The 70,598-nt window shown below is 37.3% G+C and overlaps 1 protein-coding gene, 1 long non-coding RNA gene and 1 other non-coding gene across 4 annotated transcripts; 2 read left to right on the top strand and 1 right to left on the bottom strand.

Annotated features, from left to right (window-relative positions):
• The first annotated feature begins 2,947 nt into the window (after positions 1 to 2,947).
• Positions 2,948 to 3,029, top strand: Trnal-aag. The gene has a single exon. It is a non-coding gene; the product is annotated as a tRNA-Leu (tRNA).
• A 7,201-nt stretch (positions 3,030 to 10,230) lies between these two features.
• Positions 10,231 to 17,028, top strand: LOC124174038. Of its 2 annotated transcripts, XR_006868844.1 has the most exons (4): positions 10,231 to 10,318; positions 10,477 to 10,600; positions 14,669 to 14,821; positions 16,695 to 17,028. It is a non-coding gene; the product is annotated as an uncharacterized LOC124174038 (long non-coding RNA). The 2 variants fall into 2 exon arrangements; XR_006868843.1 differs by lacking the exon at positions 16,695 to 17,028 and having other exon boundaries at positions 14,669 to 15,031.
• Positions 17,029 to 18,335: 1,307 nt separating this feature from the next.
• On the bottom strand, positions 18,336 to 42,684 carry LOC124153631 (PMS1 protein homolog 1-like). The gene is made up of 14 exons (XM_046526923.1): positions 42,432 to 42,684; positions 41,795 to 41,915; positions 39,144 to 39,308; positions 37,668 to 37,981; positions 33,523 to 33,660; positions 32,856 to 33,002; positions 31,678 to 32,457; positions 31,081 to 31,354; positions 29,497 to 29,656; positions 25,498 to 25,671; positions 25,183 to 25,404; positions 24,922 to 25,049; positions 21,029 to 21,186; positions 18,336 to 18,600 (listed from the first exon to the last, which is right to left on the bottom strand). The coding sequence occupies exons 1-14, from the start codon at positions 42,567 to 42,569 to the stop codon at positions 18,430 to 18,432; spliced, it is 3,090 nt and encodes a 1,029-aa protein (XP_046382879.1). The 5' UTR covers positions 42,570 to 42,684; the 3' UTR covers positions 18,336 to 18,429.
• Between the last annotated feature and the right edge of the window lie 27,914 nt (positions 42,685 to 70,598).

Genomic DNA, 70,598 nt, shown 5'->3' with positions numbered 1-70,598 from the left:
TGTCCTTCAAAGAAGTAGCAAGGCAGAATGGATTTTGGGTTCCAGTGAAGCATGTGTAAGGGTGCGGAGGTTCTTGCCCTTGGTGTCGGGAAGCGAATAATCACACACAAGTATTTAAAGTTTTTGACCCAATGTTTATTTCCATTAAAAGCCCAATTTCCCAAATCAACTCAAGCAAAAGGCATGAAGTAATAGTGAATTTGTGCGTCCAGAATAGCCAAAATTTAGAACATTACCAAAAGTCTCGGAAAGGAGAGGAGCTGCTGGTGATGGCACGGGTGGATAGCGAGGCACTTAGGTCGCACGGGCCATACGGCCCGTGCTTCGACTCCAACTGTGAGTTACTGCGTGAGTTCCTGAGTGCGTCCGTCCCAATAGCATCTCCACCGTGCCATTATATAGGGAAGTGGAACCAGGATGTTTTCGCCCAAGAGGAAGGGGAAAGGAAGGGGAAGAGGAAGGTTAGGCATTCTTGAAAGTGAAAAGGTGCAAATCCCAAGTCATAGTTTGTCACAGCTGGCTATTCTGAGACGTCACACAACAACATATTTATGCATATTTTGGAAATGGAAATCTTCCATTTCCGGATCACTACACATGGATATTCTTCTTGAGATCAAAACAATGCAGTGCAATCATGGTTGTTTGAAACGAGTTTTAACTGATCCATTTAATTAGAGCCCAGATTCAGTGTGGTTTCATAGCAGATATTTTTAATTCAATGAACTTGGAACATGGCATGGTATTACACATCTATTCCTAGCTTTTAACAGATAACAATACCTCCACTGTATGAATGCTCAACAATCGCCCACAGAATCAAATTCGCTGATCTAGTACTGCATGGGCTATCTTGATGAGCGGATTTGATTCGATGGGCAATTGTTGAGAGTTTATGCAGTGGAGGTATCAATAAGGTTTGAAGTTTTCCGTAAAAAGCTGATGCATTAATCACAGAAATAAACTTTGGTTCTTTAAATGTTATCACAATAATTACAAATTTCCTAAAGATTTAATGACCTCTGAAAGCAGAAACTACTTTCTTGTAGCCCAATTTTACATAAACTACACATTATGCCAACAACTAGACTTTATTTAAGGACAATTGTCATTGACGAATAGGGATTAATCATTAACTCTTTAAGGTTAAAATAATAATTTTCCATAAAAATATCCAATATAGCCAAGGCCATCATAATGGTACAACAGTACAGGTTTTTCCTTTGGCATTGAGCATAAATGCATGAGCTATAGTGAGTAAACCTGCTGTTGGTCGATGTCTGAATGGAAATGGCCACAGCCTGAATGAACTGAAAAGGCGAGTTATTGAGAAAATAAACATTCTCCTAACCTGTGTAATAAGTGTACCTGGTAAGTACACCAAGTAAACATTTCTAAAAATCTACAAAGTCAAAGGAAAATTTAGATTTGATGGAAATGATAAAAATACTACAAAAACTAGAGAAAAAAGCCCGTCCGAGATATTGATAAAAACAGAGGTTAAAGAACAACAAACGATGGAGAATAATGGAGGATGTGTAAAGTTCGAGGCTAATTATAAGAAATAAATAAAGATCCATCAAAGACACAGAAAATGAGAGGTGCACAGGGGTCTGCCTTGCGCTTTTCCCCTCTAACTTTTTGACAATTGGTTACTCTTTAAAGAATAAATAAATTTATCTCAAATCTGGCAGATAGAGCAAAATCATATGTCAGATGACCATCACCAATTTCTCTGAAATTTATAAGTGTGAAAGCAGTATCCTCATTGTGAATAATGATCACTATCTCAGCTCAGAACTGAATCGTTAGAAAATTATCATCCTTTGAACATTACTGAGTCAGGCCTCCAAGTAAAAATGAAAATATATACTTAAGCCTTATAAGGCATCGGCCATGTATTTCACTAAATGCAGTTACAACACTACATAAGGATTTTTCCATTACTTTTTTGGACATAAAGGAAAGAAAATAATGCGATGTTAACCAAATTTTTTACACGCATAAGATACATGGCAAAACTATTTCTCATGATATACCTAATCCGCTATTACTCGCCTAAGTATAACGTATGAGTTTCACCTCTCCTAACATTACCTCGGGAGACTGTAGGTTTCAAAAATAAATATATAGTGCGTCCACAAGTGCCCCATATAAAAATAGTTATGCATGCATAACGCCGTAGCATGCAATGTTTACATTTTCAACACATCATCTTACTCAGAGTAGGATCAACAAAACATTCGAAATATTATGGCTATCATACATATCAAATAATATGATTAATAATATTACTTAATCAAAGCATGAATTCACTTCCTGAAGAGGTAAGTCATCGATTTTCATCTGTTACAAATGGTGCTAATGTGAATTCCATCGCCCTTACCCAGTTACCAGGTTTTAATTTGGTGATAAATGAAGATCCTTGTAGCCATACAGCACCATGGATCACTTTTCACAACATTTAGCGTTTGATATAATTTTTTTAGATAAATGTTAATGATTAGGTCATTAGAGGATACAAAAAAAATACAAACACCTTATTTCGTATATAGTGTTTGTACTCCGCGCGTAGCATACGCACATTAGCCATGTTAATACACTGTTGCCACGTTTTTCACAATAATAAAACAAAGGTATAAAGGAATAGAACTAAAAAGTAAGAGACCGATCTTCCCTCAAAATACATTTCCCGAGTAAAATGCACATGGCAATACATACAAGTAACGTAAATGTAATGGTTCAATCAAGGTGCGTAAGCAATTGCCTTAAGAACGAAGGCTGCCCCTTATAATTGTTGCACCACAGAAGTTGTAAAATGGATATGCATGGGCTTCGTGATGGATACGTTGAGGCGTGAAAATATAAATTGTTGTATAAGACATTTTTGTCAAAAAGAAACGGTAAACAAATTAAATACAGTTTATTTTGCTCCACACGACAAGGCGGTAGCGTGGCCGAGCGGTCTAAGGCGCTGGTTTAAGGCACCAGTCTCTTCGGAGGCGTGGGTTCGAATCCCACCGCTGCCACACTTTTTTGTCTGCTGATTAACGATGGGAATTGTAACATTTTTTTGGTTCTTTTTAACATTAAGTCATCTGGCATTATATTACTTAACTACGTTTCTGAAGCTATCTGATTCACTGATATCTACGCTCAATCCTTTTCTTCGTAAATCTCACCTCGTCATCATCCATCTATCGCGTCAGATTTGGAATCTTTTAGAATTCTGAATTTTATCTTACTACTTAAAGTCTGGAGAATGGTTTTTCGGATTACATTTTTAGACTGTGTCATTTCAACAGGTTTAATCTGCGAGCACGGATTGCGGCGAGACTCGGCGCGGATCCGCGCTTTCATAAATTCTTTAAAGACAAAAGTCTATGGTGGATCTTTATCAGTGACGGCGCTAGCAGGTGCGGGGCTAGGGGCGAACCTTCAGTGCGGGGCCCTTCACTTAAAATATTAAACTCTATACCCCATCTACAAACTCGAGCATTTTGAATCCCTACCACTCTCTGGCTAAGTATGTGTTCCCCTCCCAAATTCAGACTTCGTAATTACGCCGTTATGATACCATCACGCAGTTAAGTTCAAAATATTACAATGCAAATTAAATTTATAATTATATTTATTCGTAAAATTATAACGTAAAATAAACATAAAAAGCGCGCTTTTTACTTTAAATTACTGCATTATTATTCCTTTTTCATAATTTTATTTTTTGTCTAGCACGGACTTAACAATACAGTAATAGTTGAAAATGCGTTTTCAAACTATCGTATATTTTAATTTTTTTCACGAACGCGGGGCCCCGCAAAGCGCGGGGCCCGGGGCAGTCGCCCCGGTCGCCCCGCCCTAAGGCAGGCTCTGATCTTTATCTATATCTCTCGATCATAATAAGCCTTTATTCTATTTTATCTTCCATTATTCTCCAGCGTTTATCGTTCTTTAACCTCTATTTTTTGTGAATATTTTGGCCTGCGCTATTTTCTTTAGTTTTCCTAGTCTTTTCATCATTTCCATCGAATCTAAATTTTCCTTCGTTCCCTTGGTAGATTTTCAGAAATTTTTTACTTGTTATACTAGGTAATCAGTGGCGGATACAGATGGGGGGCGCCCCCCCCCCTTGCGGGTCCGCCTGTATTGCCGAACATTACAAAGCCACAATTGTAACTTTTTTGTATCATAGGATGGCATTGTCTTTTACATGATTATAATCACTTTAAATAAAATTTTCATACACTTTGCCTGTGACTTGATCATCTTTTATTACGATAAAAGTAAAGACAACTCAAGATATGTTGCGCCCCCCCCTTGAGTTTTTTCTGTATCCGCCACTGTAGGTAATAAGCTTAGTAGGCAAACTACATAGGAGAAATTGCTACATTTTTAACAACTACGAGGGTTGCGTTTTAAGTGTCGGGAATAGAACGTTCCTTATAACCTAGAAACTAACAACTTTTTGAGTTGGTTAATGCCCATGCAAAATTTCATTAAGATCGGCCCGATAGTTTTAACACGGTGGCGTGTCAAAGTTCCCAAGTCACTGTACGAGATGGAATTAAGTCATGAACAGTAACGCACCATAATTTTCAATAGCTTTCGACGAAGCCTCACCCAGCAAGAATGCGTTACTGAACTTTCTGTGTTTTTGGCGAAAAAGCATTATCAAAGATATAAGTATTATCGCTGGAATGCAGAGTTTCAGCGAGGACGCTCTACCCTCACGACGAACCGCGTGAAGGACGACCAAAAATCGCCGTCACTCAAGAAAACGTGGATGCTGTGCATAACATGATTATGGAAGATCGCCATGTTACATACCGTGAGATTCAGGCATCATTGGACATCTCAGGGACCTCAGTTCAAAAGATCTTACATGAAGAGTTAGGTGTTAAAAAATTGGTTTCCCGCTGGATACCGCACCTCCTCACAGAAGAACAGAAAGCAGCTCGAGTCAAATGGTGTCGAAATACCCTACAACGATTCAACTCAGGAGCATCAAAGCACGTTCACAACATCTTAAGTGGTGATGAATCATGGACATAGGCTGATCTGGGGGGGGGGGGGGCACGGTGGCACGCCCCCCTCCCACACCCTATTAAAAAATGCAAGATTTTTAATGCGATCCATTATCATTGTGCTCATTTTGTCTTACGAGGTATCCTTGTGCCCCCCCAGAACAAAATCCTGGATACGGCCTTGCTTGTGCCCCTCCAGAAAGAAATCCTGAATCCGCCCCTGATCATGGATCGATAGCTACGAGTCCGAATGAAAACGCCAATCTTCAGTATGTGTCTTCCAAAGTGAGCTCATACCAGCTCAAACCGACAGAAGTTGATCGCTCTCGCAGCGTTTCCAAGAAAATGGTCGCATCGTTCGTAGTCAAATTAGGGCATGTAGCGACGATTGCTCTTGAAAATGAAAGAACATTTAATGCTCAATCATATACGACCATTTGCTTGCCGGAAGTGATCGCCGAGCTTCGGAAAGATTACCCAAATCGACGCATTACCTACGTTCCATCATGACAATGCAAGCTCACACACCGCTCGAGTCACAAAGTCGTTTTTGGAACAGCAAAACGCCGAAATTCTTAATCGTCCGCCATACAGCCCGGAAATTAAGTCCCAATGATTTTGTCATATTTCGCGGAATGAAGAATATACTACGAGGAAAGCGCTTCCAGACGCCTGAAGAAGCGGTTGATGCCTGCAAAAAAGCCATTTTGACTACCCCTACTATGGAAGAAGGAGGACCTCCTCCTTCCATGCCCCTACTTCGGAATGGAATAAATTAGGGATGGGCGGATCCTGGATTTTTTTTGGATCCGGATTCGAATCGGATCCTTGCAAGATTTTCGGAGCCGGATCTTTCGGATCGGATATATTTTCGGATTCAAATGCATTTTCAAATTCCAACTATTAAACGAATTAATTATTCAAATTTATTCTGGGTACATGCAGTCAAAGGAATGCTTTTAAAATTTTTATACACATGTTAATACTTTTGTAAATTAAAAATCATTTTTAAAGACTTTCAAGTTTTTTTTAAACATATTTACATGCTCAGGACCTAAACTGTTACGCTAGTGTTTGGAAATGATAATAGGAAAAATCTTCGGATAAACCACTGACCAGTGGCGTAGCGAGAGGGGGGGTCCGGACCCCCCGAAATATAAAATCACAATTACAACATTTTCCTCCATTAAAGGAAACAAAAATATTGAAAAATCATGAATTTGCAATAGATTTCTTTGAAAAATGAAGTTTTTTCGATTATAAAGGGTGTTAAAACTAGTTTGAAACCCTCTTCTTTGTACCCTGTTGTTTAAAAATTTCCCCCTCCCGATTTTGGACCCCCCCTTACGAAATTCCTGGCTACCCCACTGCCATCGACTGAATTCAAATTTTCCTCTCGTATGTTTCCCCCGAATTTTGTCACTTTCTCATCGCAAACTGACTTGTGTTTCATCCGGCAATGCTTCAGTATGGTGAGGTGGATTTAGCACTTAATCGCGATAATATCTCCCCACAGTGCACGCACATGGCATAACATTGGTTCTCCTTATCTCAATAGGAATGTTTATACACAACCGACCATCCCTAGAATAAATGCTGTAACGACTGCTTCCATCGAATGCATAAGTGGAGAGTACTTTGAAAAGCAATTTAAAAAACGTTATTGTGCCTCTTATAGTTTTCCTTATTCCCGACACTTAAAATGCTACCCTCGCATTATCTCAAATATCTTATAAACATTCTAATGATATACCTTCAGATCCCCTTACATCAACCTTGCGGAAATTACATCCAAGAAAAGATGGAAGTTGAAGTACGACTAAAATTCTACAGAATAATAGTAAATTGCTACACCGAAAAGTGAAAGCAAAGACAGCGATGAATAAAAATTCCTTTTGAATTTAAACATTTTCTGAACTAAAAATATTGCTTAAGCGTTTGTTTATAGGTAATCCTCTAACTTTGTTTACATTAAAAATTAATTTTGAGTGTGAGGGTTATCTGTATAGTGACTTCATTTATTTCATATTCTCCTTGAGATTTATGGAATGAAAGATATATTTGAAGTTGCCTTTTTTATATCTAAACAGGTGGCCATGTCTAAACCCATAATTTTTTGAAAAACTTTTGAATTTTTACAAACATTCTAAATTGATCTAACTAGTCCAATCATTGTGCAAGAAGATATTATGAAGTAGGGGCGAAGAGTCCGCCCACCTTCCAATCAGGAAAATTAAAGGGAAAAAAATGAAGTACTGTGGTCTAATTTGCTTAACTATGGGCACGCCTCCGCCATATTTATTATCATACATAATTTCTACCTATCGTATTTAATCATAAAATATCGTGGGGTGTCCTGGTTTAAAATGAGTGAACCCAATAGTTCCTGTAGTTGCTTTGGTCCTGGCCCCACCACTATTACATACCAATCGTTTTCAGTTACTATTGCATAACACTGTTCAGGGGCGCCGACATATAAAATATATTGGGGGGGCCCATATCGGAGGTCTTGCCCCGGGAAGAGGCTAAATTCAAAGTGTGTCGCAGCACCGAAACACTATCATGATTCACACCTCTTGATTCAGTTAACCTGCTTAACCTTATAATTATTTGTTTTAACACATCTTTGAATTTATTTTAAAAGGTATAAACTATCGTCAAACATGGGAAATAAAAATTACCAATATATTTTTGTGATTTCACAAAGCATTATATAACTTAATTATTTTCTTGAATTATTGAGGGGGCTCCGCCCCCCCCCAAACGAATCTTTGAGGGGGCTCGGGCCCCCTCAGGCCCCTTGGAGTCGGCGCCACTGTCACTGTTAGTTTGGGTTCTCGCATGAGATTGAAAACCCGAAGGGCCGAAAATGCTGAACTGAATCTGGCGAATATTCCTTTCGTTTGCTTGTAGGCGCGATCGCTTCTTCTCATTGAAGTTACACTCCGCATATGGGAAAAACCAGCATTTAGTGTTACTTTCCCCTCAAGGGCGACTACAAAGGAAACTTTCCTCGCCTCCCTCACCCCTCAAAATGAATACCTTTTTACTGCCATGTCATAAAATGCCAACTCATATTTGATATCATTCATTTGATAGTTACTAAAATCCTTGAAAATACATTTTTACATTCATAAAACTCTTGTATTAAGAATTATTTTATGATTTGATGGAGTGTTGTGGCAGAGGAAGACGTGAAAAGATTTTTGTCATCACGTATTTTAATTAAAAAAATTTTAGTCAACGAATTCTCTCAAATTTTCATGTTGGCCCAAAACATTCTTTCTCAATAGGGTAGTTTCCTTCATCAAAGAAAACGAAAGGTATTGATTCCGATTCGTTACCCACCATTAGTGCATTCATAATATACAAATTATTTGGTTTTAGAAATCCCAGTTTAGACGAATGTTAATCGTCAATTTTATCCTCATTTGAAAAAGGCCAGATTGGCGCCTATGTGATGCCACTCCACGTGACGTCACAGGGACCCAGATTCTGTACGAGTAGAAAGGAGTTTTACATCGTCTGAGATTACCAATTCATGCATGAGGTACAGAGTTCAGGGAAACATCTTAATAATCACCTATTGAAATTGTCTATGGTCTAAAATTTCCTTCGTTTGATAGGGTATTAATAATCCTTATTTAAGCCAAGCGCTACCTGCTAGCAGGGTACTCTACGCTACCACCATGCTCGGCAGCGAGCAGCCTGCATCGTAGCGGCGGTCATAGACTCGTACCCAGGTGGCCTCATACAGAAGCGGCCAGACGTCACACGGGTTTTTCCCAGCATTCATACTTTGCCGTCGCGTTTTCGCGCGCTTGAAATCTTTCACTTTTCATTTAATCGCGAAAAATAGATATCGTCATTTAAAAATCTAAAAGCGTGAAATGCCTATTCCAAAAGTAATAATGTTTCGATTTAGGCCATAAAAAATAATAGGATACCACCCTATTGCGATCCGATATTCTGATAAGGAAGCTTTTTCTACATTATCTTGTGGTCAGTGGTATAACTAGGAATATGCTTTGGTGGGGATGAGGAGGCCTAGGGAACGAACTGGACAACTGGGACCCAGGAAAAGGATGACATGCCTGGAAATACATTTAAAATCATTTTGGCACTTAAATTTAACTTTAAGCATATGCAGTTATTATGTGTCAAAACTGGACTGTAGTTTTAAATATTTTTTTAAAATTTCCCCTAGGCTTTGGGGGGGGATCTATCCCCTCATCCTCCCTCCCCATAAGTTACGCCACTACTTTGAGGTACCTTACAACACTTACCTCATGCCCCACGCCTTCTCGTTTTTCTCGATGCTTAGAAATGGTTCAAATCCATAAGTTGAACTGCTTTTCGATATTCCTAAAAGAAAATATATTTTCTGGAAACTAGCGCTACCTAGTGGCTTCGCGTGAGCCTCGACCCGGCCCATGAGGCATCACGCCAAAGAGGGGCATTAATTTTCAGTTTTTTTTTAACAGAATTATACCTAATTCATAAATATTTCCGCGATCATTATCCAAAATATAGACATCGAAATAAAGAGTAGAAACGATCAAATAAAATATTAGTTGTAAGAAAAAAGGGTAAAGTGTACTTAAAAAGCACAAAATAACTGTATTCATAAAATAGACGATATTAAAAATAAAAATCGAAACTAAAAAAACGATTTTAGAAAAAAATTGTCATCGTTAGAAATTCAATAGTACTTCCAGGCGAAGAAATTGATGTGAAGAATAAAGTCCGTGGCCTCCTGTCCTGACTTATTTTTGGGAGGGCATCAAAATTCTACGCTAATGCAATGGCGTTACCGAGGTTATTATTGCCACACAACATTATCTTTCTAATTGGCGAAATGAAATCAGAAAATTCCTGGGATTTCTAGTAAGAAAATAAAACAGCTCTCCCAATAATGACGCTAATTTGACATCTAACGAATACTGCTGACCAATGGTTTCGTAGAACTAAGGCGTTTGAATACATCCTGCATGTGCCAACGCATACATTTTTTATTTTTCACTGCGAAAACCGATCACTCCTGACATCACATTGACCATCACGTTGAAAAGCTTCGTTTTCTTGTATTGAAGACACGAAAACTTCCGGAGCGTGATTCACTGCGCAAATCAAATCTGCGCAATCTTGTCTGCGTACGGTGAAGTAATATAAATAGGAGATAGGTTGACAGAAAAATCATACTCCAGCTGCATAAGCCTGGCGATTTTGAAGGGGGACGGACGGACGGACGAAAAATCATACTCGGTCTTGGCGCCGTTCATTCTCACACTGACGTAAGTCATTAAATTCACTCACATAAAGTTATATTGAATACTTTTGTCTAACTTTCCTTGTAAAAATATTCTTAAAGGTTCACACAATTTCCTAAGATTAACTGAATGATTTAATGATAAAGTTTGTTATAAGTAAATAGAAAAAAATTTCGTTACAGAATTTACTTCGCGTGAGAATGAGAGTTATCGTAAGCCTGATTTTCCTTATGGGAGTGCTGTCTCTGACATCAACCTTCGACCCGCAAGAATGTTATCATGACCCTTGGTTGCATCCGACGGAAGGTGAGCCAGTTGCCTTCATGTAATAATAATATAATTGATTGAGCGATCACTCTCTTGGTTTTTGTTCTGGCGCCGGTGATCCACAGTGTCAAACCGGTATTTTACCGTAACCTGTGCGCTAGGGCGGATCGCAAAAATCGATTTTTTTCAAATCCATCTGGCCCAATGAAAAAAAGTTGTGAGACCGATCAAAAATAAGGCCTGAAAAATTTGAGACCTCTACTTGAACCCCTGACCCTCGCTCAAATGCAATTTAGGGGGGGAAGGTCGAAATTCGAAAAATATAAAATTTTATGGTCATTCCCTATAAATTTTGCCGAGTCACTACTCTTTCAGTACAAAAATTTCGTGCATTTTGACGTATCTGCCATCGTTTAGCCACAAAATGCCTAATTTGAGTCCGCGCCCGCGAAGAAAATATTACCACGCCCGCGCAGCGTCGCGGATACAAGAGCTGCTAGCCGATCCCGTCCCCTCCCCGCTCGGTTCTCACCCTCCCATGCCTCGAATGCAGCAAAATTCATCTCGCGTGTGCTGCTAGGAGGGCGTTTATCTTTGATAATATAATTCGGAAGATGGTAGAAGGTAAAAAAACGGTGCGTAGTGAGACGACTTGTCCCTTATTTGGCGCCTCGTCGGCGTTAAACAAATCGATGTTACCAACTTTTAGAGAAGTGATGAAATATTTTTAGCTACTACGCACCGTTTTCTTCTACCATCTTCCGAATTATATTATCAAAAATAAACGCCCTCCTAGCAGCACACGCGAGATGAATTTTGCTGCATTCGAGGCATGGGAGGGGGAGAACCGAGCGGGGAGGGGACGGGATCGGCTAGCAGCTCTTGTATCCGCGACGCTGCGCGGGCGTGGTAATATTTTCTTCGCGGGCGCGGACTCAAATTAGGCATTTTGTGGCTAAACGATGGCAGATACGTCAAAATGCACGAAATTTTTGTATTGAAAGAGTAGTAACTCGGCAAAATTTATAGGGAATGACCATAAAATTTTATATTTTTCGAATTTCGACCTTCCCCCCCTAAATTGCATTTGAGCGAGGGTCAGGGGTTCACGTAGAGGTCTCAAAATTTTCAGGCCTTATTTTTGATCGGTCCCACAACTTTTTTTCATTGGGCCAGATGGATTTGAAAAAAATCGATTTTTGCGATCCCTACTGTGCGCGGTCGGTGAGTGTGCAACCTCCAATGCACTCCCATTGTTCATTATTGGCCGATATTTAATTATAATCGACCGTCCAAAATCGGCGTGTGAGCAAGGTTCCTCACGGGCCTCGCCGACCACCAACCGCCACCGATAAAAAAGCCCGTTAGTAGCCCGCTATTGACATCGTGGATCACTGGCGCCGGCACAACAACCAAGCAAGTGATCGTTTGACCGGTTAAAATCCGGGGTTTATGCAAGGAGCGCATCACCGGTAGAAAATTGGGCATCCATATTCCAATATAGTGATGGCATAAACGACTTTTTGTGGAACTGCCTCACCGCTCACAGCATAGCACACTCCAGAGAGCCGCTCGCACAGTGTGACTCAGCAAAGCGTTTCTGGGTTGAGGGGAGGGGGAAGAGGGGAGTGGAAGAAAGGGGAAGAGGGAAATGTAGTGAGGGGGTATTTCTGAACGAAAATTTAAAATGCTACATTTCCTATATCAGAATTTGAAAAATTGATTTCAAATCGTTCACATATTCTGTAGTCACAATGTTTAACAGGTGGCATAACTTAGGAACCATTTCTGCCGATATCTTTCATGGAAGACAGAAAATGTATTCCATCTCCTGTGCTTAGAGATGATAACAACTTAAAAATCCTGTTGTAACAAAATATTCTCTCCAAAACTACATGATCATGTTCATAATTAATGATCATGTATGTTACCGGCCATCCAAAATCGATGTGTTTGCAAGGGGGCCTAACGCTGAGGGAAATCCGAGCCTGCGTGTCCATTATTGTTCGGAATTGCAAATGGATTACATAAGAGAAAGAACTACAAATACCTGCTATGGGGTAAGAAGTACCTCGGCAAGCTCTGTGCCGGCCGCTGAGAGTATGCCTTAAAATCAGTTTCCCTCATGCGAGAGCATAACATTTGGTGTAATCACGACGGATCACGGAATATTCAAACACATTGCCATGCCTTCCTTTACCACGTTCAGGACCATGGGCATACTTAGGGGGAGGCGGCAGGAGGGGTTAGCTGTTCCCCCAGAAGCAAAAGTAAATTTAGTTCAAAGCGAAAGTTTTGAAAAAAATTCTTTAAATCCATCAAAGGTGATTTTCGTATAAAGCATGTAGTTAAAACAAAAAATATCTTATTTTTGAGCAAATAATTTAAAATACGTTATGAAAGCGCTGTTATAATTTTCTTGAAATTGTGGTATCCATAACCTTTTCTGAGTTACAACTTGAACGACCACGGCTTGCCCCCTTCTATAGTTTGGAACATAAGTAAGCCCTTGTGTAGGACAGATAGAGCCAGCCGTCAACTTAATTCGTGCTGATCTGATGTGAGAACATTGCCTATGATACGTTCTGTTTAGATACTCTATTTGAATTTTGCCTCTTCCTCTTTTTTTCATGCGTAACAGTTCCTTTTGACTCGAGCACCGTTGTTAAGAGTTAATCTCTTATGCTGTCAGTTACTGGTTTCCTACAGAAATAAATAATTGCTTTTTATCACTTTTTAAATACATGCTAAAAACTGATTCAAAGATTGCTGCACCATATGAATCATGGTAAATAAACAATTTATCAATCGTGATGATAGAACAGCACATAAAATTTTGTAATTTTACACACTTCAATCAAGCTTTAACCGACCCTGGACTTCAACACGTAACCGTATTTGCTTTGTATAAAGAAAAGGAAAAGTTATACGCTATGTTTAAAGTATTTCTTTAGAATAATCAATTGATCAAAATGGAAATGCACACTTATGTAATACTTAAGCAGTGATTTTCAATGAACTAAATTTATTATGAATTAATAAACAACATATTTATTATATGTATGCAGATTTTACACTATATAAAGAGTAGGTGTTCCGTGCAATGTTGAAAAATTGCTTTGGGCATAAAACCTACCGAATTCTTTACTCTAACACTACCCTTTTCTTAACTAAGAGTAAGACCTTCATGTCTTAAGTAAGCAAAGCTTTGACACCCTCCTCCTTACCTGGCAGGAAAAGTATGCAAACCAAAGAGGTTGGAATTTACTCGCAAAATTTTAATTATTATATTTTTATAATAATAATTAATTGGTTATTCCAACCTCCTTGATGCGAACTCGTTACTCCGCACCCCACTTACTCCATCACCAAGGAGCACTTGCGTGGCACTTGAACGTCCCCAAAGTAATAATAATAATAATAATTTTATTCGCCAGCAGACACAATACACTGATATGAACAGGGCATGTATATAAGGCACGTCAAAAAAGCTTAAAGTACAAACTCTATCACCCAAACTCACAGAGGTTCATCTCAATTTCTTACAAAACACAGATATTCATCTATACTATAAAAACATTGATCAATGAAAAATGAAAAGACTGCCATTTTAAATTGAGGCAGTCTCCTTTCATTCTTAATAATCAAGGGTAAGTTACTGAAGGGGTTTATGGGTACTCTGGTAATAACCTCACTTCAATGAAGTAAACGAAAGTAAATTCGACCACGTTTATAGCGATGGTAAGCGATACACTTGCTCGCGCGATAGTCCTTCTCGGTTGCCGTTTCGTCAGCGTCTCCGTCTTGTTCCTGGCGCTAGGTTCCGCATACCCTGGCGGCGGCATCAGGGACCTCAGGGCAACGACCTCGGCTAGGTGGCTGGCCTTGGTGACGGCGCTTGAAATTAAGAGCTCCGCCACAGTTATTATAGACTTTTTGTACATATTGCCCTAGGCCCTTTAGTGTCAAAGATAAGTTAGATGGTTGGACATGCACATCATTATATCTCCTAGTTTTGTGCGAGTGATATTATTAGTCAAATTTGTAAATAAACTATTTTTATCATTGTTTTCTTTGACTAATTCGATGAATTCCTGCTTCTTTTAGATGGAGAAGCCTGTGTTCTGAATGCTGGGTGTCCGGATGAGGCCAAATGCAACTCTTTTTGTCTGACTTTGACACCTCATGGAGGTTTCTGCGGTCCTTCAAGTAAATATGAATGTACTTGCCGTTTATGGGGCCTCCCGCACGAAATACCAGGTAAACATGAATGAAGAATGAATTCCAAAGTATGGCCAAAACTACCGGAGGATCCTGAATGATTCAAGCAATCAATTGTAAATTTCTTATGATGATAAAAAATCATGTTTTATGAAACTGTTACACCTTCATTGGTCCCATTAAAAATTTAAAAAAAACATAAATGAAGCTAATACTTTATGTAAATACACCACAAATGCCTGTACTATTGACCAATGTCTAAGTAATTAATTAATGTAAATTAAAAAAAGTGTCTTAGGTTCACTGCGAATTTATTCCGCCCATTTGTTTTTCCTGCCACTGCAAAGAAAATGAAGCTCTAGTATCCAATTTATTTGGTTGCTACTACAGACTGCGAGAATCAGCATCCATTCATTTATTTCAATGCTTTTCGTAGAGTGTAATCAATTATGAACATTTTGGTACCGAGAGAATCCAAAGTAACAGAAAAAAGAATATAAAGATTGCAGCTTCTCTCTCAGTTTGCATTGACTTTGGTGAATTGGATAGGATGCATATCGCAAATGAGAAAGTCTATGAATGCTCAAAGGATAAAATAAAACCATAATAATTTGTCAATAATCTATTATTATATTATCATTTTGCGATTCTTATCCTTAACACTCAAAATCAGTGGTAACCAAGAGGTACATTTTGGAAATGTTCTAGTACCAGTGTCAGAAATGCTGAGTCCGGAGTAAGAAATAAAAAGAGTCAACACTCTGAAATGAAACAGTTCAGCCACGGTTGAACAACCCATCGCAAGCCAGGGATAAATAATGTCTCCTTATTTTTGTTTTTTGCTTTTACACAGTGGAGAATAACTGCCCCGAAATTTGATGAACATGGATATTGCACGGATGTCATATGTTAACACTGAAAACGTTGTATGGATGTTTTCAGGATATTGATTACTTCTTGGGCTGTATATATGTATTCCTAAGGAGGTGGGTGAGTAGAGGGGGCAGGAGTGTGGGGATCACCAAGAGAGTCACTTTTTGGGGCACTTTTTTTTCTCTCTCGGTGGTCGTGGGGTAGTGCGCCCAAGAAACAATTGGCATGGGAGGGTCAAAGGAGCATGTCAGAATTCCAGGAAATGCTCCTTGGATACATGCACGAGAGGGGATCCAAGGGTAGGTTAGCCTAGAGCGGGAAAAATGCCATCACGTTTCTTTTTCCTCCTCATGATCACTCTGCTCCAGGGCCAAATTAAGGATGTGGGTGGCCTGGGGCCCATACTGGTGGGACACCCGCTGTTTCAAGGTGTTGCAATTGTAACAATTTTTTCGATTTACCTCTATATTTGCGGAAGGCTCATGTTTTGCGGCTGACCCTAAAAAAATGGATGATATTACGCTTTTTCACCATTTTTTTTTATTGCTGATTATGATTTCCTTTTTTCAACTCGCCACCCCCCTCGGCTGGGGCTCATGATGGTGCCCTCCTTACTGGGGGATTCCAGTGATCCTCCTTCGAAAAATTTTAGAAAATTTCATGCCTGGAAATGGATTTTGAGGTTATTCTGGCTCTTAAAAGCTAAATAAAGATAACAAAAAGTGAGGATTTCACAGCTCATAACATTTTATAATGCATTTATGATTCTATTATCTATTTAATGAATTTGTTCCCTGAAACTGCCTGAAATATAAAAATCCTCTAAAATAACCTTTTTAAATAATCCTTTCAAAAAAGTATCAGGTTCTCTTCAATCTTCTGACACCTTTATTTTATTTATTTTTTATAAAATCTGTTCACGCTGTTGTAAATAAGGCAACTAATGAAAACGTGGAAATAAATAATTGCAAACAAAACCTTGATTCGAGTAATCTGAGTACTTATTAATTTTTAATTGCACATTTCATATACGCTTCAGGATAGACGGAGAGAAGGGAAGATAGAGAAGGGAATCTTCAGCAGATCTCCAGAGGATGAACAGCAAGTCGTTCTCGAAACGTCAGGAGACATGGAGAACATGAACCGGTGGAAAACCCAAGAAACTTTTCAGCATCAGTGGTTGCTGTATGCTGCAGTATGGTTTGCTGTTGTGTAATATCTCCTGAAGGGTCTTTCTCACGATGAGAAGTTTTCTCTGAACGATTTCTTAAACCAAAACTCTAATGTCAGCATCTCATGAAAATACAGCAGCAATTTATGCGTTTTTTTAATATTTTAAATTATTGAGAGAATATGCATCTGAATGAATAGTATGTTATTTTTGACATCAATTATCGTTTCCTTCCATCTGCCTTATTCTTTGGATGAATTGCGATTTTGGGTCTGAGTGAAAAACCCCATTATCCACGGTGAAGAAAAATTGTGTTGAGGAATTTTTTATCCTGGATAGCTGATGCCAGTAGGAAGAAAATTACAAGTGATGTTTCGGTCAAAAATGCACCACTCATAAACTACAGAAACTTTTAGCTAAGTGCTAGGATTGGCCTAGTTTGCCCTGTTGCCGTTTGCCTGGAATATTTCGTGATCTCCGGCAAGCAAAGCATTCAAAGTTATGATTTATCCAGAGCATCCGGCACCAGATCACACTCGTGGCTGGTGGGCACCGTGAGCCGTCAAAGAGTTAATTTCACTCCGCACCGCCGAGGCACAGCACATAGGTAGTTCACGAAGCATTTGCATATGTAAAAGAGAACATTGTTTGCTACTGATATAGAGAATCCCAGTGAATGCAAGCTGCGTGGGAACTTTCCCACGTATCATGTAGTGCAAATCTTATGTCCACTCATCTGTAGGAGAAGTGTAAAGATTTGATTTGTGTAATACTGATCAGTAGAGAAAATTAACTTAAGTTGGATCCAATTGAATTCAAAAAGGATCCTATATTTTTAACAACTTCAATGTGCTGCAGCACCAGCACAACACAACGTAAGCAACAGCCACCACCATGAGAACATGAACTTACCAAGAGTAAGTATATCCCCAAAACGTACACACCCATGAATTAAAAGACATTGATCAAAATATTTCTCTTGCTATTCATCTTGCTGGCAGGGTAAAGGGGACATGTCCCCTCCTACCTGTGTCCACACAGCTCTTACCACTACTCTCACCAGCTAAAAACCCTGCATTCCAGGTAAAACAGTGGATAGCTTCTGATACAGGTATAAACAGAAAAAAAGCAGTTTGGTGTAAGAAAAACAAGTAAATACTGCCCAAGTACGTATCAGTCTCCAAAACTTCTCATCAATGACATGAATTGGATATTACTCACTACACAAACTCACCCACATATACCTAACACAGTACCGCAGTCAAGTTTGAAAACATTTTGTTCCATATTGGCCTCTTACATTAAAACTTAAATATGCTACTTAGTTTACATTCAGCATCCACTGCAATTAGAAAAACAATGGAACAAAAAAGTGAAACCATTTGATATACTGAGCCTGTATAAAATGTTTACAATACCAAAGAGCAAGGTTAAGGATGAATTTCATGGCAAGTGATTTCCTTTGAATTAAGCATTCAACATCACTCCCAAATAAATCATGAGACTGAATGGAAAAATATCTGTACAACTTTATTAATTTTAAATAAATTTACATATCATGTTGATACAACATGGTAGGTTCCCCTGCCTCGCAAATAATGATTTAACTGGCAGTTAACTGAGCTTCATCAGGTAGAACCATGCGATCAAATGGGACAAGCACAGGTTTACTATGAAGACACTTAGGTCTGCCATCCCACTGCGTTAACAATGAGAGGACATCATGCTTGGGCATCACAGGCGGAGACTGACGACACATTCTGATTGCTTCTGACTGGAAATAAAAAAATGATGAATAAATAAATAACATTTTGTGAGGTTTAACCACCAAAATTATCCACAACTGCAACATAAAATATAAACTTATTTCCAACATAACCTTAACACATCCTAGTCGTGACAGTGTTGTAATCTTGTTCCAGGGACTGTTCTATAATTCTATGTATGTATAAACTGTTTCTTTCAACTATTATTGATTGTTGGTCATGAAAAGTATACATAGGTAATACATCTCAAACCACACTGACGAGATGTACAAGAAAACTTAAAGGAGGAAATTAGTTTAACACTAAAATGCCAGTGCAGTCACTGTTAAATTTCATGAGGCCACCTCTTACTTTCTTTTTTATCATAAAAGAACTCGGTATGGGAGGTAAGAATAGTCAAATCACCAAATACCTCAAACGATGAGCTTTTACACAGTATGACATTCGATGACACAAAATTATAAATTATTCGAATTTCGAATGCACAGCACAGATTGTCCCTGATACTCTTTAAATCTGATGACAGTGGTTGTGTCTTACATGAACATTAGGTTGGTACAATTCTTTAATGATATTGTAGGAACGAAACGATATGGATTTAAACCCGGGGAGCCAAACTTAGGGTCGGAATGAAAATGGAGTCAGAACTACTTCGGGTTGAAACTAGACTTAAACTCTGGGACGAAACAAAATGCAGGTAATGTTTCGTACCAGAGGTACCACATGCTTCACCTTCGAATGGTTTAGTTTTGACTGATAACAGAGTACAAAGTATGGTTTAATGAAGTAGAGATTCGACCTACGGCCATTAGATGCATGGAACACTCACCACTATTTTCACCACTAACAGGAGAACGGTGAACGAAAACTGGCCATTCGATTTTTAAGCTCAATGCGTTAACTCTGTACACGTCAAACGTAATGGGTCGAAACTATTCCCTCTTATCCCCCTCAACTCAACTTCTGGGATCGAAACTTAAATTTGAGCAGCTGAGTTTCGTTTAATTTAATGTCGTTCCTGGGAATAAAGCTTTGTCCCGGATCGAAACTAAACTTCTTGGTGATTTTAATTTCGTGCGGGAATAAAAGTAAACCTAGGCCTCATTTTTTCGTTTCCCTCCAAAATGAAACATTTTTGTTTTGTTTTCCCTGCGGTGGGTAAGGGATGGCTGTACCCCACAATTTTATATTCCAGTACACTATCTATATGCAATGCCATACACAATATCTCTTGCTCCCACAAAAAAATCCTATGGCTCATGAGTTAACAACTTCAGCATCAAAAGAGCTCAAAATTGACCATGTTTCTACATTTTATACATTGAGAAAGCAAGCATACAGACATTAAGATTGATATTTTTTAGCCTGCTTCTTATGCAAATTTTTAACTTAAAATTAGAAACACTACCCTCTTTTCAGAACACATTAAGACATCACTACACTGTTAGCATTGCTTAGCTTGGAATACTTGTTATGTAGTTTTCTTATTGATAAAGGAGTAATTTTGACATGTGAAAGCATAATGAATGCACTATTTGATACCTAATCTATTCTTTTATTTGACTGTTGACAGCATATTCTGGAACTGATGGGAAATGCTATATAAGGTTTACAGTGAATAAATACCACCATCTATGGAGCTAAAAGATCATTTTCATGCATGCAATTTTGAAGGATAAATTACACAATCCTTTTTGAACGGGAGTGGTAGGCAACTGTGTGGAATAACTTTTCTCAGCATTGAAAGATTGTAGAATCTTTGTAGCACCCTTGTTTGTGATAGTACTCATGATTTAACATGATATAAAAAGAAATAACAATCATTTGATGTAAAACCAAACAATTGGATTGATTTTTAAATTTGGAGTAGCCCAAAAACTTACAGCATAACAGTGATGGTATGCCAACATATTTTTGTAACAAAATCAAGACTATCGTCATAAACACAAAGTGTGCATTTCATATTTGGAAAGGCATCAAGTTGAAATCGATGTATTTTGGGTTAAAAATGATTTATATTGATGATAATGACTCCCATTTTCAATAAAAAATTACTCAACTTAAGAAGGATTTAAAATAGTAAATCATATAATCCACTAAGTAGTAATTTATACTCAGGCAGAAATATTCAAGTTGCTCAAGTACACCGTACAAAAAAAGTCAGTCATTCCTACTAGTCCCAAACCTACTCTCCCAAACTTTTGTGAAAACAACTAAAAAATGTACATAAAAAGTCACCGTCTGTGTATCAGTTCATTAAAAAAAATGCAACAAGAAATTATGTATGCATATATGCTTCTTTTTGTTCCTAAGCTGTTACATGCATGTGGCACATTTATATTATTCTATTCAAAATGTATCAACAAATGATAATCAAAGAGGCTTTAGGGTAGAGTACATAACTCTATAAGTGGAATTAAATATAGCACAATTTACCTCAATATAATTGGAAACTGGAAGAATCCGGCATTTTGATAACACTACATCAGATGAATCTATTTTTTGGAGGACTTCTTTTAGATCCTCCACCCCATATGGAGAAATAGCACTGGTAATTCCCGTTATAAGGGCTGATACATCGTTATCATTATCACCTACATGAAAAAAAAGGTTTGAAATAAGAGGCACTGTTTGCATAGTTTACTCTGTCTGTAAAAGACAAGAAAATTCACAAATGGAAGGTTCTACAGTTAAAAGCATAAAATAAGGGGAAAATATAGTTAAAATAAGTACATAAAATGTTTCATGAAAAGCAATTCTTTAAGATCTTACACTCCAAAATATTTTTACAGGCAACATGTCCTCAGGCCAGAACAATGTTGTTCACAAATGTATTTGAGAGACTGTTTTCTTGAAGTAAACCATACACAGTACATGTCTGAATATAGTCGCCCCTTCTTTTCCAAAAATGCCTGTGGTAAAAGTAAAGGGGGGGACTGTATTCAAACGCATTTTTTTTTAACTTTTCCCGAAACTGAAGCCGCAAAATTAGGGGGGGGGGGGACTATATTCCGAGGGGGACTATATTTCGAGAAATACGGTATGTATGTGCATACATACATTAGGGTGGCCCTTTCTTAGGAAAACAATTCTTTTCAAGAAAATCATTACTCTGACCCCACAATTTTTTTCCTTAGGCCAAATGAACTGAAATATAAAAGTATGCACATATACCTCATTTGGACATCATTAAACCACGCTGAATTGAACACCAAGTTAAAATAGGAATACATAATAATGGAAAATTCATAAATATAGTGATTTTGTAGGCCTAGGCAAAGGTTCGTCAGAAACAATTTTTATGTCTGCCTTTATCACAAAAGGATAGACTGATGAAGTCACCACTAAAAAGCTTGATAGTGTAAACTATTCTTCGTTAAAACTTTCGCTGGTGCTCGTCATGTTGAATTCAAACCTCTAAAACCATGAGGTATAAGTGCATACTTTTATATTTCAGTTCATTTGGCCTAAGGAAAAAAATTGTGGGGTCAGAGTAATGATTTTCTTGAAAAGAATTGTTTTCCTAAGAAAGGGCCACCCTAATGTAACCTCTCACTCCCCTCCCCCCACCACCTGACACGTATACCTATATATACCAATTTTAAATCCCACCTCTTCAGATTCCCTTGAGAAAACGACCAGCATCGGTTGGGAAACGTTGGGGCCACCCAAAATCTGACGCGGCGACATAGCCCAAAAGTTTTAATTCAACAGTGTAAACTATGTCTACCAATTTTTTTTAGAGTGAAGAAAGAATTTTACTATGTTCCCCCAAATGGCAATTAGGAATTTGATTTTGTGCCTCATAAAATATCAAAACAAGGCCTAGAATTTGAAATTCTACTTCAGATACGTAATTTTAAGGATTTACTTTTCCCTAAGGCTCCCATAAGGTGCCTAAAATCTTTTTTATTGGTGATAAATGGTGAAGGAGGTTCCGCATAGAAACTTGTATCCACCTATTTGTTATATGACCCTTTTATGGTCTATTTTCCACATTATACGGATTACATACATTTCATGGAAATTACCGTATATCTCCGAATATAGTCCCCCCCCGAATATAGTCCCCCCCCCCAATTTTGAGACCTCAGTTTTGGGAAAAATTTTAAAATGTAAAGGAAGGCAATTTTTCTGTGGTTAGCAAGTTAAGATTCTAGATTCGATAAAAACTATTATTTTCTGTGAAGATTAAGAACAAATCTGTTCACATATTTTCCATCACAACAAAATAACTATACCTAAAACATGTTGTGATCCATTGCATGTATCAGTAATTTATAGTTCCTTAACCAGATGTAATGAAGAAATGAGAAATTTTTTAAAGTATCCAAGGCTATTGTATTTTTTAAACCTTCACAAATTATTAATATTTTTGATTTCCAAATGACTACAGACAATGTCAATATATAAGCTTTAACTTAAAGCCCATAAACAGTATTGCATTTGGCCCTGAAACTTCCTTAGATCCAGTGTAACACACCCATCAAGTCATCACAAATCCAAGTGACCTGAAGAATTTAGGAAATCTAAATAAAATTGTGTTAAATAAATTATAAATATTATAAAAATATTGCTATCAAATGCCTGCTAAGCAAAACAATTAAACTACAGGACTTACAAATATCAAAGTAATAAAATTAAGAAATAAACTTTTTCAACAAACATTAAAACAAAAAAAAAAAATTATATCAATTTTCAATGCCTCGTCGCGAATCATTGCATAGGTTACACAAAGAGCTTCTGCTCTGCATTTGCGCACAAATTCGACGATATTTTCCTCTAATTCTTTGAATCTGCCGCATCGAGACCCCCGAAAAGACTTCCGCGATGTATTAGCGCTTTGCAAGCGCTGTAAATACTATGATTTACGGCGTATTCTGCAACGGCTATTTTTAAATTGGCATCGAAACTCCGTCTTTGAAGGCCTCTAATCTGCGGCAGGATTGATCCTCATCTTTCTACTTGATCCACCCCTATGAAAAAATTGTATAAACCTGTTTCAAAATTTTATACAATTTATACAATTACCATGGTAATTGTATAAATTGTATAAAATTTTGAAACAGGTTTATACAATTTTTTCATAGGGGCATCACCGCACTGTTGAACGTAAAATTATTTTTAATAAAGAAAATATCGCGGAAATAATTGCGAAACGTTATGCGACGTAATTTATCGATCCTATTTACCCTGACGAATTGAAGACATTCCTCAATAAATTGATTACACTTTCGATGCTGAGTCGCTGTATTTCGATCAAATGCAGTAATGCCGGCGCTTCTGGTTTAAAGTCGTCGATTATTGCGCCTTTTCAGAAACAAATGCATCACCTATTGCGCATTCTTGTCCAGCGAAGGCGGTAAAGGAAGTGGTTGTAAACACGAACCGCACGGGCACATCGACGTATAGTAGCTACGGACGCAATGAAATGCTAAATCGTCACGAAAGGTTCACTTTATCTGTTTATTTTTCGCAATTATTTAAATCGTGTAGTTATTAAATGAGCGACGGGTACATATACTATTGATTCAAATCTAGTGTTCGATTAATGTAATGATAGTGTGTGTTTAGTTTTCATTTTAATTATTTACTGTTTTGCGTCATTAAGTGATCAGTGTCGATTGAATTATTCTAACAATACTTTTCCAAGAAAAATTAGCGGCTACCCGATGGATTCCGTGAAAACGCATATTCGATATGCTATTTGAATCGGAATAATCGTATCTGTACAACATTTGTGGTAAAAATTGTCTTAATTTCCGGTAAAACGTGGCAGTATTTACTAATATCTCCGATTATAATCCTCATAAATATACTCAAATAGAAAGACTACGAGAACATTAGCCATTATGCCGTTATTTATTACTTTATGGTCACCTTTAGTATGCTAAACTGGATTATACTCGATTATAGTCCCCCCCCTTACTTTTCCGCGGCCATTTTTGGAAAAAAAGGGGGGACTATATTCGGAGATATACGGTATGTATACATTTTGAAAAACCAAGAAAAGACATGAATCAACCCAAGCATTGCAAAATTTTATTCACTTATGAGCCCTACAATCCATTTTTTCCAGAAAAGCATGAGCAGAAGAAAAAAATGATGAAAATCGTGTCTGAGTCGGTGAAAATCGCCCTTGAATTGGATAAAATTGCGATTAACACTGAATTCGCGTATCCGTGGGAAAACCCCGGAATTCACGTTAAAATTCGTGTTATCGCATTTGCGACTTTTGCATGTCCCTAATTATTACTATTGATTCTTGAGCAATATGCTTTCTGTTGTAGTAGTATATCCTATTAAGTTTATATTTTCCAAGCTTTTACCTGGTAGAAGACTGATCTGGAAACCATTTTTAACAAGTAATTCACTAGTAACCAAACTCTGCTGCTTGATGACATCATAATGACTTCCCAAAGAAATAAATTTTTTCCAAAGTTCAGATCCGATTTCCCTACAAAAGAGAAACAAAAACATGATATGTAAAAATTATTGAGTCAAGCAACTTCAAGGATAACTTCCAGCTACTCATATGTTCAACTTCACATCAGAGGTACACAAAAATACTGTTTCATCACCATACTTACCTCTCATCAAACACTATCGGGACGGTAAGAGGTTGCATGGGCAGCGAAAGACTAGCCATCAATTTTTGATACACAACGAGCTCCTGAAGAGCAAAATGCCGGAGAATCCCAATATCACTGCCTTTCTTGTATACCCACATCCCACTTGGCTTCAGTTGGCCAACCAGAAATATTCTTTCATCAGCTGGTTTCTCAAGCTGCTCTTCTGAGTCTAGTTTTTCCCTGAATGATATCAAATAAAGGCTAAAATTATTTATCAGATTAATTTACAGCGCCTACAATTCATTAGAGTAATTTAATAAGTCATAAACATACCATTTCTTATTTTTCTCCTTAATTTTAGCCAATGAAACACTCATTGATCTGCCAAAATTATTCTGCTGGGATATCTCGTGTTTCTCTTTCACCACTCTTTTCAAGAGAGTTTCTTGCTTCTCCTTGTCACTTAAAATTCCAGGTAGCTTATGAGCTATCTTTTTTGGCAATGACCTGGAAAATAAAATTAATCCCAATAAGTATATGAAATAGACTATTGATGTGAAACATGACAGACATGCATGACCTGTCATTTAATTACCAAAAGATCTGTACTTAAAATGAATGGTAAATGAAAATTTTGTGTCTTGATTCTGTAAATTTTACACACGTACACAAAAAATTAATCCCAATAAGGATATCTAATAGACTATTGATGTGAAACATGACAGACATGCATGGCCTGTCATTTAATTACCAAAAGATCTGTACTTAAAATGAATGATAAATGAAAATTTTGTGTCTTGATTCTGTAAATTTTACACACGTACACAAAAAATTAATCCCAATAATGAATTCTAATAGACTATTGATGTGAAACATGACAGACATGCATGACCTGTCATTTAATTACCAAAAGATCTGTACCTATAATGAATGGTAAATGAAAATTTTGTGTCTTGATTCTGTAAATTTTACACACGTACACAAAAAATTAATCCCAATAAGGATATCTAATAGAGTATTGATGTGAAACATGACAGACATGCATGACCTGTCATTTAATTACCAAAAGATCTGTACTTATAATGAATGGTAAATGAAAATTTTGTGTCTTGATTCTATAAATTTTACACACGTACACAAAAAATTAATCCCAATAAGGATATCTAATACACTATTGATGTGAAACATGAAAGACATGCATGACCTGTCATTTAACTACCAAAAGATCTGTACTTATAATGAATGGTAAATGAAAATTTTGTGTCTTGATTCTATAAATTTTACACACGTACACAAAAAATTAATCCCAATAAGGATATCTAATAGAGTATTGATGTGAAACATGACAGACATGCATGACCTGTCATTTAATTACCAAAAGATCTGTACTTAAAATGAATGGTAAATGAAAATTTTGCGTCTTGATTCTGTAAATTGTGAAATGAGAGATAATCAAAATCCTTTTCTCATGTCTCACTCCAAAATGCAACTGAACCAACCAGTGAATGAATTGAAATATTAGAAAGAGGAATAAGACCCTAATGGTCTCAAGTCACAAATACTGATACACCATAACTTATTCTTCTTTTGAATAAAAAAATAATTATAAAGCTATACAAGAATATGCTAATCGGAATGTTGATTAAAAGTGAGTTGCAAGATTTGACCAGGACAAGATGACAAACAACAATTGAGTTTATAAAAACATAAAATTAGATAGATTTTGGAAACAAATGCCTTTGGAGACCAAGCCAAAATAACTATGGCCGTACCCAACGATGACAATATATTTCAGTATTATTCAAACAAAATTATAGCAGAGTAAATGAAATTTATGGAATTCAAATGATATGGCAATCAACAAAAATTCACCAGTTAGGCAACCCACCTACCACTAACACCCTTCCCGAAAACAAATTTCAGGATTCATGCTTACAAGGAGACGTCGCCAAATTGATGTTCAGGATTTGAATGCGGATATTACTTTATGAAACTATATAGGCAAGGCAGAAAAAGCGTCACGGCTTTCTTCTACATAGGCCCGGGTTTGAGAGATATTCGCATGTAAAGATTTTGCGCAGCATCACATCCCTTGAGTAAGCATTCAACTATGGTCATGGCGGTGCAGTCTGGGGCATTAGGCCTCTAACCTATAGTCGGTGTCCCGGGTTCGAGTCCCAGTGACGGCAATATTTTTTTCTCTCTTCTAATTTTTGAAATCACTGTTGCATTTTATCCACATTCGTTTTATTTAGTTACTTCGCGATTTTTAAAATATAATATCAATTAATTGATTTTAAGCGAAACTCCGAATTGTGCCTTACCACGGGAATTAGAGGACATATACGTATAATTACTTACAATGAATTTCCGTATAATTTGCTCATCATGTGCACCGATGCATACCTCTGCATCAGTTAACCGATTGTACATCTATTCATGAATCGTTCCCCGGCTTTTGACGTTTCGAGGTCTTCTTTGTTTAGCTTTCGCACCCGTTTTCACAAAATTGGGCCTCGGCACCCCATTCAGGGATTATCAAGGGTCAGCTGTGAAGGGAGGGTTGTTGGGATGGAAGTCTTTGAAGGACGCTAGAAGGCAGGTCATAAGGGAGGCATGGTGAGTGGAAGGATATTCTGTTTAAGGATCGAGATTTGTTGGGAAGTTAGTGGGAGGGCTGTGGAGAAAATCTAATGGGGGGAAAGCCTAGTGGAAATGATATTTTGAATAAAAAAACGCTGAAGCCGGAAAATACCGGAGATTCAGAAATGGAAAAAAAAACATTGAAAGGGGAGGCACACGTGTCAAGAACCGAGACTCAGTGTTTTAAATTGCCGAGAACCCGGGACATCTACTACAAGTTAGAGGACTAGCGCCCTAAACCGCGCCACCACAGCCTTAGTTAGGAGGTGGCGATTACTCAAGGTATGTCATACTGCACGAAATCTTTACATGCGAATAACTCTTGAACTCGGGCCTATGTGGAAGAAAGCCGTGACACTTTTTCTACCTTACCTATATAGTTTCAGTTAATAACATCCGCATGCAGATCCAGAACATCACTTTGGCGATGTCTCCTTGTTAGTCATGAACCAATAACTTACAACTGATAATACAACACAGGTGCTGACACAGAAAATATGAAATAAAACACTAAGCAGTTCAATAATGATACATGTATTAAGCCTAAAATTATGGTCACAAAGAATAAAGTCTTTGAGTAGAATGTGCATATTATAGTCTCAGCATTTAGTAGATTTTTTTTAAATTCCTGCACCACCAAAAACAGCACCATTGGCCTTTTACTTCGGGGTTTATAACTTAACAATAAAACGCACACAAACATCCATGCCCTGGATAGTGGCACCCTACCCAGGCGGGACTGGAACCCACAGCCTCTTGTGTGGCAGACAACGACGTTAACGTGCCACCACCTAGGGTAGCAAGATGTTTTCCATACATATGTAAGTACATATGTATACATATATGAATAATGAAAAATGCAATAAGTTTGGACAAGGTCTTCACATTGCATTCCAACGTTTTATGTATCTTAAATGCCTTTCTACATTCATTGGCAATGGTTTAAATGGTCAATGATTATAGTCCAATTTATATCTAATAAGATGGCTTTCAATCTTCAAACAATCATCTTTCGAGTATTCAACTGTTTAACAATACAGCCCGTAAGTTCTTGTGTGGCACTGCCATAGAAAAATTGCTAGTACATATGTATAACACGTTCTTCTCCTGTTTGTTAGTTGACTAGAATGGCCATCCACCTCAAAACAATAGACTTGTGATTCTGCAGCACAATATTTTGATGACTAATGTAGTAACTGAGTTAAGCCATATTACTAGTAGAGGAATCAAAAATAGGAGGGAGGAGGGTTCAAGAAGGCTCAAGTTACTTCAGCTGGAAATACCGACACTTGAAGGAATGCCCACATCTCTCCGATGATAACAATGGTTCGATGGGGAAAAAGTATTCTGGTAATGTCTGCGGAGCCATTACCAGAATACTTTTTAGAAGTCTGGAAGAAAGTTAGTTTCATTTTTCATCGCATGTTATTCCTGAAGCACAGTCAACAACAATGAAAATTAATTATGCCACATCGTCTTTCCCATTGAATGGAACTGCATTAGCTTATCTTAATTCAATGCATTTAAAACATCTAATGCCACACAATCTGGCAGAAAATTGCATGTATTTTTCCCCTGAACCCTCAAGAAAGATATTGGTGGTAAAAACTTTATCAAAACTACCTATGTACAAAAAAGCCTTAACAAAAAAGTATTAATTTATAGAATATGCCTTTCACATAAATATACCTTTCCAGAGCTTGCTCAGAATGCGCAGTTGCCTTCCTAGCTGCCTTCTCAATACCCTGCTTCTTGTACTCCACACGCTCCTCATCAGACAGAGCCTCCCAACGCTTTGCTAATTCTGATGCAACATTGGTGAACAGGATTCCTGGTTGTTCTGCAATGACTATTCAAGGAAGTGATTAAGAGCCATTCTGACACTAATCACAACATTTCACAAATATTATAGGCTTTTGAATTGGTTGGTAGTGTCTAATCTTAAACGTTATAATATATATTGGCATACATATAAAATGATCCCCACTATTTCCAGTTAAAATACATATTTTGGGCTATACTCAAGTACAAAAATACTCCCCTCCCAATGCACACCAACTTGTATCTCTATCTAAATACATGCATGTTTTGATATTATTATAGCTTGAACAGTGCTGCCCTCACTGGCTTCATACAGTCACTGCATAAGGCAGAGGTAAAAGTGCCAAGGTAAATGTGGAACCATTTTTGACCCCCCACCCAATGCGACGGCTGTAGATGACAAAAATGCATATATGTACCCCAATGCTATTACTGACTTCCCTGGTAAGCACATTTTCCTGGATAGCACATTAATTTTTTGTGGTCCCTTCAAAAAAGTACTAAAGAAGTTCTACTGTGATTGTATATGAGTATAGAAAACATGCACTATGAGAGCACACCTGATGCTTAAGACAACCTCTGACATTTGAAAAGATATTGTGGGTAAAAAAGCTGTGTTATATGCTGGAATATAAATGGTAAAGTCTGTGAGGCAAGATTACAACTGATGACTGAGATTAAGAAAACATATTAACATGATGAGGAGCACTTTTCGACAATGACATAAATATATACATATGCAGCAACGCTGAAACTTGATTGAATTTCAAGTTCTTTTTGTCGAAAATTGCACCCCATAATTCCAATAAGGACAAATTCCATATCTAATGTCTCAATAATATCCTTTGATTTTACACAAAAAATAAGTTGACATGTGAGAGAAAATAGGATACAGCATGGAAGGACACTAAATGCAAAATGCATGGACATCATTTTCACCGCTGAAAGGTACAAATGAAACCAAGAAATTAGACAAAGACTCTTAAATGAAAAACAGAGGTCACATTAGCATTGCACTCTGAAACTTAAAGGGATGTTTGCACTTCCTTGGCCATATTTACAACAAATTAAGGAGAAACAATAAAGCTATCTTCCCCAAAGGTATGCCATGGAAAAGGATTTCAAACAGCTTCATTTTTATTAACTGACCATAGTGTGGATATAAGAGAGCCAAAATCTTAGCACTCACAATAATATCCGAAGCCAAGAAAAAAAGTGAGATTTTTCCCAGAAAGATAAGCGTTTTGTTCACAAAACTTACAGTTCTGCAAAGCTAAAATAGCCCACATTGAAATTTAAGGGAATCAGCAAAAAAATTAGATAATTTGGGGAAACAAAAATCAATCAACACAAAGTAATGATAAAAAAAGGAATAACATGTAGAGCAAGAAATACTGCATGCCTTAAGAGTGACACAAAAATGTTAAATATTGGTCATGCATTGAAACTTACTCTTAGGCCTTGCTTTCGAAGCAAAGCAATCAAATCCTCTCATATCCCTTCTTCCCAACTGACTGATTGCATTTGGCAATGGTGACGCTGATAAGCATGAGGGAGTGACCCTCTCATCAGATGCAGATGGACTGCAGGCTGATGATTTTCCCTCGGCTTTCCGGCGCATTTCAAAAGGATGACTGGAAACTTCCCTACTTGCTACTGACTGAAGACCAGATGTCCTCTCTGTGGATACTTGTTGGTTTGGCTTTGGAGGAAGAATTTTGACTGGCTGAAACAGAATTAATCAGGCTTCACAGCCATGAAAGATCCAAATGAAAAAAACCACCGAAAGTGGTTAATCATAATTGTGAAACGTACGCAATAATTACAGAATTAACCTCACATTAGATTATTTTATCATACTGATATGGCTGATGCTAATTTGAAATTATGAAAAAAAATTATGCAGGAGCTGGAGTTTTTGAAATGAATTGATGACCTCATTCTGAAACCCTCAGATTCATTCTGTGAACGTATGGTGGCAAAATACCATGTATTCTCCTGCAAGGGCATTATTTACTTTCGTAACCAAAGAAATGAGTAGAGACTAACCTCTTCCATAAGTACCCCATTCATTTTAACCTTCCCTCTACTCCATTTTTCAGGATCAAGCTCATCTTCACTTTCAAGGTTCTCCATAATTTTCAAAGCATCACAGATCACTTCATCATCCTCACTGCTCAATCCATTTTTATCATCAGTACTTTTTTTATTATTAACTCCCTCCACTTCCTTCAGTGGTTTCACAGATTCAGCAATAGATTTCTCTTTCTCACTTGATTTATCACATTCTACCTCGTTTTTTTCCTCAGTGATGTCTTCAGGCTTCCTAATCACCTCTATTTGAAATGACCCAATGTGAGACTTCGATGCAAGCCTCTTCAAAGGACTGACATCCATAACAACTTCATGATTCTCCATCTCTTGGGAAGAGCCTACCTCTGATATTTGTGAATCAGTAAGATCAAATGGTTCCAAGGACATAAAAGGCTGATCTATTTTCGAGGGGTTGATATTATCTTCATTAAGATCAAAAGGATTTCTAGAATCTGGTTTCTCTAGTTCAACTCTTGCCAGCTTAGGAGGTGGAGGATGCGATGGAATACTATGGTTGCGATCCAAGGAGGAATTGGTGATGAGCCTAACATCAGTCTCCACATCTTCAGGTGAATGTGACAAAGGTGGATCAAGGAGTTCATCGTTTAGATTTGGTACAGCAGGCTTCTTCTTTGCCGCTTTCTTTTCCACAGACTGTGAGGATGTATCAGCACCTGGAATTTGGATTCCATAATATGTGATGATTTTCTCTTCCAATGTGCGAAGAATCAAATCCTGCAAAATGAATGACCACAGAATAAAAACGTAAGTATCGATCAAACAAATGATTAAAAGCCTAAATGTATGCATTGTGAATAAAAGTGAAGAACTGCTGGGACTTCGCAAAAATTATATGAGTAATTTTTAAAAAGTTGAATCCATTAAATAAAAGCATGAGTCATCATTTTTGAACATCCTATGACATGATATTAGAATTTTTGAGGTTTTGTCGTACACCATTGCTGTAAACAGAAATATAGAATTTAGCTTACCTATGAAGCACAGAAAATTGAATAGGGTAACCATCCTTAACATCTAAAGTAGCCATAATCAGGCAAAAAGGGCATACTACAGATACATTTGAAAATAAAATTTTTGCAAGGAGGCACAACATCAATTTTTAAAATACTTGCCTCACAGCGAAGAAAAACTTTAGTTTTATCTGTCTCTAAGTTGACATCCAACTGAGGTGAAGGTACATTAATCCGCAGCACCCAGGGTGGCTTCTTACGATTTGGAAATTCAGAACCCAATCCTTTGCTAATGCAGTCAGTCATCAACTGCAAGAGAACATGTAACTATGTTATCGTAAGTTAGAATTTAAAAAATATACTAATGACTTAGAAGTAAAATGAAATACTTTTAACTGCATGTCACAGCAATAGGAAAATGACATTTTTAAACAACTGAGAAGCAAACAACTCCAAGCTAAACATATATGAAATTACTGCTGTTAATAGTTGAAATGAAAAATAATAAGAAGTAAGTAAAGCATGCACTCATCAACATCTACTCAATTACAAGTTAAAAGCTTTTATTGCACACATTTAGGAAATTTAAAACAACTCAACAACTGTATATGAAACATATAAAGTATGTATGACTAAAACTTAAAACTCTGAGAAGGGTGAATGTCATAATCGTGTTTCTTAATTTTTATAAACATCCATATTTTAAAAACATCACAAAACTAATGAAAATGATACATGAAGTATCTACCTAAAAATGATAATGTGATAAAATCAAAGGTAAAACACCATAAAATTTAAATAAAGTGAATCATGACATGAATATAATAACCTTCTCCACTTTTTTGTGCTTCACTGGCCTCCCATTGATCATTAAATACTCATTCAAGATAATACCCTCCACTGTTTGTGTAGAGCAGAATTCTGATATGTTTGATCCTTTCTTTGGTACTACAATATCCATTTCTATCTGTAAAGAAATTAAAGGTAAGTCCATAATATTTAATATCTATATATATAAAAGAAAGTCGAAAATCGTGTTAGTTAGAACACTTATAACTCGAGAACGGCTGCACCGATTTCAATGAGATTTGGTTCTTTGGATTCGTCTCAGGCGGGGTTAACATATATGTAGGCCATTAAAAAAAGGATAATTTCACAAAAAAAATTCATCTCTTTCCTATGGACATGCTTTTAGGAGTTATAGTAACACAACAATTGATAAGTCGGTCAAAACTACAAATTAAATAATTTGTTTTGTTTTTACCACTTTAATAACTGAATTTAGTAACAATATAACATTTTAATTACTAAATATATTCAAAATATTAATTAAATCGAAATTACATTTTTTAAATTTAATTCGAGCTGATTGTAGGCCCAGCCATGGCCCAGCTCGAGTTGACACTTCACTACCGTGTTTGTAAACAAATCTCCAAGCAATTGTAGACAAACGGTAATGTCCGTGTTCCTGTCGAGGAATCGAGTAGTTTTAACTCATTTCCTTGGAATGATTGCAAATTAGTTTCAGCGGAAGGTGAGCTCATCAACAAAGAGTTCCAGAATATGATTGATCACCAAAAGAATCAAAGACGGTTGATTTAGCGAGCAAGAACGAAGATGTGGATGACTAAAACGAGGTAAATTCAAATAGTTTGTACTCTGCATGGATTCGAATCTTTTAAATGTGTAACAAACGAAGACGAAATCACCAACTATCTATCTGAATATTGTAAGTCCTTGGACGTACCTGGCTTACCAAGGCACGATTTACAGAAAAATGTAGTTTCTGTGCCCATGATCTTTCGAAGCCTAAACCAACCATAACTATCCAACGGAACGTGTTTGATCATTAAAAAAATTGGTGATGAATGTGATTCACGCAACTTTACTCAAAGGAAAATTCAAAGGTTAGGAAGTCCTCATTCCGTAGATTCCATGATCTCAACTCATATGCCCTTTTGAGCTTAAACGTATTCAATTTACAATTCGTGTTGCATTCGTGATAATGATTAAAAAATTGCATGGTCATTCTTTCAGTTTTTGTGTTGTTTGTGCTCATGTGCTAATGAAAACCCATGATTTTCTCATGGTCAATTTAGCGTGCTATGTTCACGAGTCGATGAACCATCCTCTGTATATCTTCCTTCGCTTCAAGTGCGTAGCTAGGATAGGGGGTTTTGGGCGCAGCTAATACCACGGTTCCGTAGGGTATAGAAAACTCGCTAAGGTAAGCAGGAAGTGTGGGGGCACTTCCCTCAGACATTTTACAAAATAGATAAATAGTTCAAAATAGTGGGTTTTGTGGCTGTGTGAATAGTTAAATATGTTTTGTTTGTTAGTCATCCGTCCCCCAAATATTAATAACAAAATCTTTCATAAAAAAAATTCTCTAAGCTCTTGGGGGGGGTTTATCCCCCAAAACCTCCCCTCGCTGCGTCACTGCTTTGCTTCGCTATATTTATTTAGCTTCATCCGCTTCATCTTGCACCAGATAACAAAACAAAAACTGTTGTTTCTCAGAAGGTGCTTGACGCAAGACATTAAACCCGAATGTGTAGGGCTCACAGTGGTGCGTTTACACATGCAGTACGTTTACGCAGTGCATTTTTTCCAAACAGAGATACTAAAACTGGCGCGCCTTAAGTCATTTAATGCGAATGCTGCTTCATAGAGGCTTTTCTTGCACGATTTTGAGCATCAGTCAAGCGTCGGTCTGGGGTCGTGTCAACCTATCCCCTGAATGGGCCAAGTGTATGCAACAGACTTGGACCTAGAAACATTTTTTTACAGCTAATAACGCAAATAGCCAACAACTGAATGCGTATAATTTTTATTTCATGAACTGCTTTATTAAACCACAATGCCCAAAATTTCTTAAGCTAAAACGTAAGAAAATTTGTTGAAAAAAATCCGCGTAAACGTGCTCCGATTCACCCTATGTAGATTCAATAAAGAAAATGTCTTTCTGACAAGCAATTTTGGTACTCATTTACGTAGTTTTATTGAATTTGTATCCTTATTTTATTATAATAAATTAAACATGATTAAAAACGATACAGCCGCTCTTGATTTATAAATGGTGTAAGTAAACTGTAAGTTCATTGATTGTTAGGCGGTACGAAGTTCGCCGGGTCAGCTAGTAATTACATATATACAAACATCAATATTTCAGTGAAATCAAAACAAGCACATAGCCACTAACACAATGATTAAAGTTACATTCCCTACAACTGCATCAGGGAGAGAGTACATGGCCGGGTACTTAAAATAAAGTGGCTTTTATTGCGTATTAATTTTAAAACCCAAACAACAGCTTATGCTGCTGATTGATTGATAGATTCTATGACCACTGCTAACATGTTTCATGACAAATATTCAATTTAACTTTTCACACATGCACACATATTACCCAATTTAAAAAATATTGCTTTCACACAATGACCTATTCTCTTCAACAACTTTTCCCTCCAATAAATTTAACATGAACCAAACAACTCTCTACTTTCATAAATTTCTCATCATAAATTTTCTTCATTCTCAAAGCCATGTAGTAACTTCAATTACCCATAGCAACACTGAATAGATAAATCCTTTTACAGCCGGCCCATTTTAGCAGGATGTATAAATTCTGTCAAGGTTGTTTTTATGTAAACTCACACAATTTCTGAATTATTTCCTGAACCAAGTTTTATTTAATTAAAAAATTTATTTTTCTTCCTAATGATGTATATATTTGTGCGGCTAAAAAAATGAAAAAAACTGTTAGGGCCATATAAATTTTTTAATGAGGTTAAAATAATGGTAAAATTATTACTATTGTAATGAGTTGGGTTGGTAAATAGATCCATGGAAGCTTTCACACAACCAAAAAATGCTGATATATCCACCAAACAGCAGCAAAAGGGTAAAGGATAAGATGCTCCAGCTTAGTGGTTTTTGCCCTTCCAAGTTATAATTTCCCAAAATTTTTAGTATATCCCTCAAAATAGGTGCTTATGATATATTCAATTGTGTTTAATTCAAAGAAAATTTATTTAATACAAAAAAATTTGAAAGCTGAATCTCTACACTATGAGTAGCCAAGGCAGTATGTAGCATGGTCGTACTTGGTGGCTGATCATGGAGTTGGAATAGATAAGCAGTTGAGTACATGCAGACTTAAGGCTTGAGGTTATGGGTTCAAATTTTACTTTCTTTCATAGCTGAGTGAAAGTTGATGAAAATAAGAGGCACTTTGCAGGACTCTAGTCTAACCAGGGTGCCAGGTTTAATATAGAATTAAAGAACATGAGACCTGTGCCCGAACATAGTACATGATGCCTCTATTTGCTAAACATCAACTATAGGAAGATCATAGCAGTGAATTCTAACCAGTGATCTTACACTGAGAAAAGAAATGACAAATCCTGGATGCATTAGAACAACTAGAGATCTTGCAAAATGTGAAATGTAACCAGAAGATTGCTATCAAAATCATGTTTTTATCGCATTTCCTGCATTTGGACCTTCCTCCAAGCTTTACCACCACCCACACCTTGGCTTTACTTCCTCCTCACCAACCACCCTTAGTACCATAATTTGCACGCAAGAAAGTGATTTTCCACTGACTTCTTGCAGCAATCTCACACAACCCCAAGTCAGTGCATTATATGGTCAGTAACTCCACCTCAGAGGCATGAAGCCCACCTCCGTATATCACCCACCATATGGCACCCGAGCGGTCATCTCCTAACTACCTACTTACATCTATAAATTAGGAATGTTTTATGCTTTATCTTTGCACAAAGGTTGGGTTTACCATTGTCTGTGTATCCCTGATGATGACGCATTACACTGAAACCAAGGTCGACTGAATAAATGTATGTGGCATCAGGATGTCCTGGCTTTTCATTTTCAATGTGAATTGAAAATTACACCAATTCATGCCCGAAAAAACCTCACTCGATATGAAAAATTTTCTAAAATTTAACTCACCTCCACTTCTTCACCAAGTTCTTCCTCAGTTGTTACTTCTGAATGAGAGAATGATTCTTTGTAATACATTTGATGCATCATAACTGCTAGTTTGTAACCCAATGCTTCTTGAATTGCAGAAGTCAAAGCATAAGCAGGGCATTTTCTCCAAACAAGAGAGCCATTATGAACTAAAGACACTACAAGACTTGGTTTAGCAATTGAGTAACACCTTAGCAACCATAATATAGTCCGCAGACTAGATGGAGATTTGGAGAGCATTTTTCTTCGTACTGGTACATTGATGAACAAATTTTTTACAACGACTGTTGTGCCTGAAAATTAAAATTGGAGGCATTGGAAGATCAATGATACCCATGATTTACCATTTTCAAATCTTCACCAAAATTATGATTACATAGAATGATTTGGAATTTCTGTAAATATATGTATTTACTTTGGACTTGAAATAAGATGAATAAATGAATAGAATAACTTTGTAGATCATATTATTTTATTACATATACATCGGGGCAGTGGCACAGTGAGGGGGAGTGTTAGGGGATTCCCTTCCCCCAGAACTCAGAGAAATTTTAAAATTTAATCCATTTTACTTAATTGGATAAATATTACTTATGGAATAGTGTAAATATTAATAAAATATCCCTCAAAAAGCCTTAACACTCACAAATGTGAACCATTCACCTTAAAAATTTTCTGGGGGAGGGCACATACATCTCCAGTATTCCATACCCCCAGTATTAGTGGCGCCTAAACTTTGGCACTCCTAATACAAGGGGTATGGAATAAATTTACTAGCCTTAATTCCTAGCTGTGCGCCTGCCTCAGGGACTGAATCTTGTGAACCACAATAACATGATGGCACAAAATCTACTTGGTTTGAGAAGAATGCAAGTTTTGGCACTTTTGCACAAAAAATTTTGACTGCAGCCTGAGAAATGCACTGTTAGGTACCATGAATTTTTTATAGTAGTTTCATAAGAAATGCAATCATCCACCATTTAAAAGTTAGAAACATAACATTGCTTTTACATCCCCTAAACCAACATTTAACCACGATTTAAACCTTTTATTTAATGTCCAGATGATTTTGCTTTCCTTGCAATAAAGAATTTTGCATGAAATGCACAAAAGTGACTACATGTGCATTTGCATAGCGCATTCATACTAATTGATATTGAAAGCTATGTAAATTCGTTTAATGCCGTATATGTCTGAATATAGTAACCCCTTTTTTTTCGAAAATACCCAATGTAAAAGTAAAGGGGGGGACAATATTCAAATGCATTTCTTTAACTTTTCCTGAAACTGAAGTCTCAAAATTAGGACTATATTCGGAGAAATACGGTAAGTCTCATACCTTCAGGCAATCAAATACTACTCTATCACAGAAAAAACCATGGCAATCAAGCAGTGCCTCACTTTAAATTCAGATTTAGAAGTAAGGAGTAACAAAAATATACCATTATCTCTTACCTATGCCTAAATGTGAAGGCGTGGATGATACAATTCTTCCTTCTTTATCCACAGAATATGTGGAGGCAACATCATCATCTGCAGTCCTGGTGGTGAAACTCAAATCAGATACAGTGCAAAGAGCACTCAAGGCTTGACCCCTAAACCCATAACTCTGCAGGTGATCTAGAAATAAATATTAAAAATACCTTATTGATTAGAGCACATAAAAATTAGAAGAAATAAAAACAATAGGAACTTGTAAATGTGGTAAATCCATAGCAAGTAGGCACACGAAGATTACGGCTGAACTCACAAGCTAAATTTCACCCTTTCCTGCCGGCACCTAGGAAAAGAAAATGTTTTCCGTGCTATGAGTAGCATGAGAATATTTTAAACCTGTCTCACTTTTTTTAGGATGGAGTTACCCTGGTATACCTGTCCCTCCACATTGGGACCCAACTCAACAGGACACCATGCTATTATCCATCCAGTGGGCTAGACCCTCTAGCCTTTTCTTAGAAGGAGTTCATGGCAAACTTGCAAGTGTTTGCATTAGAAGTGTTAAAAAAAATAAGTTTTCCTCATTATTTTCAATAATTTACACTTAAATAAGAATAACTAATTTTTAAAAAGTATTTTATAATTTTAACCCATTTATGCCGAAGGTTTGAAAAATGCAAATTTTACCCTGATTTTTGCATATTGTAGATAAAAATATGTATTAAAACAATATTCGAAAGAAAAAACAATGTATCTCTTGCCAATTATTAATTACGAGGTGTTCCAAAAATGGAACACTAGGCAAATCCACTACTATGACGTACTCATTGATAACATGCAAAAAAATTTGATGAAGACTCTTAATAAGTCACTATTAAGAATGATATCCAGGTGAACACTTAACATGCAAGGATAAATTGCAATTTTAACATTGAAAAGTGGTATTTTTGTCACATTGGACACAGTGAGTTTGCTTTCCCTGCTTTACATTATAATGATTCATTGTTGCAGAGGATTGACACCGGCACCGGAAGATGCAACAGTCACATCACTGTTATCAACCCATTTACAAACAATATTGCCTTTTCCATCAATTCGGTAATCAAATGTGCCCATATCTTTTTTATTTAGGGTAGCATCAGATAGTAAAGGAAACCTCGTCTACGCGATCTTTTCTCACTGTGCCTCTTGCTTGGTTGCCCAATGAGTGAAGTTTATCAAGGAGTGCAATGCTTGTTTAAAAAAAGTTGTCGAACACAAAATGGTATTTACCAGGTTCTGCCTTGGGAGTGCCTCAGTCAATCGCAAAATAACTGAAGCACCTACATCATATTATTGGTATTGAGTGTTCGGGTTTTTTCCTTCATAAGGCTGAAACCAGCAATGGTAGCCTAGACGCGTTGGACCATACAAGAATTTATACCCAAACTGAATAGGCTTACCCCAAATGAACTGAAAAATGAAAATGATACCCCGAATGAAATTCCAAAAATGGAACACTGTCAAATAAAAGCTTACATATAACTAAAACACAATATGTTTTATCAAAATTTTCTTCATTAAGCACTTAAGGTTAACTATTACTGAACATGCGGGGAAAAATTTACAACATTTGGGCGTAATGGAAAATAGATAATAATATGACATTAAAGATGGTCTCAGAAAAACTGCCTTGAAAAAAAAGACCGACATTTTTCAACACACTGGCTGCGATGGGTTGGCAAAACTGACTAAATCTTTGCACCTCATAATACAATATATCTTAATAAAGAGGCACAGGAAGAAAAACCGTGGCATATTGGCGTATAATGAGTCGTAGTCATTAAATTAGAATGTCGCGTCAGGTGTTCCAAAAATGGAACACTAGGCATAAATGGGTTAAGCAGATTTCTAGCAATGACAATAACAAAGTTAGTAACCACAAGGTGCCAACACTTTAATTTCAAAAGTTCTTTAATAATAACACTAAAATTTTATTTAAAAATTGCTTACACAAAAAAAAACAATTAATTATTTTCAAAATATAAAAAATTGGGAGTAAACAACAATTTTGTGAAGGCAAAAACCAATGAAAATATCACCACTTCACAAAGGATTCCTGCTGTGGAGAGGGTCATAAATGGGTAGGAAGGTTGCGCCCAATTGCTGACGAGTGGCAATAAGGTCTCGCTAAGCAGGGTCTCAAGCAGTGGCTGGTAAAATTGGCACTATTTACTAAATATTTTTATTTTAAATTGAAGAATATTTTAGAACTAAACATAAGGGTTTTAAGAAGATCCTTAATTAAAAGATTAGAATAACTTCGTAAGGTTAGAAGCAAAACTATAAGATTAAATAGATTTCCAACGTCAATCTCTTTGACCCACAGTTTAGGGTAGCTTGCCCTTATTTCTTGCATCTCTGAAATTACAGTCATTCTACTTTGAGATATTATAAGGTCTGAAAAGGCTGAAACTGATGAAGTATAAAAAATATAATACTAGAATAGAACAAAGTTTTCACTTGAATGACAACATGCATGGCATTTCATGAAATCAAACAAGCATACACAATTGAAGAGGAAACCATAAATATGACGGAGCTGAGTTCTGCACGAGAGTTTTGAAAATTTATCCCATAGAGCTGATATATTGACACAAGAAAATAAAATATCTATACATTATTCTCACCTATATCAGAAAAATCCTGAATTTTGGATGTGTGTCCAGATAAACATGCTAATGGGATATCAGCATGGCAAATACCCGATCCATTATCACGGACTTCTATGCGATCATGGCCATATTTTTCCTGGAAATCATCAAAAATATGACATTTGCTAAGCAAGATAAATCATGGCCCTACTATGAACTAATTTAAAGATGATAAATTATTGACAATTTTCATTCACTTGCTTTCTATTGTGGGGCAGACAAGCTGTTAGCTCAGTAAGCCATCGGTAATGTACCATATAAGACGATTTGTATTACGTTACAGTGATTGAATGGCACACTGATAATTTGTTTCTTGGGCCACGAGTAGTATATAACGGACTGACAATCTACGTTTGTAGTTGTTGACATTTTTTTTTCAACCTTCTTGTCCATGGATCAAAAGGTTAATGACATAATCCGATCGTCTACCATTTATTTTAATCTTTACACCAGAAATAACCTTTGTACTCATCATGTAAAGTACACACAAAAGCTGTTTGAAAACGACAATATTGACCAATACGCACACGATGGCATAAGGTAATTCAGACAGTATTACAACAGACGAGTGTTTCCATCACACCTAAGTCTTAAAATACATAAACATACATACCAGAGAGATGTTTACTGAGGTTGCTCCAGCATCAATAGCATTTTCTAACAATTCTTTGACGACACTGTACACGGATGAGATGATCACTGAACTGCCAATGAGTTTGGCTGTTCTAGCATTAAGCTTGTTGATAGGCATATTTCAAGTCAAAAACACACACATCACTGAAATCCAAAGACACTTTCATAGCACTTTTGAAACGTTTCCTTGATTTGTTTACACGGCGAGTTTGGCGCCTCGGCCACTGCGCACATTGCGCCACTTGCCGCTCGTGTTGGAACAATTGAGAATCGTAAATGTTAGAAATTTGCGCGAAAATTGAGCACGAAAAGTCTTGCACAGACACCATGCATGATGGATTATAAATGTCTTATGGGCATGAAAAGTACACAATCATAAAAAGATTGTTTTGACTTTAAAATATACATCTTATGCACAGTATTTTTGTTTTATACCTTGATTTTCTATTATACTCCCCTTTTCATGTTCTCTTATTAGCTTTGCTGTCGGTGTCGAATGTGGAAATATATCAAAGGGTTAGATATCATTCGTGTAGCTTTTAAGGAATTCAGGATCTATAAAGGACTTTCTACCATTAGCTTTCGATTTTATTCAGTCTATGCTCAGCATTTTTTCTGCTGTAGTAATTAATTACGAGGAATCGCTGTTACCATTATGGAAGGTTGTATGTATTCAGTTTTTAAGACCCAAAATAGCATCAAAATCCATTTCTGGGCATGCATTTTCCTAAAATTTTCCAGGGGAGTTCCTACCGTGAGCCTCAGCCGCCCCTGTCTGTTGGCAAGCTTTTGTTTTCCATGAATGAATTATAGTTTCTCTCAAGAATGTTGAACACGATTTCTAACTCATTTGTGAAAAAGATATCGCTGATAAATGTTGTTGCGTGACTTATTTATCTAGCCATTAGGATACTATCAGATAAAGTGTGCCGGTATGGTGCATCATGATAATTAACCCTTTTTAAATTTGAATTTCCGTTACAACCTATTACACTTTATTCTATCAAAGGGCTCTGTTCTCTTTCTAATTCTCACTCAATAAACCAACAACACGTCACCCTCAGCCACGGCCACCAGTAACCTCTTTCCCCTAATATATGCCCACTGAGAATTTCCCAGTTCATACCCTCTTCCTCCTAATCATTTTCTTCAGTTTTTTTTCTATCCTTCCTCACCAAATATAGAACTTACTCATCTTTCTCATCGCTTCCGCCACTTTCATTTTCTCTACACCCATCATTAGATAAATTCTATAATTGATAAGCAATCTGCAATAAATGCATTAAACAAGTAACTTTGTACGCTGCCACGCGCACAGGTGCAAAGTAATATATACCAAGGATTAAATTCGCCATGAAAATATCATTTGGCTTAACCAGGATTCGAAACTGGATCTCCATGTTACACCACTAAACTATCTTCTCTTACGGAAAAATTTGAAATGGGTTATCAAAACAAGGTATTGGTATTTAGGAACTGGTGGCATACCTGACCAGCAATTGAGAAATCCGGGTTCGATACCCGGCAAAGCCAAATTATTTCTTCATAGCGAATTTTATCCTAGGTGAACACTAATATGTATCGCTGAACAAAACAATAAAGAGCCACGCATACATTCATGCAGCTATACAATACGCGAAAAGCTAGGGAACAATTAGCGCAAAAATATTTGACGTTTAAATTAATTAATTTGTATTTATTTCACTACAAAAACCACCACACCAAACAGACATAATGTTTGAAAATGTTTCTTTTTTCATATTTCTAGAATTGGGGTACTTAATTTCTTATCTCGTTCACAAAAATAAAAGATTTACTTCACTATACTAAAGTATTAGTTCCATGAATACAAAATGTCGGCATTTAATTTGACTTATTTTCGATGAGTACTGAACGCATATTTTGGAAGGGATTTTAATTATTGCAAAACTACATCACACATTTACTCTACAAGTTAACAGATGATATTTGCTTATAACTTTGCATTAACAGCATTAATTCATACTGAAATGGAATATTACGCAATCCATTTCGCAGTGGTAATTCTGGGAAAAATTATAATCGTGGCTGGACTTTGGTAGCCAGCCAACGTTATTTGCGATCGCCAACAGTACTCAACCTGTTAGGGTTGGTTTGCATAGAGAATTTCACTGACCACTCTGGCCTGGCATCTCTCTTTCTGAAACTTTGATTAGACTTCTTAATTCAGCATACGACATATCGCTTCTAGGCATAAAATTAGCGCTATTCTAATCCTCCCCTTCTCCGCTGATCAAAAACCCTTGATCTTTTAACAGTTTTCAGGATCCCTTTGCCTCTCTTCACAGGTTCCATCCACACCCTGAGTCTTCTCTTTACCTCCTCCAGTAGTTTTCTCTCCTCATCCGTCATATGTAACCAGTGCTTGGTTTCTAAAAATTTAAGTACCTACCGGAACGAATACCAACACATTTAATCAACACCATTTTCAAATATAAGCTCCCCTCTAAACCTTCCGATGTTTTATCTTTCTCACTTTATTTAAGCATATTCCGGACGAATGCATGGGTAATTTACCAACGCAGGTACAATAAAACTGATTAAAGGGAACTGAGGAGCAAAGATACGGATGAAAGTTATCGAGTGCACAGAAAAAGCGTGCTTGGACACTGAAAATTATCGATTTGTGCGGGAGAGCATATGAGGCCATTATGCCTTGCTTTCACCCCTGACCTTTCGAGTGCAAACATAAGGAAAACAGCGGGGCATTTTACGGGGCCCCAGGAGCTAGTTAACGAATTTCGGGGGAGCTTGATGAGAGAGTGAAAGAATGTATTTTTCACTTCTTACTGGATAGGTGATTACTGAGCAACTTACCTAAGATGTTTGAGATACTATTTCAGGTAACAAACAATGAATATTGATTGACCGATTGAATTTTGAGACGAACGAAAAAAGAAGAAAAAATATGAAATCAGAACATGGATATAGACAAGATGGATAGGAATTTATCCGTATTGAAATTTCATGGTGTAATTATGAACAACATAAATTTTAATTCTTACAGGATTTCAATGTAACAACATCATCTTAATGGCAGAAATGGTGGTACGCAGGGACGCAACTAGGAATCAGGGCTAGGGGGGGTTCAGGCGCAACTAATACTGGGGGGCTTGGGGCATTGCATACCAGCCAGGGTAAGCGGGAGGTGCGGAGGCCCTCCGCCGGAAAAATTAAGATAAACGGATCAAAATGGTGATTTTTACGGCCTTCTGAGGGATATTTTATTAATCATCACACTATTCTATAAGCAATATTAATCCAATTAAGTAAAATAGATTTAATTTAAAAATTTCTATGAGCTCTGGGGGGGGGGGGGTTTATCCCCCAAAACCCCCCCTCGCTGCGCCACTGGTGGTACGTGCCGACAATTTATATTTATTTTACCCAAATTTGGAGGTTTGTGTTCAATTACCCAATTAAGTTTGTTGACCACGAAATAAACCTACCTTTTTCCACTCATTTCCCCATCATTTTCTCCTAAACAAGTAATATCTCATTATTTTCATGTTTTTTAGACATTTCTATAAAATGGGTGGAACAGCAAATTATTTTTGACTCCAACGGATTGATATCCTCGAAATAACTTATCATATCGTATCAAACTCACTCTCTCTGCAAAGTAATCTCATCGAAGAGCCACAAACTTTCAATTAAGAAATGTAAGTCCTTTAAAAGTGTGCTCGAGAATTAAAAAGTGTCCCTTTCTAAGCTTCAACTTTCAAGCATCCCCTCAGATGGTATATATAAACATACAGTAGGAAATCTTCTCAACTTTCGAAAGGAATCTTGAAATCCTATTTACGAAAATCTTATTTAACTTATAGATTTTTCTCGAAATCATTTTTCCCCCTCTCATAATTATAATCCTAAAAAGTTCCACCCAACGTTTCGTACTCGACTCGTAGCTTCTTCCTCTGGTTTCCTATCTCGGGGCTGATTTCTTCTCACCTTTCCCCGCTCTTCCACACCGTACGTCAAGCTCTCTTTGTCGAAATCTAATTCCCTCCCTTCACGACTCGCACGCGGCCAAATGATTTGTCTTTCTAACTATATTCCGTCTCCTCCAATATTCTCCCCAACTTCATTCCCCTCTTCACTCTCATTCTCAGAGACCGCCTGATCAGGCACAGGCGACGCATCGCAGTACAACAACTGGATGATGAGGCCTATAGCAATCTCACCTGAAATTACCAGTTATTGTGAGAAGGTTATTTTGTATTAAAGAGAAGTTTATTTTATAGAAAAAATAGACTTACATCATCCGTAAGTATTACCAAGCGTGTCATTCCAGTTCTCTCACGTTAATGGCGACGTTCATTGAAAAAAATTTGCGCGGAACATAGTGAAATTAGTGTGAAAATTAGCGTACAAATTTGAAACGCGCAGTTTCGTAGTAATTTTTTTCATGCGCTTTGCAGACATGTTGTTTTACTTCTAACAATGGATAGTGAAAGGAGACTCCATGAATGAAAATAGCGTGGAAATAATATTGAATTGAGAAGTAAACTCCAGAAAGGAACTCTATGATTGATCTACATCCATTTCCACTACTTCTCACCTGAAACTACCAGTTTCATCCAAAAAAGGCATTTACGTCGACATAATACCCTGCGAGCCACCTCTAGGGTATTTGGCAGAGGACATCGATGAGGTTATGAAATAACTTTATTTCAGTTTCCCTACTTGAATCACACGATGTAAATCCATTCTCCATAGTAGTATATGGACATAGGCGGATCCAGGGGGGGGGCACGGGGGCACGTGCCCCCCCCCAGACCCTCAATGATATGCATGATTTTTAATACGGTCCCATTATCATTGCGTTCGTTTTGTATTACGAGGTATCCTTGTGCCCCACCCAGAACAAAATCCTGGATACGGCCTTGCTTGTGCCCCTCCCAGAAAAAAATCCTGGATCCGCCCCTGTATATGGAGTGTACTAAAAGAAAGAAGCCATTCAGTGTACCTCTTGCAGTGCCCAGCGGTTGCATAATAATAGTAATTCAATAATAGCAATATTTATTAATTTGACTTTCTGGTGATTATATTCTATCAATGTTATATCTATTATCCAGACATAATAGTGAATGAGGCCATATCGCATCCACATGCTTGCCGCGTCGCCGTACTCTCCGACGCCGGCCAGAACCGGAGTCGACCGCACGCTCGAAAAAACGATGCAAAATTCGGGGTTTTAAGTTAGTGCAGAGTTCTACTTTAGATTCATAATGTGGGAACTTCATAGAACGACGTTGTATAAGACACTTGGCGGAAGTATATACTTTTTCCAAAGCCATTTTTCTCTACGTTTATGCAGTGGCGGATACATATGGGGGGCGTGCCTCCCCCTTGCGGGGCCGCCCGCATTGCCTAGCATTGCATAAACACAATTGTAACTTTTTTATATCATAAAATGACATTGTATTGTACATGCGTATCATCAGTTTAAATAAAACTTTCTGCAACTTTGCATGTGACTTAGTTATTTTTCATTACGGCAAAAGTATAGGTAGCTCAAGAATTCTTTTGCGCCCGACCCTTGAGTTTTTTTCTGATCCGCTACTGCGTTTATGTAAAAAATTGGCTGGACACAGGCTCCGCCATTTTGTTAATGATGAAGCAAAATAATCGAAACCCCTCGAAATGGAATTAAAAAAAGTGTTAATTAAGATGGTATAACATTTTTGTCAAAAAAAAACTATTGATGAAACAACTGCACGAGGATAAAATTGGCTATTTTCAGAGGGGTGGACTTTTTTCGAAAAATTTGTTCAACTTTGGCCTCAAATATATTGTTATGCGATGGCTCAAGAAAGAAATAATATGGTAAGTTATGCACAATTTATTTGGGAATATGCATGCGAAGTTTCAACTTCCTAGCTTAAAAAAATCGTTTTTGAGGTTTTGGCCACATTTTTTCGATTCTAGCCCACTGTGCGCCGTTTCTCTTCGAATTTTTTAGTTTCTATTTCCTCAACGCTCTTCGAGATTGGCGCTGTGTGAAGGGAGGAGGAGATTTTGGGGGAATTTTATTATTTTTTTGCGGTGAGTAGAGAGAGACGAGGGAAACTACCCACTCTGAATATTTCAGAATGCGGAAGAAGAAGAATAAAAGAATATAATGACCACGGATCCATAAGCGTGTGAAAAAATTCAGAATTATAAGCAGCACTCTCTTATTTTCCTTTCCTCACTTCACCCCGACTCAACTTTCCTGTTAGGGAGAGAGTGTAGCTACCGCCCGGTGTCCTCCAGATTGCCAATACATAACCAAATGATCAGGAAGTAGTGTTGCGTGTGGCCCTAAGGGGATACCACTCTCGATATTTCTGCTACTTCTTCTTACGACTCTCAATTTTAATCTCTTACTCTTCCCAAGCTGAATCTGTAGTGCATAAACCTGGTAACTTTATTTTTTTGTGCTAAAGTTGACTCGGTGGTGGTATTTGGAGGAGGCGACCGACAACTGAGGTCATTTGCGCCATGAGGGAAGGGTAGGTAAGGAAGGGTGGAGAGAAACCCGGCGTCGGCATTAGCCTGCTCTTAACGAAAGGCGCCAAGGGGACCACGGCTTAACGTCCCATCCGACGGACGAAGTGCTGCGCTTTTGAAATGTCCTTCACACAACACTCAAGCAGGGATCGGGCAGTCTATGAAAATTCTCTGCCGCTGTCGGGATTTGAACCCGAGCCCACCGGGTGGGAAGCCAACACTTTAGCCACTAAAGTTGACTCTATACGGATTTTGGGTAATATCCAGCCACTGTACATCATGAACTGCTAATATCAAATTTTGATGTGGTTTTTAATTTAAAAAGGTTATAAAATATATTTCAGGTCTACTTCATCTTCTCCTAAAATGTAGCTTCTTACGGCTATTTTGTTTGGCTTCAGCAAGATAGTTAAATAAAGAGCGTCTGATTTTCATAAATTTCCAACTCCATGTTCAAAACCGACCAAAAATTCGACATATCATCCTCAACTTTTCCATGCATCGTTGTTAATTTTTTCACTTTGAATACATTATTTAATCACTCTAGGTAATGTTGGGTTGGGCCACTGTAAATTGGTAAGTGTGCTCAATGGGGACCATCTTTGAAACAAATAGGTACACTTGCGGCATATTGAGTCGGCTCGTAACTAGCTACAAAGTGAATTACGAGCCAGGGCATACTATGATATGATATTTCGAGGAAGCGAGCTACAGCTTAGGTCATTTGCGCCATTAGAGTGTGTTGCGAAAGAAGGGTGGAGAGAAACGCGGTATTGGAGTTGGTCTGCTTACATTGAAAGGCACCAAGGGAACCAAGGCTTAATGTCTCATCTGACGAACGGATCCAAGTGTTGAGCTTCAATTACCCTCCACAAAGCTCTCAAGCAGGTATCGGACACTCTCTGAAATATCTCTGCAACCACAGGCATTAGAACACGAACTCACAGGGTGGGAAGCCAACTACTTCAGCCAAATCAAAATGAACCCTTTGCGTTACATGGCTCAAACCCCAGAAGCATTATAGGATTTTATTGGTACTACAGGTCAAAAAAGTTTCCCCACTAATAGAGAGGCTCCACCTATGGTTTTTAAAGATATTTAATTTATTCTATTTCTCTAAGTTATTCTTAGGCCATAACAATAAATATGGAAATTCGGGCATCGTAATGTCATATGATCTTAACCGTTATCACTTACGTTCACCGTTTTAGGAAAAGCAACAAAAAAATAAAATTGAAGTAAAGCTTGAAAAATTAACTCTAAAAGCCTCATACTTTTAGTGAAATCCACAGGTGAAAGCTAAACAAATACACCTGCTACTACTGTCGGCGTCAAAATGATATGCCACTGTACTTTGCAAATTTATAGCAAGATTGTTAAACCTTAATAGTAAGTTACTCTGCTACCTAAAGAAATTTATCGTAAGCCTACAAAGGAATGATCTTAAGTAAGACATTCTGGTTGCAAACGAATCGTTTCGTCTTATACGAGTTTTGGTAAGTCGAATTACAAGATTACGTAAGCATACCGTTAAACACGTGCGTTAGGTACTATCTTAAAATTCCGTGGCCGCAGCGAGACCTAGGAATTATATATCACAAGAAGCTAAATTATCAACTTTAGCGATAATAACGCCACACACACCCTCCATTTGCTGAGAAAATTTTTTCACGCATAGTGTATTTGGATGAGCAGCACAATCATCGGAATGCCTGATGGCATTATCATCCATTCCTACCGCTTTCTTAGTTCCGCACTCAGATCAACTTTTCATCTCACCCCTCTCACAAAATAAAATTCTCATCCGCCCACGCCAATGGCCGTCTCGCATACATCCCACTCAACTTGGAAAAGTGTTTAGTTCACTGCCGGTACATAAAAATATAATCATCAACTCCGAGTTGAATAAGAGGAAAACTTTTCTCCGAACGCCGGAAATATTCCCACCCCATCCCCAAGCGTTTTGCCGCCGTAGCCATTTCCTACCCTTCCGTTTCCCTCGAACCCTTCCCCGCCCTCGCTCAGGGTTCTTTCTAGTTCCCAACCCCTTCCGTATCCACAGCTGAGGTTTTTCCTACGCTCGGATTCACATTTTTCTTTTTCAACCCCTCGCAATTTTTCGGTTCATCCCGCAGAGCATGAATTCTTTCTTTCGCCAAACCCTTACCCTTCGCCACCACAAATTTTCATCTCCTTCATTTTATGATGGATGCTTCTTTTCTCCTGCCGAAGTTTGTTTTGCTTTGCATTTGGAAAGGTCCACAGTAATGCCAATCAATGCGCCAGAATCCTAGATTATGCAAAAGGTGAATGAGCATGCAGCATTGTACAGTGTACACTCTTAACATTGTACTCAAAACATGCTCTTAAAATCGTACACTGTGAGTCATAAGTAATATTTTACAGCATTATCACTGTATTTGATCTTAGGAAAAGGTTGAGAGGCAAGTTAATAATGCAAAAAAGTTAAATTTTCAATTATCCATAGAAGGTGATTTAGAAACGAAATAAAAATTTAATAGCGTACTTTTGATGGCGTTGACGGATGTGTTCTTATATTGTCGGATATATTTGCAAACCATCATCTCCCCTTAGTGATTTTCATTAAAACAGGAATTTCTTTTTTAACAGGGGTCTCACGCCGCTCTCCATATTTTTAGCGATTCAGAAAATTTGAGCTGATTCTAAACCTCCTGTACAATTATTGAGTTGACTTGTGGAATAGGAATTGCGTAACGTAGAATTATACCTTCAGGCATAGATAGCATTTTTTGGTCACAAAATGTAACCCATTCTTAAAAATAATTTTACCCATATTTCTTGATTTGGAATGACATAAATAACGGCAACAAATGAGACTCACTGATTGTCAAAACATGCCCTAAAGCCTTACATTAAAAACTTCATTCGGCCGTTATTCAAGACCTAGGGAATATAGAGGAGCCTTTGACCGATGATCAATAGGTTTCAGAGTCATATCCCTGAGAAAGCGTTTACACGCAGCAAAATATCGTTGCGGCACGAGGTAGCCTAAAGAAAGAAACTGTTTCCCCATCCTTGAATGTGTGGTCCTTCGGCGTACCCGGCGGAGGGTCAGGGAGGTCAGGTGCCCCTCCTAGAATCAAAAGTAAATTTAGTTCAATGCGAATTTTTAAACAAATTTTCTTTAAATCCAAGAAAAGTGATGTTAATATAAACATGAAATTAAAATAACAATATTTTTTTTCGAGCAAATAATTTTCAAAACTTATAAAGCGCTTTCATAATTTTCTTGAAATTTTGGTTTCATAACAGTTGTTTGGTTTCATAACAGTTTGTTATAGCTCGAACGACCATGGCTTGCCCCCCTCTAGTTTTGATCCTAGGTACGCCCTTGGTGTGGACTCCTAGGGCTTGCCCCTTAGTCCAGGATGAGCGATTGGATCAGTTTTTTCAAACAAGCATTGCACGAAACGAACGGATTGAAGAAATTAGTACATGTGGGGGAGGCCAAAACAGAGCCATGACTCTTTGAAGAGTTGAATTTTAGTACTAAATTGCATTCAGTCATTTAAATTACATGGATTGAAGCCTAGATGAATAAGGGGCATTATCTATATAATCAGGTAGGGAATAGCGAGCGATTAAGTGAAGAAAGGGATTGATGATTCACAAGGACACGTAAGAATGAAAAAAGAAGACTGTAATAGAGTCTAACACAGCCTGGTATGGAAGAATGAATCGTAAGGAAATAGTGTAGAGGTGAGGTGAAGACGTTCGATGAATGGGGAAGGAAGAAAAATGGAGAAGGAAGGACAGAAGAAAGAAAGTATGAAGTGCCTGCAAGAGTGGAATATTGAGATGAAGGATAGGGAAATAATGGAAGACATAAGAAGTAAGCAGACGATATACCTTCACATTGTGATTGGCGGCATGAAATCGGTTGCCTAAAATCATAGACAAAAAGTCTAAAATGATACACCACAGAGTATTGGTGAAAGGTGAAATCCGATTTTTTAAGGGACAATCACTTCCTTCTCGATTCCGGGAAATTCCGACGACATTGGAAATGCAGGAAAAACTGCTCTCATTTCAAATATCTAGGATAAAAATAATTCATGCTTATTTCTCAATGGATCTCAAACGTAGATTAATCACAAAATCAAATGAATGTTGTATGACTTAAAAATACTATCGACCACTCACCGGCAGCTAAAATAGATTTTAATTGGAAACATGACCTTTTCACTTATGCGCAAGCCGCTAGGAAAATAAAAAAGAATATTAAGAAGATTAATTGAAAATACCCCGAAGGAGTTCACGTTTCGGAGGAACAAATGAGTGCGTGCATTTAACGGCTGTGACCTTCGTGATACGTCAAGTAATTTACATACTTAATCTGTTTTTACTGTTCCATGAAGTTGTTTGCTTTTTCAAGAACAGCAGATCTATTCTTAAAACATTTTTTTTACAAGAGCCATACTTAAAAAACAAACACATTGATAGAATTAGTGCTGGTTGAAAAATGGAAATTCTTACTTTAGATCTCACCCAAATAAATATTGGACGATGAAATGATTTATGATTAAAGTATTGGCACAGTTTGTCAAAAAGTTGCCAATTTTTCAATTTTGACATTGAGCTTGTAATATTACATATGAGTGACTATATCACTCATTTTCAAACATCTTTTATGCACCACATTATCCCATGGTTCCTCCAAAACAGGTACCTAGGCGGGAAAGGAATTTCTCGTATAAAATATTTACTTCACCAGTTACTCCTTTATACATAAAATGAGGTTAAAATTATTCTTATAATCACGAATACGAGAAATAATCACCCTAATTTTATTATTATCACTTTGGGTCCCCAAAAAACATCTGAAAATCGGTTCTTCTTTATGCTGGAAAAATAGCACAATTATTTCGTGTAATACATGTGAAACGTATTTCGAATAGAAACGAAAACAATTGATTGCTGAGTTAGGATTTTTAAATGTAGACAAATTAATAATCGATCTTTGGTTACTCCATGATTACCTATACCAAAATTTGGAGTCATATAATGAGAAAACACGCTTTGAAGGGGTGTGAGAAAGGATTATAACTAGGGATATAATGGGAATCACATTATAGAAAGGGTAACATAAAATATTCAAATCAGCTTCGGGGGAAGTAACAATGTTTGCCTGTAAAAATACTCGACCATCGCATGAATGAATGTAGACAACTATCACTCACTATCATAAAAAAAGGATAATTCAACCGATAGAAAAATCAACCAATATTACAAAGATTTACTATTTTGGCGGAATAATGAAGATTTCTAATAGAAAATCAGCGGAGAATTTTGGACGAACTTAATTTATCTTTATTTAACTTTATCAAGCAATATGACTGAATGATTTTAAGCTCCTGGGGGTTTTTCTGAATCTCTACATCACTCCCTTTGATCACTCACACCAGATTGACAGCTTCATAATCTTTCCAATATTTTTTCTCCCATTCTTTCATTCGCCGACCTAATTAACTTTTATTTTCATTCAACTACTAATCTAAGGCCACCTTTATCCTACTCTCCTGTAATCTTATGGTAATCCATAGCCACAGTTCTATTATTTTTCGAGATAAAGTCTCTTAATTCTCTTTTGTTCCCAAATTAAACTTCCATAGTTAATCCTCTTGTACTTCATACGACCTTAAATTCACATCCGGTCCATCACAATTTTAATTTGGATACGGAATGGATCAACCGGATGCACTGTCATTAAATTTCGGACTTCCTCATAAGCATGAAAGTGGAGTGAGTAATAGAGAAATAGCTTTTAGCCTCTCAGTTTACAATTGCGTGATGCAGTTCAACAACTGCTGTTAATTAGTAGTAAAACACCTGACGTCCTTCACCATAAATTATCCTCAAACTTAGCGCGCGTGATATATTACGCCCATTATTGAAATGAGACTATGATCATATGACTTTCCACACATTTCATCCTAAATTATTTTTGCCACTGGCTGTCAATAGTAATACTCATTTTCATCCTTCATGAAATAAAGTTGATTTCTGAGATTATTATTCCTAAAGCTAAAGGGGAGTTATTGAGTATTTATTTTCAGATACAACTTCTAGAGTTTCGCAAATATTGTTCTAGCACTTTTATTAAACAAACCGATTAAATCCATTCGAATTAAAAATAAATCTCTGAGCTAATGGATACCACAATTAATATATATTTCTTGGTTCAAGGAATCCAGACCCATTCATTTTCAGGAGTAATACTTTATTTTTCATACACGATATCCTAGTGCTTCTCTTATCCTATTCTAAGGAAGCCCTTTGGAATCCAAATTAACAATTTCAGCTTTTTTATTCAAGAGCTAGCATCTTTTCGCTCCACATCTATTCAGTTAGGAGAGACATCTATGGAACTCCTTTACTTATTGTGCCTTTCTCAGCCTTGGGTCTAATGATCGTATTTTTTTTTACTCGCAAGAACTCCACAAAAGAGACACACTTTGACTTTGAGGTAAAAATATCCCTTTTCTCGATCGAATATGGCTGCCGTTTGACGCAAGAAAAATAATATTCCGGACCGTTCTCGGTCGCGGGCGAAAAAAAAATTATTATATTTTAACAGAATGGGTCGAGTCGCGCGGTGAGGTCGTTGTGAAGGCACAGCAGCGCTTCCAGGCATATTCGCTTTAATGGCGCGATTTTCCATCTCATACCGCACGTCAGTCACACTCGTTCGCCCGTAAACGAAGGTTGCCACGCCGCGTTGATTTCTTTTAAAGCGTCGACGCGTTGAACCAAAGAGGCTTCATTACGCATTCGCAGCGAGACATGGAGAAGAGTTCATTTTGCTCCAGCTCGAAAAATTTCGGAAGCCGAGTGAGGGAGAGGGATAGAATTCTTGAGGTTTGTATTTATAACCAGTGGCGCACCAACGCGAAATTCCCTTTCAAAAAGATAGGATCATGCTTTAGTGAGGATTAGAGGATATTTTAGAAAATTCACTCTATAAGTTTTCAGAAAATCTTATTAAATTTTAAATAAAAATTAATTTATATAACATGAGAGGAAAAACATGAAATTTCATGAACATAACTTTGGAGCAATTGTTACGCTGAATAATACTCTTATGAGGTTGCTGTAGAGGAGGGTTTATTGCCACTTCAAAATACAGAACGCTCTGGTAGCCGAGATGGCTTGCTTAATATATTGGCGGCGGACTCTTTCGAACGCCGTGCCGGAACTTCCGCGATTATTCTGGAATATCTCTGGAAAAAGACTCAAACGATCCAATTGGGAATCAAACACCTATCCACCGGTCCAACTCCATGTTGCGGAGGCTATTGCGCCACAACTTTGTCAGCTAATTTGTGCCCATCGAATTTGAACGTACTCCATTGTTGCCTTATGATATAATTTTGGATGTAGGGGATTATTAAAGGCCCTCAGTACCCTCTTCCTCTCGACAAAACCGAATTTACTATTTGATTGAAAAGTAAGTCAAATTCTTGGTTCAATTTTAGAACTAGGAAAAATGTTTTACACAATTTTAAGTGCACTGCTTATTACACATGCTTACAGCTAATGAAGGAAGTTGTTCTCCATTGAAATTTATGACCCCCGCACAGTGGCACCGACTCCATGGGGCCTGAGGGGGCCCGAGCCCCATCAAAAATTCGTTATGGGTGTGAGGAAAAAACGTGTCGATTTTTCCCAGGGTGTACAGATATCGAGATTCGAATTATCAGGGTTCTAATGTTGATCATATGACTCTTCTAAAATGCTAAAAAAACTTAAAACTCACTAATTATAAAATTTCCTGGGGCAAGACCCCTGGTTTGGGCCCACCCAATATTTTTTGTAAGTCGCCACCCCTGCCCCCGCAGTTATTGAGTGCATCACTGTTGAAAGCCATCTTCAAGAGGATCTTGATATTTTCAGAACATATGAAGTCGTCTCTTGTCAAAATTAGCCTAAACCTCAAAATTTGATAATTTTACGTCAATTATACCTTGTAAGTATTTTTATCATATTTTAGACAAAGGAAGCTGAATTAAAAGTAAAATCTATGAAAAGGAACAATTGGGAATATCAAAGTAAGTTTATTATGAAAGATTCATAGAGAAAAGGGTCACAACATTTCGGTCAATAGTTAGTGATGGATCTGCATATTGTGAAACCACACAAAGTCGCCGCATGGCTCCAAACTATCCTGCCTTTGAATTCTGAGTTACTTAACGTTCCTTATCTTACGTTTTCGGAGAGGAATTATGTTATGTAAAATTATAATGAAAATAAATGCATTAAAATTGGTGTTCGATAAAACCAGACCAATTATTAAAATTTTAAACTCATTTTCTGAAAATTCGATTATTTCAAGTTCAAAAGCATTACCTTCTGAATGAGAATAATGTGTTGTAACATATATCGAACAACGTATGATGGAAAAATATAGGAATAGCAAAAAACATAAATTGAAAAGTATTTGCGTCAGTCGCATTTGAATCGGTTCTACATGGACCCATTGTAACACTAGTTTTGGAGTTGGCGGTTTTAAGCCACAAGACGATGTCGTCACACACCCTCTTTATAATGTAAATTAAACTTTGTCCTTTCCAGGTGAGCACGGAGTCGGATCGAGAAAATTAAGTAGCTTCTTTAACGCCTGTCATAACTTTTTTTTGAAAGGGAAAAAATTTCGGTGGAACTATAAGGAGCTTTATGAATTAATGAGATGTTATAAAATATTGAAAAAAATGAAGCCAGAAAGTAGGGAGGGAAAAGAATTGCAGGAGCAGAGAAAGTTAAAGAATATGATCCGCAAGGGAACGAGGGAAGTTGAATGATAAATATAATTTGGAGAAGGGAGGACATGAAAAAGATGAGGCTGGAAATTGATTGAGCGGGAGCACAAAAGAAGAAAAGGTTCTCAAGATACAAGAAAAACCACTGGTTCATCAAATTTATTTTTACCATCGATTGAGACAGAGTATATCTAAATATACTCATATTTCTCTGTCTTTCCATTCCTCGCCTACTGTCGCCGTCGAAACGATGTGCCGCTGTACTTTGAAAATTTATATCTGCACTTGTGCGCATGCTAAAATAATAAATAATGCGTCGTTTTAAAGGAAATTTTATTTACAATTCTGATTTATTTTTTTATGAAAGTGTAATTTAATTTTTGTAATTTAAAAGTGTAGACACGCCAGTGCAATCAATGACTCCGCGCACCGTAAAATTAGCCGTTTTGTCAACTTCATGAAATTTGTTACTCAACCTAGGGAAAACTACTACGCCTACAACATACATCTTCCACAATAGGTTGCAAACATTAGTTTAGATTAATAATATAAGCAAAAGCCATTTCATTAATCTACATCTAAGGAAACTACCCTATTGTATCAATTGGATTCCTGAATCCTAGAGGACGATAGGTGAGTTGCACAAAGAAACGTCGGAAGGAGATATGGAGGACCTTACCTGGAGTGAGACCCGAGAAATCTTCCCTGCCATTGTTTGCCGGGAAAAAATGAGATATTACATAACTTGATGACATCACGGGCTGTTGATTATTCGTAATCGTATCCCTCAGTGTCAATGTGCCACTTGAATCAATTTCAGGTGGTCTTATGTTGTTCATACACTTTTTAAGAAATACTTCCCTCAATTTGGAGTCCTCCTACAAATATCCAATAAACGGAACATTAATGACGTCACCCGCTTGTGAAGAAAGAGTGGTAGCTCTCGTGTTTCCTTATTTTAAACGTATAATAAAATGGCTAAATGAGGATATTTTATTGCCATCTTAGCATATCATATCTTCCCCTCAGTAGCAGAGCCAGGATGAAGGGTTCGGGAGGTCCGGACCACCCCCCCTGAAATATAAAAACACAATTGTTTTCCTTCATAAAATAAAACAAAATATTGAAAAATCATGAATTTACAAAATATTTCTTTAACAAATTTAGTTTTTGTGATTATGAAAAATGTTAAAATTAGTTTAAAACCCATTAATGATTACCCAGTTTTTCAAAAAGTTTCCCCCCAGGCTTTGGACCCCCCCAACGAAATTTCTAGCTACGCCACTGGCTCCCTTCTACAGATTTATTTCAATGAATAGAAATTTTAGGTCCAGATGAACGACCTCATTACGTATAGCTGCTGAAGCTTAATTTTTCCAAGATCGGATATCCAGACGCATGTGGACGTATTTAAATATTTTTCTAAGGTAAAGTTATGTATTTGAAATGACGCAACAGTATTCGTAATTGCTAAGTCTTATTTTTCCGTATTTTCACTGAAAATAATTGATCTGAATTAAATCAGCATTAAGAAATTATCTATCTCAGTGTTTTAAAAACTAGCTCAAATCAAGACGAGTTGGTCTTATCAGTTAAAGTTCAAATTGATATCGGGAAAGTGATCGTGTGATTTCTCTTTTCTGTTAAAAAAATCTCCAATATTATTCCACTAGGTGTGTAAAAATTACTCATTGCGGTAAAAATTAATAATCCCGGTCGATTAAATTCGTTATATCAATAGTGCGTCTAAAATATTTTTAATTTATGGAACGAACTAAAACTAATACAATAAACGATTTGATTCTATCTGGTAATCCCATTGAGTTGTATTTTGGGGACATTCTGAAAAGGCCAGTTTTGTGCATCTCTAAAGTCTAGAGAGAGCTGATTTCATTGATAACATTTAGAAATTTTGTATTTTCCCTGCTACGAAAAAGATCGTGCACTCTTTTCCTTTTATTAATCTATGAAAATTTGAAAGAAAAATGGATGCAAAATAGTTGTCTTCAGGGTCTTTTACACACCTTACACATTTAAACTCATTTATTATTTACAAATTTGATGTGTAGGCACTTTTTGGTACTCTAGGCGAACATGTTTCCTTTTTTCAACATTGATCAGTGCTTTTCCAGTTGTGATTGAAATAAAAAATGCACCAAAAGTGGAAATATATAATAACGCCGTTCCTTCTATTTAACTACGCTGCGTTTGAATGAGGACATAATAACAAAGTACATAGGAATGAAAAAATATAATTAAAACGAGTAATAAAAATTCAGCTAAAAATGCCGAACTATCTGATAAAATCAATTAATTTTCTGCTTAAAATCATGATCTATTTCTGCCTAGAAATTATCTTCACAATATTTACCCAGTTATACGAACCCCATTCCCTTCTCGATTAGTTATGAAGCCCTCAAGAAAAGGATATGAGATTTTTGAGTATTTTTAGTAACAGTCGGGGGGCATAAGTTGAGGCACGAGCGAGACGCAGATTTTAGCGTGCAAAGGGAGAGGAAGGTCAGACGGATGCGTGAGAGCCGGGGCGTGTCAAATTTTGAAAGAAACGTTAAGTCAGACAAGGACGGTATGCTCCGAGACCTTTGAGCAAAGACGATGAGTGAGCAAGCGTTGCGAACTCTGGAGACGCGGGCGTGGAGAAGGCAGCGGTGGAGGGAATAATCTGGACAGGGTGAGAGAGAGGGAGAGGGTGTCAAACGAATACTATGGGAAGTGGAGGAGATGATGCCGACGAAATTCTGTAATTCTGCGGTAGCTTAACACTAGAACCGCTGAACTTTCCAACCCCACCGCGGCATGGGACTTTTTTGTCCCATTGACAAAATACGTTGATCCTGTCATGTTTTAGTATAATTGAAGGTTTTTTTTGTGGTTTGTGTGAACAAAACACGTGTTTAGGTAATGTTTAAAACGTTTTATCAAGTATAACTAGGAATACAGTAAACTTATTTTGACAGCAAAAGTGCTGTTGACAGCAAGCTCAGACCTGCAGACGCGCCGGGCAGAGGTGACGCGGCCGGCGCTGCGTGAGTAGGCGGCCGGCACAGTGCACTGATTATTCCCTTCTGCGCTTCTTACTGGCAGAATAACGGTATCTGTGCATCGATCCCCTTCGTAATAAACTGTAATTATGCTAAACACAAAATAAGTGCACAAAAAAACTGAAATTGTATGTTTTCGCCATATGGGACAAAAAAGTCCCATCCCGCGGTTCTAGGTAAATCGTCGTTTTTCTCGCGAACCAAACATCATACAATATTTTCGATATAACCATTCGAAAAAGCATAAAAAATGAGTTAAGGTCAGTAAATTTCAAAGGGATCAAACCGCTAGTATATGAATGGCAAACATTTGCAGAGGGAAATGGGACAAAAAAGTCCCGTCCGCGGTTCTAGTGTTAAGTTTTCTATGTTGTTTGGAAAATGATACTCTGGTATTGGTGTAGAGTATACCTGATTTCTGCATGCAAACTCTGGAAATACCATAAAGAGCAAGGAAAGAATAACTCCTCATTGAGCATTTAAAGTGACCTAAACTCTCGAAAGAACGTAGTTTCAATTTTTTTCCTCGAGAAATTTATGCTTGTACAAATTACTTGATAGATTAAATATCAATTTAAATACAATTTTCGTGTGCAAAATTTTTAAAAACATTTCTTATTATCAGCCCTTTTCATTTTATACCTAACATGCTTACCAATGGGAATGACTGAATAATTGAAAAGTGTAATCCGTCAGCTATTATCCCATAACCTAAAAATGAAGCGCATTTATTTTGAAGCAATATGCTAATGATTTAATAAAGCTAAGGATAGGAATGAAAAGTTTATCCGCAAATAATTCTCACAAAGTACCGGCCCGACGAATCGATTTGTTCAGGCGGGATCTGTGCCTTTAAGCTTTGAGACATAATGTAACTGGTCATTGTTGACTCAATAACTTTTTAAATCCTTTCGTAACCCTTGAAGAGAGAACGTAAAAATTGTTAGTAAAAATTATAATTATGTAGATTGAGTAAACCCTATTTAAGCATTTTGTGAACAGTATTCTGATCCGGCTGTCATGATTTGGTCGTCAACAACATTGAAACCTTATATCAATTATAATAAAATAAAGTGAATTATTGTAATAAAAATAACCTGAACAGGGTGAGGGAGAGAGAGAGAGGTGTGAATAAATGAATGAAAGTTTACTAATGGTCTGGGTTTCCCCACATGAGCAAATACAACGATCTCTACTCTAACAACAAAAATAAAAATTCACGTGGTACAATTCTACGCACAACAACAAAAATACGCCGAAGCAAAATTTACCCCAAGTAAACAATGACAACATACAAAATCAACACAAGCGGAAGAGAAAAATCAGAGCAAAAACACTTCAGATAACATGTGATTGCACACCATAAAAGTAAATATAATGTACTGACGTAAGTTCTCTCTGAGGTAATAATTAAAAAGCTTTTCTTTGAAAATGGATAGAGAAGAGGTATCTTTTATAAATGACGGCAAGGAATTCCAGGCATTACGACTAGACGTGAGAAAAGAATTGAGATATAAAATAATAATAACTGTAATCCGTCATTATTGGGCGAGATTGGGACTAGGAAGTCCCATAATCAATCCAACCCCTATTTATGACTTGAGATTAATGCTTGCCCGAGGTATACGGTGTAGGAGGAGGGAAGGGCTAGTTCTAGCGGCTCTAGAAGCAGGGGCTGATTCTATGTTAAGCATGGACAGAAATATGCTGTGTATTCAGCCTTAAAGTGGGTGAAAAGAAATGACCCATTTGTAAGTAAAGGGAGAGTAAGAGTGGAAGAGAGGGGGGGGGGCGTCAAGCAGAAAGCGGTTTTACGGTCGGGGAAGTGGGGGAAGAGATTACGACGACATAGTTCTGAAATTCTCCGGTTACCAGGAATGAGGTGTAAAGCGTGCTTGGGGATACCGGGAGCGTAGCGAAGATCAAAAGACACGGAGTCGAGGATGAGCGTGTATTCATCTCGAAAGTCATGCGAGGAAGAGAATACGAAAGCATTGATGAAGGAAATATGCTGGGTTAGAGTATGTACTGAGTTTTGATGGTGAAAAATGTTTGCGTATAACCTCTATACAGAGCCTTCAAGTGTTAATTATTGTCGTTTAAACCCGCCGCTGCACTTCTTCGTACCTTGTAGTGCACGATTCTGCCACTACATGTCGCATGTGTTTTGTTTTGCATTCGTAAAATGATATGGATGAGACAACGGCAAGCAAGTTAAGTTTGCGTCGAAGCAACAACATTTCTGGTAAGCAGTGGCGTAACTAGGAATATGCCTTGGGAGGGGGGGATGGGATGGCCTAGGGTGGCGACCCACAGTGGGCTGAAATCGAAAAAAGCTGGCCACAAATCATATCTTCCATATTTTTATAATTAGCTCGACTAAATTTTGAGATAATTTTTCATTAAATTGACAGACGTCTCCTGCTTTAAAAAAATGAGTTATAAATAAAATTATTTCAGTAATGTGGTCACTGATCATTCTATAATTTGAAAATATAACAGTTTTGTTCCAAGTTCAAAAGTGAAAAAAATAATATTTGGCCAGCTTTTTTCAGCCCACTGTGCGACCTGGAACCCACAAGCAAAATCTGGTAAAATATTTGAAGAATGACATGCCTGGAAATAAATTTTACATCGTTTTTGCACTAACAATTGAACTTAAAGCAGATGCAGTTATTATATGCCAAAATTTGACAACAGTCGTAAATAATTTTTTTATATCTCTGAGGCTTTGGGGGGGGGGGGAGATGTATCACCCGTATCCCCCCATAGTTACGCCAATGCTGGTACGTTTAATAATTCTATAATTTTCCGACCAATTTCCAAGTGTTTTGTATCAAACGGAAGGTAATGAACCGCAAAATCCAATAACTTTCACTCCTTATCGAAGTTCATAAGAATATTGTCGTGAAATCCCAAGGTGCACCTAAGTGTATTCCAGCTGACGCCGTGTGAGGTGACCTTGGGACGAGGATATGTGCGTCGCTGCGATGCAGGCTGCTAGCAGGCTCCTTGAGAATAGGGCGGTTTCCTATCATTTTTTGTTGCCTAAATTGAAATATTATTACTCCTGGAGTACGCATTTCACGCTTTTATATTTTTAAATGACGATATCTATTTTTCGCGATTAAATGAAAAGTGAAAATTTTCAAGCGCGCGAAAATGTGACGGCTAAGTATGGCTGCTGGGAAAAGCTCGTGTGACGTCATTTCGGTTCCAGCTACAGCCGTGTGAGGTGACCTTGAGGTGAGGATATGTGCGTCGCTGCGATGCAGGCTGCTAGCAGGTAGCGCTTGGCGTAAATAAGATTTATTAATACCTTATCAAACGAAGGAAACTTACTGACCATAGACATTTTTAATAGGTGATTATAAAGAGATGTTTCCCTGAGCTCTGTGCATCAAGCATGGATTGGTAATCTTAGACGATGTAAAAATCCTATCTATTCGTATAGAATCTAGGTCCCTGTGACGTCACCTGGAGTGGCATCGCATGGGCGCCAATTTGGCCTTTTTCAAATGAGGATAAAATTGACCATTAACATTCGTCTAAACTGGGATATTTCTAAAACCAAATAATTAGTATATTATGCATACACTAATGATGGATAACGAATCGCAATCAATGCCTTTCGTTTCCTTTGATGATGGAAAATACCCTATTGGGAAATTTTGTGATTTATAACTTTTGGCTCTTCCTTCTATAAAAGGTTGCTGGCCCCTGGTCTAGGGTACCACGGCTTTACATCCCATCCGTCGGATACTGTACTTGAAATGCCTTCCAAAAATAACTTAAGCAGGGATCGGGCGGTCGCTGAAAAATTGCGTTTGCTCCCAGCGCCGAAATTAGTACCCGGGCCTGTAGGGTGTGAAGTTAAACTCTAGCCACCTAACCAAACCGATCCCCAGCAGGAAAAAGAAACTTTTCATTTTTTCTCCAATTTTATTGACAAACAATTCAACAATAAGGAATATATCAATGGCTAAGTTCTAACAACACGTTTCTTAAAAATAGCAACTTTTAAGGAGAGCATAAAAACGATTATTTTTTTTACTTGTACACTGAAGTTAAAAACCAAAAGTTCATAAAACTGAATAAGAAGCGTTCATTTGCAAACAAAGAGTTGTTTTTCGCTTGTATTTTATTTTTTTGATGTTATAACACTTTATTTACGATACCTGTCTCAAACCAGCCAAATTTGAGATACATTCTGTTAGAACTTAGCCATCGATATGCTTAATAAAATTAATTCGTTGAATACAATCACAACTTTCTTAGTAAAAAGTCAATTTGGTTCGTTCAATAGATAGTTAATTGTAACCAATTTTGTTTCAGCTCCAAACGCATTACAAAAGAAGCGTTTTTCTCTGAAGGGTAATACCGACACAATAATAAAAGAGCAAGGGCACTTTCCTTGTTCAGCCAATATCACTCATATAAATTTTTTTATAATGTTATTGGTTTCAATAAGACAAGTGAGTTTCAAGAAAAGATAACTTCAATTGATGCAACGAAATTTCGAGTGAGATTGCAAAACATTTTTCGTATACATTGCAGAAACTTGGATTATTAATTTTTAGGGTATCCTCCAGTAGCTCAGTAACGCCGCAGTAGTGTGTAGCTTTTCCGCCAGATGGAATAAGAAGACCTTCGAGTGAGGAAAGTCAAATGTTTGCCGAGGAAAGGATCAGAATTCGAGAATCGTATTCCACTATCTATAAGAGAAGGTCTGATGGCTAATGAATTGAGATTGAGGAAGCTTCTATTATCTTCAAATTCTATCATCTTAGCCATCTGTTACAGTATAGAATGAGGAAAAAACTTTCATTATATGGATCAGTATACCTATTAGGCGAAAAAGCTAGCTATTTAAATGAGTTTTTGACTTGATAATCATAACCTGTTGCAAGCAACTTGTGGATCGAAAATTGGAAGCTAATTGAAATAGTGTGTACTTTGATGCTTTGAAGACGATTTTTAATATTTTACTTCTTGAATATCTTCCTGTAGATAAAAAATGTAATCGCGGAAGCATAGGGAAGATTGGATCAAAATATACATCTATGTGCCTACTACTCCATATGCCCCCTCAATAGGTGTTTGGCGTGGGTTGATAGGTCACTAGCAGAGTCAATCATTATCATTTATTGAAAGTAAAAATCTATAAAATAAGAATGGCAATACATCCAAGCAAAATGCATGATAAGTTAACATTTAATTGACGCCTTACTGATATAATGTAATACCATTAAGAGCTTTGAATCCGATGCTGATTATAAAGTAATCAATAAAGATAATACAAAAAGCCATCCATAATTATGACCCCTGCCTCAAAAAATTAGTTCACGTAATCGCTCCTAGTCGTTATTACAATTAAAAATAAAGAACGTAATTTAAAATTTGAAAATTTTCCATTAAAATATTTGTTTATGCTCATATATTTTAAATTTACCTTAAGGAAATACTATCTCATGAATTTTCCATGCATAATTTTGAATAAAAAGTTTCAGGCATAATGGGTTATTACGTAGTAACAAAATTTAATACGCACTTTAGAAAAAAAAAGAAGTTCGGCAGGATGGAATTTTTCCTCTATGCATGTAAGTCACTAAAAGTAATATTGGAGTTAAGGTTTTATTCCGTAATTATAAAAAATGACATCATTTGTTTTAACTTAATCATTATTTTTTTATGACAATGGAATACATTAAGCCATAAGGCAATTAAACAACAGGGGAATATCGATCGTTTAATATCACAAGTTGAGACTCTCATAATATTTTTTTCCAACCTCAATTACAGTCTACTTTTCAATGCTCGAACTTCGTATTTGATTTAATAATTTTTGTAATAAATAATGGTAATAATCACAAGACTTCCACTTGTAAATGCAATCTACTTGGCTCCACCTCGAACTAGGAACATTCCGGAGAGGTGAGAGAGGGGGGAAGGAGGAGGAGAGACATATGACGTCATCCGCCCCCCCAAATTACCTTCCCTCCCCTCAACGGCTTTATCCCCACCCTTTCACCATACTTTACTCGTCCCTAACCCGTCCGCCCACGCCAAATTATTTCTTTACTTACGCTAAAACAAGAGCTACAAACAGTGGGAGAGGTTTAAAGAAAGGACGAAGGTAGCGGCCTAGGGGACCTCATGAAGGAGGCCCCAGTCTGTCCCTCAGAAGATTGATTTATGATTCGCACCGGTCGCATTTAAATTTTATTCCAAAAATATCCACATAATGATGACGAGAGCAGAACGAAAGTGACGTGAGTGTCCACTGTTGCAAGCACACTCACTTTCTGCCTGAAGGTAAAAACTTTAACTTTGCCCAGATCTGAAATTTTTGCTGAGCGAAGCCTGCCGTCATCTATAGATGACGCTCGGTCTCAAAGAGTTAAATGCGCTGTGAGAGACCGCACATCTAGTGGCTGACCCTCCTGTATTCCGAATTGAATTTCTTGACCACAACTCCGTAAAGACACGCAATAATTACAGGTCTCTATGGGTCATCCTACCCAAATTCGGCCAGAAAATGGGCACAATTGACTCTAGAGGTAGCCAATTTTGATTGAAATTGCCAATTAGTCTTCATTAGATTAGAAAACGGAAACTACAGTATTTTTTACGTGTGAAATGGCCAAAATGGCACAGGTTACAAAACTGAATTAGATCTAAGGTTGGCAGAAAAGCATTGGATGGCTCATTTGGAAGTCTTGGATTGAGAAATATGGTAGGTAATAACAGTTTAAAAATTTCAATATAACAATTAAAAAATTTCAAAGTAACATATGGCGACGTATTTACTACCTCGATTTTCTTCTTTTTCTATGTGCTATGTATAAAACTCTTCTCTGCAAGTTATAAAAAATTGGTAAGGGTAATGTTTCATTTAAGAAAAAATTTTTAGTGAACGCGCAACACTGTCCTTTCGCTCAGGCGGCGCGGCGCGGCGTCCGGGTGACGCGCAGAGCGTTCAGTAACCGGATATCCTGATCTCATCAGCGTACTTTTTCTTCTTTCCACAAAGTTTTATCTACATAGTGACCATGAGATTTCATTTACTCATGTCTTTCGCCATTTGCTTCCCAGTGAGGGACCGCCGCTTTAGAAACCAGGATTGCCGATAACATTGTTAACAGCGGCAATGAACCCATGGTCCCGCGGGCCAATCATTGGACGTGTTCTGGGATTAATACACAAACCCCGCCCCATCTCATACCTCCATGCCATTTTCCCTTTCTCCTCCCATCTCCTTTTCCTTTTAATGTCTTGGGAAACATATTTGCAGGAAATAATCCCAATAGCCATCGATCACCGACACACATTTTATATTACACTTGGAAAAAACTGCGGGAAATGGAGAAATGAAATACTATCATAAATATAATCATTTTATATCCTTCCTTAGAATAAAGACCTGTGAAATACCTGTGAAATTCTTCCATGAAATTACTGAAGTTGGAGTTTTTATACCCTCAGCTTGTGGTTACTGTTCTGTGGCCTTAAGTTCTCTTGCATATATACATACTAAAGGGCTACATTGAGAACGCATAGTTTATCTCATAAGCTTGATGTATGCTACCACTTCACGAGCATGTTAATCGCTTTTTAATAATATCCACATCGCTGCGATGAGGGCAGAGTGATGAATTTATTTCCAATATTCGGGATGAAATACTTTCACTTGCAAGGAATACCATTGAGAAATTGTGAATTCGAATGATCGTGTTAAGACGAATTAAAATTTTGATTAACTTAGAGCTTATTTACTCAAGATATTCGGTGCGCTGTGCAGTCAGGGACGCCAAACGGCCTTTTTAAAACCTATTCAAAATAAGCGATGGGTGACAGCGCATATGGCGCCCAACTGGAGAATACTCCATTGCAATACAGAATTTTGTACTTTCCGGCAAACTAATGAGATGATATCTTCTCTATTGCAATATTCGTGGTATATGTGTATAGCTAACTCAGGAGAACAGATGAAATAAGGCATGAGGCACCTAAAGTGGCAGGGAAAGGGGGGCAGCGCAATGGGGGGGGGGGGGGGAGGCGCAGTTACGGAGCGTTACTGAAAAGAATAGAATGCTGGTCGCTATGCAACGTGCACGGAAGGAGTTATGGTCAGGCTGTAGCTCGTCTGGGGCCACCAAATATGGTCGACTTCCAAATGTATTCTAAATGGGAAAATTGATAGAAAAGCATATTTTGCGGAGAAAAATATCGTTCGTAATCAAAGTAATTTATCTTCCAAGTCACAACCTTATCCTAAATGTATGAGCTTGGAAAAAAATTTCAAAGCAGAGCGATTTTCCATCACCGAGCTTCAAATCTGAGATGCCAACAGTTTTGGTAGCCATAGATGCCAACAGTTTTGGTAGCCATAGAGCTTCTCTAATTGGACTTTTTAAATCTTTTCTTCGGAGAACAATCGCTCTCTAGACACTTGGGGACATGGGACAGTCGGCACAAATGTAGGTATGGTATACGTACAAGTTAGAATGAGCAAATTGCAAAAATGGGTATTTAGTAACAATTTCAGAGCATAAATTTACAGTTCATTTCAGACACTGTGCTTTTTTTCATTTGATTGGATCCTAAGGGTGATGATCTATGTCCTCAAATATGTTACCTCATTCAAATCTGGGTACAAGTAGTTTATTAAAGACTTGATCTCGTGGAATCCAAGCGTATTAATAAATGAAAAGTTGCTCGCAATTTTCCACAGTCGTGACATTAAAGCATTTTAGAAAATTGCCAGCGACTCATAATTTATTAATATTCATCTGGGTAAACACTACGCAGGGAGTAGTTCAAGTCAGTCGGAACCAAACCTGGCCCGCTTTTTATATAATTGCCAATTTCTTTGTCCGCCGGAATGTCCCCACATCAGCCTCCTCATTACTTACATTTTCTTGAGAGATTCCTTCCCGAAATAGCTTCATTCACTCTTCATAAATAACATTAATGGCAAATACAGATCTTCTAACCTTCTTTCTCTCTTCCGGATTCGTGTTTATTCGCGCACGATGAGGTCGAGTGACCTATTTCATTTTCCCACCTTTCTGTTTCTAAACGTTCTTTTCTATTCAGACTACCGTCTTCCATTAAATCCCATTCAATATGTGTTCCCAATTTAGATACTTTTCTTTTCATCCCTCATATAATTTGCACCACCTCTATCGCAAATTTCCGTCAACTACTCTCACCACCCAAAGAATACTACCATTTCTTGTTTGTTATTTGATAATATTGTTGAATATTACTTCGTTCATCGATGCCTACGTTTTCTAATATAGTTTAATTGTTTTCGTTATTATTCTTGAGTCCATTTTAATTGACCGTGTACTGTTTTTGGACTGTATTAAATAAGTAATATAATAAAAAATAAGCAAGCGATTATCTCAGAAGAAAATAATGAACCAGAAGTCTAATGGTGTCGCATGTGAATGAAAATTGGACGGCGAAATTCGCGTTCTCTTACCTTAAACTATGAGGGAATGACTGAAGAGTTCGGTTTTATTTCCTTCGCCAATTACCTGACATGGCCATTCACTGAATTATTTCAGGACTTGGTGAACAACTTGAATGTCTCTAGCTGTTAAAGATGCTTCATGCGGTGGGAAATTTTGTGTTACCACCTTAAATCCTAGCAATCTGAAATGAATTATGGCAGCATTATTTTGAGATAGATTTAATACGTTTCCTGCCGCCAATTTGTAGACGAATTCTTCCAGGGTGCCAAAG

The sequence above is a fragment of the Ischnura elegans genome, chromosome 2 (assembly GCF_921293095.1).
Source record: "Ischnura elegans chromosome 2, ioIscEleg1.1, whole genome shotgun sequence".
Lineage (NCBI taxonomy): Eukaryota > Metazoa > Arthropoda > Insecta > Odonata > Coenagrionidae > Ischnura > Ischnura elegans.
This window is presented reverse-complemented; position numbering and strand designations above follow the sequence as displayed.

Excerpts from the sequence above, each read along its gene's own strand:
- LOC124153631 (XM_046526923.1), bottom strand. The coding sequence starts at position 42,569 with ATGCCTATCAACAAGCTTAATGCTAGAACAGCCAAACTCATTGGCAGT. Across the intron at positions 29,657-31,080 it reads TTCGAAAGCAAGGCCTAAGA|TCATTGCAGAACAACCAGGA; the intron begins GTAAGTTTCAAT and ends TTCCTTGAATAG. Across the intron at positions 25,405-25,497 it reads AAGGAGAAAAATAAGAAATG|GGAAAAACTAGACTCAGAAG; the intron begins GTATGTTTATGA and ends GATATCATTCAG.